Below are 72,089 nucleotides of genomic sequence, written 5' to 3' on the forward strand. Positions count from 1 at the left end.
GTAGCCTTCCACAAGCTTCCCAAAATAAGTTGGGTGAATTTTGACCCATTCCTCCTGACAGAGCTGGTGTAACTGAGTCAGGTTTGTAGGCCTCCTTGCTCGTACACACTTTTTCAGTTCTGCCCACAAATTTTCTATAGGATTGAGGTCAGGGCTTTGTGATGGCCACTCCAATACCTTTACTTTGTTGTCCTTTAGCCATTTTGCCATAACTTTGGAAGTATGCTTGAGGTCATTGTCGATTTGGAAGACCCATTTGCGACCAAGCTTTAACTTCCTGACTGATGTCTTGAGATGTTGCTTCAATATATCCACAAGTTTCCTTACTCATGATGCCATCTATTTTGTGAAGTGCACCAGTCCCTCCTGCAGCAAAGCACTCCCACAACATGATGCTGCCACCCGCGTGCTTCACGGTTTGGATGGTGTTCTTCGGCTTACCAGCCTCCCCCTTTTTCCTCCAAACATAACGATGGTCATTATGGCCAAACAGTTATATTTTGTTTTATCAGATTAGAGGACATTTCTCCAAAAAGTACAATCTTTGTCCCCATGGGCAGTTGCAAACCATAGTCTGGCTTTTTTTATGGCGGTTTTGGAGCAGTGGCTTCTTCCTTGCTGAGCGGCCTTTCAGGTTATGTCGATATAGGACTCCTTTTACTGTGGATATAGATACTTTTGTGCCTGTTTCCTCCAGCATCTTCACAAGGTCCTTTGCTGTTGTTCTGGGATTGATTTGTACTTTTCGCACCAAAGTATGTTCATCTCTGAGACAAACACTCCTGAGTGGTATGATGGCTGCGTGGTCCCATGGTGTTTATACTTGCGTACTATTGTTTGTACCGATGAACATGGTACCTTCAGGCGTTTGGAAATTGCTCCCAAGGATGAACCAGGCTTGTGGAGGTCTCCAATTATTTTTCTGATGTCTTGGCTGATTTCTTTTGATTTTCCCATGATGTCAAGCAAAGAGGCACTGAGTTTGAAGGTAGGCCTTTAAATACATCCACAGATACACCTCCAATTGACTCAAATTATGTAAATTAGCCTATCAGAAGCTTCTAAAGCCATGACATATTTTTCTGGAATTTTCCAAGCTGTTTAAAGGCACAGTCAGCTTAGTGTATGTAAACTTCTGACCCACTGGAATTGTTATACAGTGAATTATAAGTGAAATAATCTGTCTGTAAAAAATAGTTGGAAAAATGACTTGTGTCATGCACAAAGTGGATGTCCTATCCGACTTGCCAAAACTATAGTTTGTTAACAAGAAATTGGTGGAGTGGTTGAAAACGAGTTTTAATGACTCCAACCTAAGTGTATGTAAACTTCCGACTTCAACTGTATGTTGTAAACGAGCTGGTGCTCGAACTCTTAGGAAGTCTCAAGGTTTTGCTCACCTGAGGTACAGTATCTCATGATAAGCTGTAGACCACACTATTTACCAAGAGAGTTTTCATCTGTATTTTTTGTAGCTGCCTACAGACAACCACAAATCGATGCTGGCACTAAGACCACACTCAATGAGCTGTATACTGCCATAAGTGAACAGGAAAACGCACACCCAGAGGTGGCGCTCCTAGTGGCCGGGGACTTTAATGCAGGAAAACTCATCAGTTTTACCTCATTTCTACCAGCGTCTTAAATGTGCAACTAAAGTGAAAAAAAACTCTAGACCACCTTTACTCCACACACAGAGACGTGTACAAAGCTCTCCCTCGCCCTCTATTTGGCAAATCTGACCATAATTACATCCTCCTGATTCCTGCTTACAAACACAAACTAAAGCAGGAAGCACCAGCGACTCGGTCTATAAGAAAGTGGTCAGATGAAGCAGATGCTAAGCTACAGGACTGTTTTGCTAGCACAGACTGGAATATGTTCCAGGATTCTTCCGATGGCAGTGAGGAGTACACCACATCAGTCACTAGCTTCATCAATAAGTGCATCGATGACGACGTCCCACAGTGACCTTACGTACATACCCCAACCAGAAGCCATGGATTACAGGCAACATCCGCACTGAGCTAAAGGGTAGAACTGCTGCTTTCAAGGAGCAGGACTCAAACCTGGAAGCTTATAAGAAATCCCACTATGCCCTCCGACGAATCATCAAACAGGCAAAGCGTCAGTACAAGACTAAGATTGAATCGTACTACACCGGCTCCGATGCTCGTCGGATGTGGCAGGGCTTGCAAACTATTACAGACTAAAAAGGGAAGCACAGCCGCGAGCTGCCCAGTGACACGAGCCTACCAGACAAGCTAAATTACTTCAATGTTCGCTTCGAGGCAAGTAACACTGAAGCATGCATGAGAGCATCAGCTGTTCCAGACGACTGTGTGATCACCGTAGCCGATGTGAGTAAGACCATATAAACAGGTCAACATTCACAAGGCCGCAGGGCCAGACGGATTACCAGGACGTGTACTCCGAGCATGCGCTGACCAACTGGCAAGTGTCTTCACTGACATTTTCAACCTCTCCCTGTCTGAGTCTGTAATACCAACAAGTTTCAAGCAAACCACCATAGTCCCTGTGCCCAAGAACACTAAGGGAACCTGCCCAAATGACTACCGACCTGTAGCACTCACATCTGTAGCCATGAAGTGCTTTGAAAGGCTGGTCATAGCTTACATCAACACTATTATCCCAGAAACCCTAGACTGACTCCAATTTGCATACCGCCCCAACAGATCCACAGATGATGCCATCTCTAGTGCACTCCACGCTGCCCTTTCACACCTGGACAAAAGGAACACCTATGTGAGAATGTTATTCATTGACTACAGCTCAGCGTTCAACACCATAGTGGCCTCAAAGCTCATCACTAAGCTAAGGACCCTGGGACTAAACACCTCCCTCTGCAACTGGATCCTGGACTTCCTGACAGGCCGCCTCCAGTTGGTAAGGGTAGGTAACAACACATCCGCCACACTGATCCTCAACACGGGGGCCCCTCGGGGGTGTGTGCTCAGTCCCCTCCTGTACTCCCTGTTCACTCATGACTTCATGGCCAGGCACGACTCCAACACCATCATTAAGTTTGCCGATGACACAACAGTGGTAGACCTGATCACAGACAACGATGAGACAGACTATAGGGAGGAGGTCAGAGACATGGCCGGGTGGTGCCAGGACAACAACCTCTCCCTCAACGTGATCAAGACAAAAGAGATGTTTGTGGACTACAGGAAAAGGAGGACCGAGCACGCCCCCAATCTCAACGACAGGGCTGTAGTGGAGCAGGTTGAGAGCTTCTGTATGGCAACTGCTTGGCCTCCGACCGCAAGGCACTACAGGGGGTAGTGTGTACGGCCCAGTACATCACTGGGGCCAAGCTTCCTGCCATCCAGGACCTCTATACCAGGTAGTGTCAGAGGAAGGCCCTGAAAATTGTCAAAGACTCCAGCCACCCTAGTCATAGACTGTTCTCTCTGCTACTGCATGGCAAGCGGTACCAGAGTGCCAAGTCTAGGTCCAAAAGGGTTCTCAACAGATTCTACCCCCAAGCCGTAAGACTCCTGAACAGCTAATCAAATAGCTACCCAGACTATTTGCATTGCCCCCCCCCCCTTTACGTTGCTGCTATTCTCTTTATCTATTGGGGCATAGTCACATTAACTCTACCTACATGTACATATTATCTCAATTACCTCGACTAACCGGTGCCTCCGCACATTGACTCTGTACCGGTACCCCCTGTATATAGCCTCGCTATTGTTATTTTACAGCTGCTCTTTAATTATTATTATTTTTTACTTAACTATTTTTTACTTAACACATATTTGTCTTAAACTGCATTGTTGGTTAAAAGGCTTGTAAGTAAGTATTTCACTGTATTCGGCGCATGTGAAAAATCCAATTTTATTTTATTTGAAAATCTGCTGAAATACTTCTTGTACATATTTGCGCAAATTGAGTGTGAGATTGTGTTGCAACACAACGCTGAATCCACAAAATAGATTTTCACTAGTATCAATCAGTGCATGATTTTCACAGAAATATCAGGATTTGGTCCCTTCAATTCAGAACTTTGCATTCAGTGTATAGAAAGACCTGGGCCCGCTTTCCCAAAAGCGTCTTAAAGAGCCACTGAACAGGATGATTGACACTTGTGTTTTTCTGTTGCTCTTTAGAAAAATGAGATTTCAGTCTTGGAGCTGTTTCCTGACCGATTTCACGTTTGGTTAATGATGTTTGTCCCCCACAAAACACTGTAGACATGGATTTTACTTCCTCAAAATAACCAGAATGAATATAAGAACTCAAGAAATCTGAAATGTTTGTTTTTGCCAAGGATGTTTTAGTTTCACAACTGTACATCCAACTAAGGTGTTTGGTGCAGTATTTCTCAAGTTCAAAAATGCTCAATGTCTTGTCTTATGTAAACAACGTCGGAGCTGCTGGGCAGGACTGTCTCACTGTCTATGCTCTTGGATAGAGCGCATCACTGCAGCTGTTCACCCCATGTTAGTGGGTAAATGGACATCATCAAATCAAAACTCAACCTTAATTTATCCATTGTGATGCATGGACGTTCCAAACTCAGTTTTAAACGAGACTGACTTCATGACAAATTATCCTATTTACAATTTGTAGTCAATTTTGACAGTAGAATAACTGTTTCTGACTCAAATCGATGCCACAGGCCGGTTTCAAAGGCATTCGTTGCTTTTTAAAGGCAGTCGGGTCTTTAAGGCTAATTTCATCGTTAGAACCTTCAAGTGGGGATTTTAGCATATAAATCTTGGTGGGGCAAAAAAATTATTAAGTGGGATGCATGCCAGCAAAGCCACAGCACAACACTAAACAATACATTAAATAAACTATAACGGTGACAAACTGTGCCCACAAACTGTTAGGGCCTACATAAAGCTGTCCCAACAGCAGTCCGAACATCTTCCCATCAGCGGAACCTTGTCTGGCAGCGAAACAGTTCATTCAGCCTCATTTACTGCCTTTTTAAAAAACACAGCTGATATGGCTGACTTGCTTAAACAAATGTGGTTTCTAATGACAATTGAGATGAACAAACTATGGCGTAAGGGGACGACAAGCGGATAAGAGGCAATCCATTTCGATTAAGAGATTAATGAGCAAGCTACGACGGATGTAGTCAACATAACTATTTGTTTAGCACTTCTGAAATGTACAGCGACAGAATTCAGAACACGGTTCTTAGAGTTTTCTCCCTGTACACCAAGTCAGAACCGTAGTATAAATTAAGGGGGCATAGAAGCACACAATGAAAGCTCTTACAATATTCAATGATTACATTTCTCTAAAACTGGTTATAGGCTAAGTGTGCACAACCAAGTCAGAACAGTAGGCGAAATTAAGAGGGGTAAATAGACCAAATTATTAGGGTGAGGCACATGGGCTACTAACATCTTACTACACAACATACCCTTATGTATACTGTAGCTAAGAAAGTAATACTATCTCCCTGGCATATTACATCCTTTATTCAGCAGCATACAATACATGTTTGGACTCACCTTGTGCTGTGCTCACTTGAAAGGAAGATGGTGCGGCGGTCCTTCGTGGGCAAATTTTGTCTTCAAAGTCTGGCATTCTCTGGATTTATGGGGCTTTCAAAACAACTGGGATCTCTGGGGAAAAAAACAAGGTCGAATCATGATGGCATTGATCTTCAGTTCGTAGCTCTAGAAAGAGGCCGGATTCACTATTCCGAGTTAGATGACTGTTCAAAACATATTTTCCCAGTCGGAACTCGTTTATTCCGGACTTCTCAGTTGTCTTGAACTCACTGAAGTCAAGTTTTCGCAGTTCTGAGTTAAGTTGTTTTGAGTGCGGCACAAATCATGCTTCATTGACAGCATGGCCAATGTTGAATGTTTATCATTTTAAACTTGGAAAAGAGCCCCTTAATCCTAGATTTGGGACCACACAGCCACTGTCACTGATTCCTTCCAAACCACTCATTGTTGAATTTGCTATTTCCAACTTGTTGTGTAATGTTTATGTCCTATGGTTGATGAGCACCGATATGTTTTATCTATAATTTCTCTTCATTATTTATCTTCATATGACAAGGATTAAAAAGGATTTTCCAATAAATTGTCGTCTTGATTCTGACTGCAAGCTAAGATTTTGAAAGTATGATGTTGATATGATCACTCCAATCAAAGCTACTGTACATATAACGAGGCCATTTTATCTGTGGCCAATGACCTTGAGTGTTCTTGGATGGGCACTTCTAATGTAAATCTATGGCAGCACCCAAGGGGCTAGAATTTTCTAGGTGTCCCCTTAGACTAAGAGGTGACGTCGTGTCCCCATGAGTGACAGAACACTGAGCCAATTACGGCGCAACGCTCCTTATTTTCTGCTGGCTTGCCCCACCACCACAGAAAGCACTGAGCTAGGCTGAAACCCCTGCATTTGTGCCACCTTAATCAACAAAAACAAAAAATAGACCATGTTTGTATGCGGCTTTATTAACTCAATTATATATGTTTTTACATTATTTTCAAACTGATATGTGACACGTATTAATGCCAAAATAACATGCAAAACAGGCAAGCCCCCCAAAAAATGTGTGCTAAAAATGTGGGGCTCAAAATAGGTGGAGCAGAGCTGAATTATGGGTCACCACCAGAACCTTCATAGGATCATCTTAAATCTCTGAGCTGTTTCGCAAAACCATCCTTATTAATGTTGCACTTGAAAACACTCAATCTAACGCCTGTCTCAGAGCAGTCGTAGAACAGCTAGAACTAAGTGCTTCCTTATAGGTTTTCTTTCTTCACTGCTGCATCAATTTATACACAAACATCTCTGCTAAAAACAGAATCACATGGTTTATCCGTCTCTGTGTTACTGCTGATAACTTCAGAACAAAGTTCACTACAAATACAAAGTTGCCAATGTCATTGCAATTGATACGAACAAGCAATGTGCGAAAATAAGATTCAAATGAGCAGAGATGACTGTATTAATATATAAACAGTCTGCTATGCATATTTCAATCATGTTGTAATACATTTTGTGTTCAATCAACTGATTTCTGTAATTTGTCTCAATATATTTCATGATGTGTAGCCTAGCATATGCGCAATGATGTGCCACATCTGTGATTTAGTGAATTGTTATTGGGTAAGCATTAGAATAAGCACCTCAATATTTAGTGGTAATACGAGCGGCCCACTGGGCACAGACGTCAGTTCAATGTCTGGTTTGGATTTACCTTTGGTTGAGTTGTCAACTAACGTGAAATCAACAAAAAATGTACTATGTCATTGGACTTAGGTTAAACGTTTGGGGGTAAAATACGAAATTCTCTTACTTGCAGGGAGATCCTTGAAGATTGACGTCGTAGTTGGACTTCTATCTGTGTCCGGAGGACATCGGAAAATGCCTTCAAAACCGACCACTAGGGGCAAAAGTGAGCGCTATTACCATCAAGTAGGCTTGGGTTTTGCTAGGATGTTGTGGGTCGGATTGTGGATGGGCGTAAACCCGTGACTCCGGATAACTGGTTTTACTTTTTTGGTTTTAACCCTATCCCAAACTTTAACTCTTACCTTAACCATTCGGAATGAGTGCCTGAACTTAACCCTATACTTAAATATTTTACATTTGGAGAAATGGAAGATACAAAGCAGCAGGAGCCACAAAAACTACGACAATTGACATTTGGAGCAACTTCGAAATTTGACGTTTAGAGAATGTGGATGAATGTATAATTCTGCATTGACTGTGAGAGCTTGTTGCTGGATGAGTTTTTGCAAATCCAATTAGTTTTCTATGTAGTTTCAAAGTCATCATATTGATTTTTTGGGTTGATGACATCATTCAACCAGTTTTTGCCCAGTGGGTGATCCGTCGTCAGTATTGTAAAATAATTATAATGTTAAGGTAAGATTTGAATGGAAAAAGCTGATCTGAGAGCAGCGCTCGCTTTCTTTCCTTAGCGACCGTTCTCTGTGTGGTGTTTTGGGAAACGCAAGTTACATCTTCGGCTGTTTTTTTTAAATTGTATTTAACCTTTATTTAACTAGGCAAGTCAGTTAAGAACAAATTCTTAACCTGCGGGGACAGGGGCTGGGATAAAAAAAATATTAAACATAAATAAATATAGGACAAAACACACATAACGACAAGAGAGACACCACAACACTACATAAAGAGAGACCTAATGGTCTCAACACATGAAAACACAACATGGTAGAAACACAACATGGCAGCAGCACAACATGGTAGCAGCAACAAAACATGGTACAACATTATTGGGCACAGACAACAGCACAAGGGGCAAGAAGGTAAATACAACCATACATCACGCGAAGAAGCTACAACTGTCAGCAAGAGTGTCCATGAAAGATGTATCATTAAAACATTCCTAAACCTAAATTCCATCGCTATCGAAAACCGGGTCCTGGGCCTCGTTTCCCAGTTGTGACGTAACTTAACCTGATGATCGTACCAGATACATCATTATTTATGAGCCAAGTTGTTATGTGTTTCCCAAACAAGCACATCGAGAGAGAACGTTTGCTAAGTGCGTTGTTAGACTGTCCATATTGATAGGATCGAAAGAAAACCAGCGCTGCTCTCTGATCAGCTTTCTCCATTTAAATCTTACCTTTACATTATAATTGTTACACAATACTGACGACATATCAGCTCCTAGATAGGCTATTGAGGCGGATTATTATGCTTAAATTTGATTTACCCAACATTGAGGCAAAAATGACAGACCGTAGCCTAGTAGCAAATTACAACTCAATTAATTGAACATGAACTGTATTTAAATATGTTTGAAATGACCTATATAGGCCCATGTATTCTATGTATCTATCAATGCAGTCATCTCTGTTTTCATTTGAAGCATAATTTTATCCTTCACTTGTTTGTAACAATTGCAAATAGGCCTACTTTGGCAACTTTGTATTTGTAGTCAACTTCGTTCTGAAGTTATCGGCGGTCACAGTCACAGCCTAAACAGCTTCATTCTATGTTTAGCAGATATCTTTTGTGAATAAAGTGATGCAGAAGGGCACACCATAATCGGATGCTCTTTGGCTGCTCTACACGTGGTCTGGATTATTCGTAGACGGGCGAATGTTTTTAGAAGCCATGTTACAAACGAAGGCTCTGGGAAACACCTCCGCTACTATAAAGATGCATCATAAGAAGGTTTTAACGATTATCTTAACACTACGAAGGCTCTGGGAAACACCTCCGCTACTATAAAGATGCATCATAAGAAGGTTTTAACGATTATCTTAACACTACGAAGGCTCTGGGAAACGAGGCCCTGAGCTGTCAGTTGATGTAGAGAGGACCGGGTCGCCTGTAGCCTGAACTGTCCGTTTATTTGGAAGTGTTATAACAGCCGATGTGTTGTCATTTTGGATGGTTTAGCCTACTGCACCCCGACCTGTTTCCTCCGTTGCATGGTTTATTTCCCCGGGGTCACGGGGTCAAACAACTTATTGCACTAATTGAATGTGAACGGTGGGTGTTGAAGTCTTTAACCCTTTCATAATCAACATAATGATATCCGGCTTGATAGTGGAAACTAAGAAGTAACCTATCTTATTTCACAGATTAGCTAATAGGGCTGTTATGAATAACCCTCATGATGATCATCTGAAATGGACAACCCTAATTGGGTAAATTAGTGACGATATTTTACATTTTCCAGTAACATAAATTGTTTATATGTTATGCTTTTAGAATCGTCAACAGGGCTCGAGTATTTTATTATTATAGGCCCAATTGTTCCCTGAGGCTCTGAGACAGTGCTTGACTTGGGCAGGAGCTCACCAGAGCTGAGTACCAGCACCTCAAATGTTCTACTGCTTGAGCTCCTGTTCCTCTTGTAGAATATTAGCTCAAAAGTATTATGGAGCTCCTGCACCTAAATATAAACAATACCGGCTCCCAAAATGAGTACAGGCACCTATTTTAGTCCAAGTCAAGCACTGCTCTGAGGGATTCACACTATTTGTCCTGGAATATTGGACATTATGCACAAATTTTGCCTTGCGCCATTTTAGGGCTATGTGGCCACGGCAGGGGGTACTCTAAAAATCCAGGCATTTTAAGTATTAACGTTTGCACATTGCATAATATTGTTCATAACCCTATATCAAAATTTGTTTGAGGTATCATTATAATATTGTTACATGGTTAACCATATTCATCACAATGCTCTGTTATATCGGCCATCGGTTCGTTAATAAACTCGATAACAAAACCATTCCTTGCAAATATTAGCTTTTATTCACCCAACCTCAACCTCTTTCCCGTTTTACGTTTTTAATTATGGTTGACAAGTATTTTAATTTAACATGTTGCCCAATAGGACTGTAACCTATGTGATACGACCATCTTTGTACGAGAAAGGAACACAACAATATTTTAAGAATGAGTGATGTCCAGAAATCAATTTTACTGTCCCAATCTTTTGTGTTGACATCTCGGTTTTCTTTGAAGTGTTTTTGTGGTGTTTTTTTTCACATTGATAGGCCTTCAGCCATCACATCTTGAATTAAAGTGATCTTCCTATATTTCCTATATTTTGTAAAGAATTTCACGATGAATGAACATGTTTCAACGTTGTTGTCCTTTAGTTATTATTTACTCTGAATGAATGTATTATTAACGAGTAATTCTCAGCTGGCCTTCTGCAAGGAGCATTTAGACTATAGGATCATTTCATCATCAAATTATAGACTAATATTCAAACTAAATGTTGTCATTTTGTAGGTCTATGAAATTATAATTTTACCGCAACTCCAACACTATTGTTAACATTTTCATATTAGTTTTAGAAAAATTATTTTATAATTAATTTAATTTGTTATTCATCGCTTTTAATTAGAGGATCCTCAAATATGTAGGCAGAAACATACAACAATACATAGCCTACATTAATTATAATAATCAAATAAATGTTATGCTTGTTTGAAAATGAATGGTTTACCAAGCGACTTTTTATTTTCTATGCATGGGGTTTCTTGGCCCAAGGAAACCTCGTTTGATTAGTCAAGGGGTCTCAAACTAAAAACGTTCCTAATTATAAAAGTGATATATAAGTACGTTTATTTATGGAATGTTTTGTGCACTGTAGTTTTACCTCTGATACTAAACGTTTGCACAAATGCTTTATAGCTGGCCCACATAACAAGATATTACTTGCTTCGTTCAACATTAACCCACCATATATTGGACATATTTCATACGTGTTTGTCCCGTCTCTTTTTTCTAGTGGCACACTCAGGTTTTCTGAAAAATCCTGTAATGTAATGATTAGGCTATAGTCTAATAGAAAATATGATTAGGTCTACCATAAAAACCTTGTAATAACTCAAGAATAACATTTCTATTCTGTTTGTCATATCTTCTCCAATTGGAAAGATATGATAAGCCAACCACTTTTCTTTATGTTTTGAGTGTGTAAACGTTATTCATTAGATAGGCTATTTAGATGGCTTTGCTAAACAGTTTTAAACATTTGGCCTCCAACTTGCGCCGACTCTACCAGCAACATGCGCGCTTTAGGATGAAAACAATAGAGGCAAATAAAACTAATCAAAGCCTTGTTTTCAGTGTCTTCTAGTACACAGTGCACAGCTATAGATACAACGTTTCAATAACTTGGTAAAGATACATATTATCTTCTATATTCTCCCCTCAAACAAATAATCTTGCTTCTGACCAGGCCACCTGTCATGGTCTTTGAGCTCGCTCTGATTTTCAGCTGTTCATGAAGCTCTAACATAACTTAATTAAATCTGCTAAATTTGAAATCAAATAAAGCCCTACTCGTGCAGTAGGCTATGATACGTTTTGAATTATATTTATCAAATAAATGTAGTACTATTTTTTCCCCATAAATCCCTGACGATGTTAATTTAGTGTTGGATGGTCAGTTACGAGGGTCCAGTATCAGATTCCTCTTCCAGGAGTTGTTCTTTCTCTCATCTGCAATTGGTTGACACATTTTGGCTCTCTCTCTTTCTAGGCTTCTCATTGGACGCGCGAGGTTTGACAGTGAGCGAGAGGGTTGCACTTAACGCTTCGGAAAAAAAGTTATCCAGAAGTGAGTATCAATCAGAGAGCGGGGAGAAGGACGAAAAGAGAAAAGGAAGAGGCAGAAAAGCAGGACGGAGAGACAAAAGCGATAGATAGCATTACTTTCGAGCAATCAAACGCGCCGTAGAGATGGCATATCATATCGTTAGAGGTTTGAGACACCATTTATAGTCATAGTTTTTGGATTACTTTCGTCATTGTCGACTTTTTGCACTGTTGTAAACATTGACGTGCGCATTTTCCTTGTGCTCACTGCTTGGACGGAGTTTTTGTTTTCCCTCTTGTGGATTTGCCTTGGGAGAAATGAGTGACAGGAGGCGATCTGCCGCTGCTCTGAGCTCGAGAGCGCACGCCTTTTCGGTGGAAGCCCTGATCGGGTCAAACAAGAAGAGAAAGCTCCGGGGCTGGGAGGAAAAGGAGCTGGAGTTGTCTATGGAGAGCCTCGCCACCAACGGACAATTAGGAGACGGCGACGACCCTGCACATTGTCTAGATATCGACCCCGGTCAGTGCGTAACCACCATTACTTCATATTTTGGGTTTGTTGAATATTGTTATGCTTCCATCACAAAACTACGGATTATATCTCACGGAAAAGAGGAATACAGAAACGGCAACCATTTCATCACTATCTCAAAGATAACGAGTCCTCATACTTTTTCCTCAGATAACTAATGTGGAATAATATAGTAGCCTACTACTGTAGGCTAATAGTGCCCGTAAATAATATATGTTTGTAGTTTAACATAACTATATACCGTTGGCCTAATAGTGGTGTATTAACATTGTGTAAATTATCAAAGAAGTTAACCACAAAGTATTGATTTAGTATAAGAACCATTGCTTTAACAAATGAATTGTCCTGTCAGTAGAAGCACGCAGAAAACGTAGTAGCCTCTCGCGGAAGGTCACGGCTCATTTTCTTATTGCACTACTATATTCATTCATATCGTAAATGGTTACCTTAAAAGTTGTATTACCATTGTTTTACAAATTACTACATATTGGTACAACATACAGGTCGCATGTGAGGCCAGTGTCCCCTCTCTATTAGGCCTAGCTGGGTAAAATCTATTTCACGTGTGCCTCCCCACTGAGCACAGACGTCAATTCAACGTCTATTACACTTTCGTTCAATGTCATTTCATTGAAATGACGTGCAAACAACGTTGATTTAACCAGTGTGTGACCAGAGGGTCTCAGTTAATATAATACAATTGGCCATACAGGTGACGTCAGTGGAGACATGATCAATTGTAATTCATATTTACATATTAAGATGGTCTTGAATTGAGAGAGATATTTGGCAGAGATGAGGTAGGCCTAGATTAGCAGCAAGGTTACACGAATTAGTGTAGTGTCTGTGGTTCAATGCAAATCATGCATTTTTGCAGAATGCCACATACAAGATATCGTAGAAATAAGCCATCAAAGGCCAAATCTGGCTTTTTTTATATAAAAAAAAATTGTGAGTCCAAATATAATATATGACAATGTGTGTGTGAAGAGAGTGTGTGTGTTGTTTGCACATGGTTAGCCTGTGTGCCCTATATTTTCTATTCCAATTTCGTGCAGCATATATAGACCTAGCCTAACGCCATAATTGTTCATATTTGGGAAACAATAGGCCAATAAAACGTACGTTTAAACTATTTGTATTATTATGTTGTATTGGTTTCTTTTTCCAATAATATCAACTATTTCGCTATATGAAATTAAGGACACGCAACCCCCGTCTGCGTTTGACCTATAGGCCTACTCAAAATGTGTTCAGTGGATTACTTTAAGTCGAAGGAAAACATCAACACAGCTTTCAGTCAATTCTTGAGTCTTAATATTATTTTGTAAAGTTTTAATAATATGTATTTTTGCAGTGTATTCGCTATAGGAAAAACGTCGATTGGGTAGAGACTCGGGCCTCAATCTCCAGGTGGCACTCACCTATATGAGCAATGGTGCGTATAAAGAATAGCCTAAAACAGAATTGGGACATCAATGTATATTTCATTCAAATTGATGATTATGAATTTTGTATGCCTAAATCCCAAAATTGAAATGCCCAGGCAAATGTTAATGGCCTGCTATGAATCACGCAGGCTTTTTATTACTGTCAAAACATTTCATATCCATAAATCGCAAATATCAAAATCTTTTAAAAATCTTTTATCGTTTTTTATTTGTTGGAAATGTTGTAATAAGCCAAAGTAAGTAGCTTAGCCTATCAGGATTTTCAATAAGTCGAAGTTATTGCAGGCCTAGGCCTACAGTGCGCAAGTCACTTATTCAAGTTAGGATAGGCCTATCTATCATTTTAAATGCTAGAATGTTCTAAATTAATAACGAAGACAGCAAAATCTGTATGAAAACCTTTTATATGTCACAAATGTATCGTCTTTTCTACGTTTTGTGGGATTTGGAGCAGGTTTGAATTGAAGAACACTGCATCGATCTTATCGGAGAGACTGATGTCAAAAGCAGACACAATGACACAATCTTGAGGCTTCGAGTTTGAATAACTACATGACGATGGAGATATTCCATACCCTGGCCTATTCTAACCGCCTCTGGCCTAAAATATGAATCCTAGGCCTAATACACATTGATATATATATCCTCTCAGCTCATTATAGCCTACATTGAATTTCAACAGGCACGTAAACCAACAATCCCCATTACAACTGTATTCACAATAGGTTTTGTAGCCTATAGACAAAAGGCGAAGCCCCTCCTGCTTTTTCTCAAATATGTAGTCCTGCATTAATGATCTAAAAAGGTCTAAAACGTTTTGCATTATAGGCTATATGCCTATATATATATATATATATATATATATATATATTATTTGGTTCATTAAAATCATTGTAGACTCATTTAGCGTCACGTGCATGGCTTTATGATCTACATATTTATTTATAATTTTACAATTCATTGTTGAGGCCTGGTCAAGCTGCATGGTCGAGAAGCCTTCAGCAAAATGACTGGACCCTCGCGCACAGAGGTTGCTGACTGAAATGCGCCAGCCGCCAAGCGTTGGGCATTTGGTGGATGCCTCACAAATGAGGAGAACCGAACTAAATTAGTTCACAGCTGAGATGCAGGGTATCGGTACTACCATTGACAATTGGACAGCGAGCCAGTCAGTCAAATACAGGTTATATATCCTCCACGGTTTCACATGAGCTGGTCCAGTTAGAGTCGTCGTTAATTGAAAAGTCACGTTGTCTCGGCGAGCTCCAAGTCATTATGAGCCAGATTCCTGGCAGCGTTGCAGGCAGTGTGTGAGAGTATCCAGCCTTGACTAGCCTCCAGTTGACGCGTAGACCAGCCATCATTGAAAACAGCTCGTCTCTGTGGTCAGTTTGTGCGGTTTAGGCTTTTTACTTAATGATTTTGCCTCCATGTGAAGCTTTCAAACCGACATGGTCATATAACATTCTTATTGAAAGACACGTCTTAGAAGAATATATCAAAATTGTGAGAACACCACACAATAGCTTGAACTGAATGAATCGCAATGTGTTTTCCCAGAGAACCAACATGTATGACAAACATGACCTTAGTTTCAGATAAGCACATGTAGGCCTGTCTGCAGGATTTCCCCTCCAAAGCAAGGACTATAATCAATATTAAATGACTTGCCTGAAATGTAAATATCCGCACTGTCAGGTGTGTGCGAGACAGAACATACAAAACCTGTAATAATAAGACAGAGTACTTTTCATTGTGGATTTACAAATGCATATATATAACATATTGCAGATTGCCTTTAATCTCACTCTTAAAGATGGCCTATTACTGGCCTATTACTAAATGATTTGTTTTGCATCTTTGTCTCACACAGGGAATCGGTAATTATATTATGGATAAAAATGTAGACTTGTATTTTTATTTTTACAGTCTATGGGGAGACACTGGATTTTAAGAGATATACATAGGCTACTGTCACTGAACTGTTGAATCTCTATTTTAAACCATATATTTGTGATTTTGTTATTATTCTGTCCGTACTTCATTTAACTCTGTGGTTTAAATATGTTAACCTATTATATAATGTATGATATATAAATTGTCACTTGGTACTGATTATCCCAGAAACATTTTCTACATTAGAGACTCAAATTAAAAAATCCTGCCTCTGAGAAGAAAGGCCAAAATGTAAGACAACAGATGTGTGCACTATTTAAATGGTTAAATCTAAATGGTTAAATCTGTGCACTATTTAAATGGTTAAATCTGTGCACTATTTAAATGGTTAAATCTAAATGGTTAAATCTGTGCACTATTTAAATGGTTAAATCTGTGCACTATTTAAATGGTTAAATCTAAATGGTTAAATCTAAATGGTTAAATCTGTGCACTATTTAAATGGTTAAATCTGTGCACTATTTAAATGGTTAAATCTAAATGGTTAAATCTAAATGGTTAAATCTGTGCACTATTTAAATGGTTAAATCTTTATTTTATTGCGTCTCCCTAACATGGGTCTGCATTTAATTCAGGCAGAAACAGGTGGTTCTGCTTCTTGTGGATTGGGTTACCCTTCAATTTCATGGTTGGTAGATTGCTACTTACCCACTCTGTTACAACTGTATTAAATGCATCTTCTATTCATAAACCTGTTTCCATAGGAAGGGCTTTACCTTGTAAGGCAAGTGTGTAATGATCACCAATGACCAGATTAGTCATATTCTGTGAATAGTCCATTGTTCCAATTCAATAGTCACACACACATTTGTTAGTTTCTTAACATGTTGTTTTGGAATTAGATCATTACATAGTGAATGAGTTAACATGTTAACATGTTGTTTTGGAATTAGATCATTACATAGTGAATGAGTTAACATGTTAACATGTTGTTTTGGAATTAGATCATTACATAGTGAATGAGTTAACATGTTAACATGTTGTTTTGGAATTAGATCATTACATAGTGAATGAGTTAACATGTTAACATGTTGTTTTGGAATTAGATCATTACATAGTGAATGAGTTAACATGTTAACATGTTGTTTTGGAATTAGATCATTACATAGTGAATGAGTTAACATGTTAACATGTTGTTTTGGAATTAGATCATTACATAGTCAATGAGTTAACATGTTAACATGTTGTTTTGGAATTAGATCATTACATAGTCAATGAGTTAACATGTTAACATGTTGTTTTGGAATTAGATCATTACATAGTCAATGAGTTAACATGTTAACATGTTGTTTTGGAATTAGATCATTACATAGTCAATGAGTTAACATGTTAACATGTTGTTTTGGAATTAGATCATTACATAGTGAATGAGTTAACATGTTAACATGTTGTTTTGGAATTAGATCATTACATAGTGAATGAGTTAACATGTTAACATGTTGTTTTGGAATTAGATCATTACATAGTGAATGAGTTAACATGTTAACATGTTGTTTTGGAATTAGATCATTACATAGTGAATGAGTTAACATGTTAACATGTTGTTTTGGAATTAGATCATTACATAGTGAATGAGTTAACATGTTAACATGTTGTTTTGGAATTAGATCATTACATAGTGAATGAGTTAACATGTTAACATGTTGTTTTGGAATTAGATCATTACATAGTGAATGAGTTAACATGTTAACATGTTGTTTTGGAATTAGATCATTACATAGTGAATGAGTTAACATGTTAACATGTTGTTTTGGAATTAGATCATTACATAGTCAATGAGTTAACATGTTAACATGTTGTTTTGGAATTAGATCATTACATAGTCAATGAGTTAACATGTTAACATGTTGTTTTGGAATTAGATCATTACATAGTCAATGAGTTAACATGTTAACATGTTGTTTTGGAATTAGATCATTACATAGTCAATGAGTTAACATGTTAACATGTTGTTTTGGAATTAGATCATTACATAGTGAATGAGTTAACATGTTAACATGTTGTTTTGGAATTAGATCATTACATAGTGAATGAGTTAACATGTTAACATGTTGTTTTGGAATTAGATCATTACATAGTGAATGAGTTAACATGTTAACATGTTGTTTTGGAATTAGATCATTACATAGTGAATGAGTTAACATGTTAACATGTTGTTTTGGAATTAGATCATTACATAGTGAATGAGTTAACATGTTAACATGTTGTTTTGGAATTAGATCATTACATAGTCAATGAGTTTGTGTGTGAATAAGAAGCTAACATCCATAATATTCTTTGTTATAAAAGTGTTATAATTCACATTCAAACTATCTAGATTTCTTGTTGTGACAAACCGAAGACACCATTATTGTTCTTTTTTCAAACTTGGTAGACGTACAGGGAAAATCACTGTTCTCCATCTAATGAGGTTCAACACAAGTTGATTTCTCTGTGCATAAACACAAGTTAGTTTATAGGGTTTACAGGATATGTTTCTTTTTACCCAGCAATATCCTGTGTAATGTAGGATAGATGTGTGTCGTTTCTCTCACTTGTGTTGCTCAGCTGTACTGACTGGTTATAGTGGGTGAGACAGAGCAGGCTGTCAGTGAGTAGGGGGACAGTGAGATAAATGTGGTGGACAGGGACTGGTCTGGTGACTTATGAGGGACAACGTGGTGACTCATTGAGGGCTGGTAGATGCACGCGGCGCAGCTTGATGACAGCAAAGGCCTGAGATGACAGCAGCAACCAGGCTGTCATGGTTGCTCTGAGCAGGCACAGATATCTGGTCTGGCCTCTCCCGCTGTGTGGCTGATGGCTGTGGGGCTGTATGGGACAAATCAACAGCCACTCTGTCTGCCTTGTTCAACGGCTCACACATGGTGTGAGAGAGAGGATCATCACCGCCAATACGCTGAAAGGATCTCTCAAGTGGATGACGAAAAGTCTTTCCCTTAAATATCTCACTCCTTTTCTCTGCACCTCTCTCTCTCTCTCTTTCTTCCTCTCTCTCGCTCTCCCTCTCATATCACTCTCTCACCCCCCCCCTCTCTCTCTCTCTCTCTCATCCCTCTCTCTCTCTCTCATCCCTCTCTTTCTCTCTCTCTCTCTCTCTCTCTCTCTCTCTCTCTCTCTCTCTCTCATCCCTCTCTTTCTCTCTCTCTCTCTCTCTCTCTCTCTCACACATCCCTTTCTCTCTGTCTCTGTGGTGTATCTGTCCTGCCTGCAGTGTCTTCATGTCTCCAGTCAATGCTCTTGTCTTTTGTTTTGGGGCTGGTGATCACCTGGTGGTTACTCCTGGGCCACACTCCAGTCTTTAGCAGTCCTACATCTGCATAACGCTGCTTACTTGGTGTGTCCTGCCAAAGCAACCTACTTATGTCAGGGCTCTCAATAAATAATACAATATTACATCCCTGGGACTAAACACCTCCCTCTGCAACTGGATCCTGGACTTTCTGATGGGCCGCCCCCGTCAGAACGGTAACAAGACATCCGCCACACTGATCCTCAACACAGGGGCCCCTCAGGGGTGCGTGCTCAGTCCCCTACTGTACTCCCTGTTCACTCATGACTGCATGGCCAGGCACGACTCCAACACCATCATTAAATTTGCCGATGACAGCCTGATCACAGACAACGACGAGATCGCCTATGGGGAGGAGGTCAGAGACCTGGCCGTGTGGTGCCAGGACAACAACCTCTCCCTCAACGTGATCAAGACAAAGGAGATGATTGTGGACTACAGGAAAAAAAGGACCAAGCAGGCCCCCATTCTCATCGACGGGGCTGCAATGGAGCAGGTTAAGAGCTTCAAGTTCCTTGGTGTCCACATCACCAACAAACTAACATGGTCCAAGCACACCAACACAGTCATGAAGAGGGCACAACAAAACCTATTCCCCCTCAGGAGACTGAAAAGATTTGGCATGGGTCCTCAGATCCTCAAAAGGTTCTACAGCTGCACCATCGAGAGCATCCTGACTGGTTGCATCACTGCCTGGTATGGCAACTGCTCGGCCTCCGACCGCAAGGCACTACAGAGGGTAGTATGAACGGCCCAATACATCACTGGGGCCAAGCTTCCTGCCAGAGGAAGGCCCTGAAAATTGTCAAAGACTCCAGCCACCCTAATCATAGACTGTTCTCTCTGCTACCGCACGGAAAGCGGTACCGGAGCGCCAAGTCGAGGTCCAAGAGGCTTCTAAACAGCTTCTACCCCCAAGCCATAAGACTCCTGAACATCTAGTCAAATGACTACCCAGACTATTTGCATTGCCCCCCCTCCCCCTCTTTACACCACTGCTACTCTCTGTTGTCATCTATGCATAGTCACTTTAATAACTCTACCTACATGTACATACTACCTCAACTAACCGGTGCCCCCGCACATTGACTCTGTATCGGTACCCCCCTGTTATTTTACTGCTGCTCTTTAATTACTTGTTACTTTTATCTCTTATTCTTATCCGTATTTTTTTAACTGCATTGTTGGTTAGGGGCTCATAAGTAAGCATTTCACTGTAAGGTCTACCTACAACTGTTGTATTCAGCGCATGTGACTAATACAATTCGGTTTGATTTGATTTGATATCGGCACAAACAAAGGAGACAGTACATTAATAAGAAATAGAAAGCCTAACTTTACAGTAGGCTGTATAGAACTCTACCTGGAACCAAAAAAGGGTTCTCCTATGGGGACAGCCAAAGAGCCATTTTGGAACCCTTTTGGATTCCATGACTTTATTTGGAAACTAAGATCTGGAACAGTTCATCTGGGAAATTTCGTCAATTCATGTTGTTTATGTAGGCTACACTTCTTTTGCCATTTTCATTGTTGTTATTGTGTTGCCTCTATTAGATATTTCATGGGAAAAAATATAAGAACTTTGTTATAACTTTGTTGTGCATCCTTTTCATATGGCGTAGTAATATATGACATAAGACTATATACATAGTAATATTAATTAAAGTTTGTAGTTCTTGAGTATGTTTATTTGAATAATACGTCTTAAATTCATATGGGCAAGAGTCTGTTAGTCATACTTTATATTTTTATGCTCTCATTGACTGTGGCGTGGCTTTCAGTTGGATTCATTTTTCAGCTTTTTTTATTTTGTTCGTGGGCTTTTTTTTTCATGTAAAATTACCCATTTCGTTTGATGCATGCTTTACCCTTGTGTTTTTTTTGTATACCCCTGGATACTTTATGACATTTCAAACGTAAATTGAATAGTTTTAGTCAGATTTCAATTTTCTTCAGTTTTGGTGCTTTCTCTGAGTTCATGCTGCAGGTGATTTGGCCTCAACGGGCAATACCAGAGACCATAAAAAACAGGTCAATACTCAACGCCAATTTTCCTAATGCCCCGGCTTTACTGTGGCTGCATTTTCATAATCTTGATAATCTCCACAGATTCGGAGGCGAGTCCCGGATCATACAGCGAGGGTTTGGCGGAGAGGACGTCGTGCTCCTTCGGCTCCCCCGCGGACCTGGCCCCGGCGGCCTGCGAGCCGTCTCCCGCTGCCTCCATGGAGGAGATTCAGGTGGAGCTGCAGTGCGCAGACCTCTGGAAGCGCTTCCATGAAATTGGCACGGAGATGATCATCACTAAAGCGGGGAGGTAAAGCAACTGCTGCATATTTATGATTTAAGGGACTCATCAGATATTATATTTCCTTCTAGGAATAGGCTGCGCTGAACATATGCTCTGTGTTGGCCTACTATAGGATAGACTAGGCATATGGCCTAGCTTTCTATAGGTTTTACGACTAGGTGCATTGCCTCTGATGAGGCAAAATTGTTTATGAAGTTCTGTGCAAAATTGATTATAATTGCTACATTTTCCACACACGCACGCACACGCACACAGACACACGCACACCGAGCCTAGTTTTGCGCAAAAGATGCCCGTCCTCTATGGGAATTACCCCTGTTTTTCAGGGGTGCTAATGTGTTGCACATGGGGGAAAGGGCTCCGGACGTGCGAGAGCCGCTCCCATCACAGGCCATACATGAAGTGTGAGGGTATTCCATGGCTGATGTCAGAGAATAGCCGGCGAAGAAAGGAACTGTTTCTAATTAATCTCTTTGAAACATGTTTTCGGTTTTCTTGCCCTTTTGGGTAGCAATTACAACCTAAACCGAGCATATAACTAAACCTACACTGTTCTCAGGAAGACCTTTCCCCTGCGCGCTCTCACAGGGAGGGCCATGTATTTCCCGTCCATTTTGAATTTTACGATCAAGCAATATGAGAAAGGAACTTAATTGCTTGATTTATTTTTTTTGCCGTCAAGGAAATTTATGAAGTCCACTTATTCACAAAGTAAGCCTAAAAATAAAGCGGTCTAGGGTATTACTATTCCCTCCATGAAACAAATGAAAAACATTGGGAAAGCAAGTTCCTCTGTAGGCCTATAGTTTGTAATACATTAACCTATTTACATGTGTTTATTTCAAAATTAGGGAATTTGCAGATAGAAGGTGAAGAGGTTTATCTAACCTAGGCCTAACTAACTTTAGTTTCAAAGGCCACTTGATTTTACAGTTCAGTTTTCTTTAAACTACCACTACAAACTTCAGCTAACCTTAGCCATCACAAGCCACCAATCAATGGAAGTGATGGAGGAATCTGAGTATTTAAAAAAAATGTAAATGTCCAAATCACCTGAAATCAATTCAACTCAACTCCATGTTTGGTTTGATGTTTCTTAAAGGTGATTTGGCCATTAAAAAAACATGCTCACACGCCCCCATCACTTCCATTGATTGTTAGCTTGTGGTGGCTAAAGTTAGCTGAAGTTTGTAGTGGTTTAAAGATAACTCAACCATGGATTACAGTTTATCCTATTTTCAGGGTGAGGAACCATCTAACATCAAGTTCTAAAATAGTGAACTACCCCTTTAAGGCCATTTCAACACCCTGTTTTGAGTTCAAAGACTTCAACACATTTAAATACATATATATAGATTTCATTTTTTTATGGATCAGAAATATTACTTATGTTTTAGACTACCATTTAATGTCAATTAAGGAGAAATAGAGGCCCAGTAAAAACATCAGCATCAAAGCTTTAGATTTGTCCCCATCTAGGCTAGTATAGGCTAATTTAGACCTACTACTTTTAACAACAGAAGATAGTAAGATATTAATTTTAACAACAAAAAATATTATGATATTAATTACATTTATTAAACATATAATTCCTCTGACTATGTAACATGCATCAGAAGAGAGCGAGGGCAGAGCGGAATGTTCTATGGCCTAAAATAGGGATGCGCATATTTCTCTTCTCATTTGAAAATGCTTTCCATTTCGTTAAACTAGATATCCACTGATTATTTTTGTCGAACTTAATTTATTTGAAGCTGACCAATTAGTCTACATGTTTTTATGGAGAAATGTCAAGGACCACGTTGTTTGGGTGTTGAATTTTCTTTTGGTAGGCCTAGGCCAATATCAAATGGCATAATATTCTAAAGTTGTACTGTGAAGTTGTAAAGTTGTATTTTCCGGTTTGCTCTTATGTTAATAATACATGTACGCTAACTTGACAGCTAACCCGTAAATCAGATTTACCTAAACAATATATGATCAACGTTGTTTTCATGATATTCATGAATCAGATGTACGTTGTTAATCGCCCCATAAATATAATCAGTCCCTGTTTCAATGCAGTAGGCCTAGAGTTTACAGGACTGGCTGCGTGTATTTCATGGCTCTGCTAATAATACGCCTATAAATTCAGAGGAGGAAGGAAGTAAGAAAACAGCCCTCTTTTCTCATTATGAGGGAAAAGATGTATGACGTTTAAATGAAATAAAAATGCAGCTTTTGAAGTGTAAAATGAGGAATTCACTTGAAAATGTCTCTGTGTATGCAGTCCTACTTTTAATATGGCGTCTGTTTGCGTTCTAAACTTATTTTCCTGGTTTGATTTGCGTCGAATAACTAAAAAAGACTTCTCATGATTGGGTACACATTGTCAAGGAAGAGTGAGTTTGTTGCCAGCTCGTGCATTAAGACAGTTTCAATCTTCTTTGAAGATGAAATGACCTACTTTCTTTAATCAGAATAATATTTATTTAATGAAGACATGGAACTTTGATAGACATTTTAATGAATTATCATAAAGTTGTACATCTAGGCCCTGTTATGATGGGATGAGGGGTGAAAATGACCTCATATGACTGGCAAGACATTGGTCAAACTTCAAACCTTGTCTCTCTCTTGGGTGTTGTGAATTTTCTCAGTGATTTGCCCAGTGGTGCACTAGAATGTATTTCAAGTGACATTATACTTAAAGTCTGCATTAATTATACTTAATGTCTGCATGGCGGAGAGTTCCTTTTCCCTTTTTTAATGCTCATACTCATAATCCAATATTAAACTTTGCAAGCTAGTTTGCTAATATCACACACACTCTCTCTCTCTCTCTCTCTCTCTCTCTCTCTCTCTCTCTCTCTCTCTCTCTCTCTCTCTCGCTCTGTCCTCTCTTAGGCGGATGTTCCCTGCAATGAGAGTGAAGATTGTGGGTCTGGACCCCCATCAGCAGTATTACATAGCCATGGATATTGTTCCTGTGGACAACAAGAGATACAGGTATGCTCCTATCTTCTTAAGGTATGCTCACACTTCTTAGCGCTTCCAAACATTTCCTAACTTCCCCATTCAGATGGGTGTGTATAATGATGTATCCACAGTGATGTACACATACAGTGTTTTCAGAAAGTAATAATACACATTGACTTTTAGTTGTTTTACAGCCTGAATTCAAAATGGATTAAAGAAAAAGAAAAGTCACACCCATCTACACACAATACCCTACAATGACAATGGGAAAACATGTTTTTAGAAATTGTAACTCATTTACTGAAAATGAAATACAGAAATATCTAATTTACTTAACTATTCACACCCCCGAGTCAATACTTTGTGGAAGCACCTTTGGCAGTGATTACAGCTGTGAGTCTTTCTGGGTAAGTCTCTAAGAGCTTTCCACACCTGGATTGTACAACATTTGCCCTTAATTTTTATCAAAATTCTTCAAGCTCTGTGGAATTGGTTGTTGATAATTTCTAGACAAGCATTTTCAGGTCTTGCCATAGATTTTCAAGTAGATTTAAGTAAAACCTTTAACTTGGCCACTCAGTCTTCTTGTCCGCTGTCTTCTTGGTTAGCAATTCCAATGTAGATTTGGCCTTGTGTTTTAGGTTATTGTCCTGCTGAAAAGTGAATTCATCTCCCAGTGTCTGGTGGAAAGCAGACTGAATCAGGTCTTCCTCTAGGACTTTTCCTGTGCTTAGCGCCATTCCATTTATTTTTTATCTTGAAAAACTCCCCATCCTTAATGATTAAAAGCATACCCATAACATGATACAGCCAACATGCTTGGAAATATGGAGAGTGGTACTCAGTAATGTATTGTATTGTATTTTCCCAAAACATAACACTTTGTACTCAGGACAAAAAGTGAATTGCTTTGCCCGATTTTTTGCAGTATTACTGTACTTTAGTGCCTTGTTGTAAACAGGTTGCATGTTTTGGAATATTTTTATTCTGTACGTGCTTCCTTCTTTTCACTCTGTCAATTAGTTTAGTATTGTGGCGTAACCTCAAGGTTGTTGATCCATCCTCAGTTTTCTCCTATCACAGCCATTAAACTCTGTAACTGTTTTAAAGTCACCATTGGCCTCATGGTGAAATCCCGGAGCAGTTTCCTTCCTCTCCGGCAACTGAGTTATGAAGGACGCCTGTATCTTTGTGGTGACTGAGTGTATTGATATACCATCCAAAGTGTAATTAATAACTTCACCATGCTCAAAGGGATATTCAATGTCTGCTTTTTTTTATTTTACCCATCGACGAACAGGTACCCTTCTTTGTGAGGCGTTGCAAAACCTCCCTGGTCTTTGTGGTTGAATCTGTTTGAAATTCACTGCTTGACTGAGGAACCTTACAGATAATTGTATATGTGGGGTACAGAGATGAGGTAGTCATTCAAAAATCATGTTTAACACTATTATTGCACACAGAGTGAGTCCATGCAACTTAATATGTGACTTGTTAAGCACATTTTTACTACTGAACTTATTTAGACTTGCCATAACAAATGGGTTGAGCATGTATTGACTCAAGACATTTCAGTTTTTTATTTTTTATTAATTTGTAAAAATTCCTCAAAAAGTATTCCACTTTTACGTTATGGGGTATTGTGTGTAGGTGTAACAGTTTTGCTTCCGTCCCTCTACTCGCCCCTACCTGGTCTCAAACCAGGGACCCTCTGCACACATTAACAACAGTCCCCCACAAAGCACCGTTACCCATCGTGCCACAAAAGCCGCGGCCCTTGCAGAGCAAGGGGAACAACAACTTCAAGGTCTCAGAGCGAGTGATGTCACCGATTGAAACGCTATTAGCGCGCACCCCGCTAACTAGCTAGCCATTTCACACCGGTTACATAGGCCAGTGACAATACGTCTCAATGTTATCCATTTTAAATTCAGGCTGTAACACAACAACATTTGGAAAAAGTCACGGTGTGTGAATACTTTCTGAAGGCACTGTTCATTTAATACAACACATTATTGGAACATGACACTCTTCATGTCTGAGATTGATGTTCTTATTCAGTCAAACCAAACTAGTCTCTGCCCCCATCTTGGATGAAGTAACCTACTATTGATAAATTGTTGTTGTGTATTTTAAGATGGAGAGTAGTTGAAAAAAAAAAAAACATGCACAGATCATTTCACATGGTGATAAGAAATGCAGATATGCACATACATCTGAATGGAACCTGAAACAATGGTCTTTACTGTATGTCCATCTTGGGGATAGGTTTTAATGATGGACATCTCCAGTCAAAGTATCTGAATGAATTTCTGGCATAGAACACAATGTCTGGCGCTCCAGAGAAGGACACGAGAGGAGAATGAAAAGTATTTATCATGATGTGTTTATGGTTCGAGTGTGACCATCAAATTGGTAGCTTTATTCACTGTGTAAATGGCAAAGCATATTTTTACTGTAAACCTATTTGACCATGGTGGAATACTAGTTTTATGTATGTAAGTTATCTCAGCGATCTCAGGACGCAGTGTCAGAGCGACAGACAAAACGGCAGTGTCATAGTTGCAATAACGTTATAACAGCGCTACAGATGGGTTACCATGCCTTTGTTTTATTTTATCTCAAATTGAACACAGAGTACATCTTCAGTTTATATATCAATAACATGCATTAATGTTATTATTGTTACAGACATTTTTACTATGTTTAAGTTTTATTTGATAAACAGAACTTGGCTGTCTTGAACGGAACACTGAAGAACCACTTTAACAATGCATTTTCACTAGTTAAACATTATGTATTCTTTTCCCAAGTTGTTTATTTCAATTGTTTAATTGAAGCACAGTAGAACCCTGGCTCTCTCACTGACTGAAGCATTTGCCTTAGAGTGAACGGTCTAGAGAACCAAAATATCATGGAAGATTTTTAGAAGCCAAAAGATCTTGTAAAATGAAATAGGATTTTCATCCTGGCTGGGGAGTTTACCACAGGGCTTTGTAAACTGAGCTCCGAGTTGTCACTGGAATGTCTCATAGTTCTCATAGAGTTGGGGTCTGGAAATACAGTCGTTACTTGCTTTACTTAGGCTCTCTGCCTCTCTTTAGGAACTTCTTGTTTATTCTGGGCTCGTTAAATCTCTCTATATTAAGTGTCCTTTATGTGGACAGTTGGTAAGTTTTAAGTTTGAATCACATTTCGCACACAGACCAGCAATGTCAAGCTCTTAAAATTGACTTTGTCCGCTATATGTGAACATACACACGCACACACGCACGCACGCACGCACGCACGCACACACACACACACACACACACACACACGAAAACACATGTTTACATACGAAGACTTGACTTGATGAACTCAACCCTGTAGGGTAATGTAATAGTAATATTTACTCTGTCAGTAAGGTAACCCAATTTCCAGTCTTGGTTTGGCAAGTGTGTGTCAGTCTGAATTTCTGTGTGTCCATAAAAGTATTTATCTGTTTGATGAGTTGCATGCATACATATGTTGTGTCGGTGGTCTGTGTGTGTGTATAGGAAGTGTGGTGTTGGATGAGGGGGCGTGCATACCCCCCCCATCTGTCCAAAGGGTGTCACATAAAGTCAGATCTTTATTGATTGTGCTGGAGCCAGATGGCAGATTTATGGAAGATGAAAGGGGACTAATCAAATTTCCAGTCCTGTTTGGGGCTAAGGTTTCTCTCTTCCTTAACACTTTCCCTGCTACACCGAGCTTAACCCTAAACAGCACTCCAAACAGGAAATTACACAAACGCCTGGCATTCTGTGTGTGTGTTTGGTCTGGGGTCAGGTCTGTGTGTGTGTGTGTGTGTGGAGAGAGTGTTTGTAGGTGTGTACAGGGGGTCAAGGCTGTGTGTGTGTGTGTGTGTGTGTGTGTGTGTGTGTGTGTGTGTGTGTGTGTGTGTGTGTGTGTGTGTGTGTGTGGAGAGAGTGTTTGTATGTGTGTACAGGGGGTCAAGGCTGTGTGTGTGTGTGTGGAGAGAGTGTTTGTAGGTGTGTACAGGGGGTCAAGGCTGTGTGTGTGTGTGTGTGTGTGTGGAGAGAGTGTTTGTAGGTGTGTACAGGGGGTCAAGGCTGTGTGTGTGTGTGTGTGTGTGTGTGTGTGTGTGTGTGTGTGTGTGTGTGTGTGTGTGTGTGGAGAGAGTGTTTGTAGGTGTGTACAGGGGGTCAAGGCTGTGTGTGTGCGTATGAGAGAGAGAGAGACGAGAGGGTTGTGTAATAACAAAGAGGCTAAATTAGAGTTTTGTCCATGTTTTACCGCTGAATGATGACTTTGGCAGAGACGTTGCATGTAAGCACTTTCAACTGTGCACATGGCCAGAACTAAAGGCAAACAGCTGTGCCTGGGGCTACAGTGGGCTGGAATCCCCCTCGTGCTACAGTCAGTCAGCCAGTCAGTGAGGGGAATGCTCTATGGTGGGCGGGGCAGCCAAATTGTACCGTAACTTACAATACAACATAAAATGTTATGACTAAGCTTAATTGGCAATATGTCATTAAAAGCATATGTAGTGTGTGGGGATATTTGATGTCTCTATTGTGAACAAGCCCTGTATCTGAAACACATGACACATGGTATACAAGACTTCAATGCTTCCTAATAACATGCAAAACCTGTTGAAAAAAACAAATGAAAAAATGAAATGTGTATTGTGGTTTGGTGCTGATACGTCTGTCACTGTGTGTGTGTGTGTGTGTCGTCCAGGTATGTGTACCACAGCTCCAAGTGGATGGTGGCGGGGAACGCGGACTCCCCCGTGCCCCCGCGGGTCTACATCCACCCAGACTCCCTGGCCTCTGGAGACACCTGGATGAGGCAGGTGGTCAGCTTCGACAAACTCAAACTCACTAACAATGAGCTGGACGACCAGGGCCATGTGAGTGAGCCGGTGAGCCGGCTTAACTTGACATACCAACTCTTGCCTCCCTCCTACACCTGTTCACTGTTACAGCTGTACACTGTTACACCTGTACACTTGAACACTGTTACACTTCTACACTAATATAAAGATGTATTAGTAATTGTACTGTTACTGTATTTCTCAAAGTGCTTCACATTATAACAGGGGAATTTATTTCACCCCACCCATGTATAGATGAGACTATTCTTAGAGAAGAATAGAGACTGTTTTTGCTACTTCGGCCTTCATCGACTGATACTGAAACAGTCGATTGGTCGTGATGTAGTTATGGCACATGATGGATCTCCTCATGACATGAACTCAGTGCTGTTACAGGCCAGATTGGTTTGATTATCAAGTTGTTGAAACAGTCAGAAGCCAGTGCATATCCATTTCTCCATTGAGGTCCTGATTTAGGGATGCCAGTGGGGCGCTGGTGGGCTGGCACACCCTGGTCCTCATGTGGGCCTGTTTTCCACCCAGACAGCTGATTCTATCGCAGCTCCGTTCTTCTGACAAATGTAATAACAGATGCAGCAGTATTTTGAGGGTAGTCAGGCAAGTCCCCTTTTTCCTCTCCCACAGCCTCGTTATAAGGCCTTTGTTCTCCTGGAGGCCTCGAGGCGAGAGGAAATTAACTTAGTAACTTCCTGTGTGGTAAACCTCACCGCAGATAGGCTGGTATCTGACCCATCTCTCTTCTTTTCTTCCTCCGTCTACTATCAAACCTCTCCATCAACAGCGGTGGCTATTGGTTATTAATCATCTGTTTCATGTGCTGCTGATTTTCCAAGCTGATTGGCATTTGCTTGTGATTCATAAATTAGATATAAATATGTCGCTGAACTCACTGCATTGGTACAGAAGGCTGTCAGTGACATTACTACATCTATTGTTTTGACAAGAGATCTGTCAGATAAGACCCTTGGCTGCTCTGTGTTGTTGTGAGCTCAGTGTGTATACGTGTGACGGGGGCAGGGTTGACCTGACACCCATCCCAGGCAGGACTCAGAACCCTTGGTCATAACTGCGGGGTCCCGTGAGCCGAGCAGGGGGGCAAGGGGAAGGTGATGGGGGGGCCCTGGCTAGAATATTACATTTACTGTCACTGTTATTCAGTACTGTTTCCCCAATCTCTGTTTGAAATGACCCCCTTAGTTGTCTGCGGCTCCAAGGAGGCTTTCTCACTCGGGCTGTAATCAAGAGCAGACAGAGAGCCGGAGGGAAGGCTGGGCCGTCGTAACCTGACTCCTCGGCTCTGCTCTCTGGTGTTAAATACTTACCTCACCACCTCTCTCATTAGAAGTGTGGACTCATGTTCATCTTAATTATATAGCTCTGAAATGAATTCATACACACACACACACACACACACACACACACACACACACACACACACACACACACACACACACACACACACACACACACACACACACACACACACACACATACATACACACAGAGAGGATGTAACCATTACGATCTCTCTGTGGTTTCAGATCATCCTCCACTCCATGCATAAGTACCAGCCTCGTGTCCATGTGATCAGGAAGGACTTCAGCAGTGACCTGTCCCCCACCAAGCCTGTTCCCAGCGGAGAGGGAGTGAAGACCTTCAGCTTCCCTGAGACTGTCTTCACCACTGTCACCGCCTACCAGAACCAACAGGTCTGAGACCAGACACCTTTCTCTTTGTTGCTACGATGGTATGTTGCCACTCAATGGGTCTATCTACACCAGGCTTAGGATCAATTCATTTTCATTTCTGGAAGTGAACATCAATTCAGTTCATGAATGGAAAATGACCAATTATTAATATTATTAACGCAAATTCAGATTTTCATAAAATTCTTTCTTTATTCATGCATTCATTCGGTCCCTCTTCGATAAAAAAAATACATTATGTTGACCCGTTTTTTCCCTCTCAACATGTGCATCGGTCATCGCTATGTCATGTGTTTTGATTGTAATGTTTTTCTTTCCTGCAGATAACAAGACTAAAGATTGACCGCAACCCATTTGCTAAAGGATTTCGGGATTCAGGCAGAAACAGGTATATATTTCTCTAGTAACCCGAGGTCCGTGTAATACAACATGATTCAGCGTTCGCCATGCTGTGTGGTGCAAATCTTTCATTTTCTCCAACGTGGCCTTTAATATGGAAATAATCCCCTGGAGATACCTCCTAATCCCATATGCTGCTCCATATAAAATCAGTCACTCTCTCCCCTGCCAAGAAAACCCCATTACATCTGAGATAGAACCACATGTTTTGGGTAGGGCTCTCTCTCTCTTTCCCTCCTTTTCTCTGTGTGCCTCTCTCTCTGTGTGTCTCTCTCTCTCTCTCTGTCTGTCTGTCTGTCTGTCTGTCTGTGTGCCTCTCTCTCTGTGTGTCTCTCTCTCTCTCTCTCTGTCTGTCTGTCTGTCTGTCTGTCTGTCTGTGTGCCTCTCTCTCTGTGTGTCTCTCTCTCTCTCTCTCTCTCTCTCTCTCTCTGTCTGTCTGTCTGTCTGTCTGTGTGTCTCTCTTTCCCTCCTTTTCTCTGTGTGCCTCTCTCTCTGTGTGTCTCTCTCTCTCTCTCTCTCTCTCTCTCTGTCTGTCTGTCTCTCTGTGTGTCTCTCTTTCCCTCCTTTTCTCTGTGTGCCTCTCTCTCTGTGTGTCTCTCTCTCTCTCTCTCTCTCTCTCTCTCTGTCTGTCTGTCTCTCTGTGTCTCTCTTTCCCTCCTTTTCTCTGTGTGCCTCTCTCTCTGTGTGTGTCTCTCTCTCTCTCTCTCTCTCTCTCTGTCTGTCTGTCTCTCTGTGTGTCTCTCTCTCTCTCTCTCTCTCTCTCTCTCTGTCTGTCTGTCTGTCTGTGTGTCTCTCTTCTCTCTCTCTCTCTCTCTCTCTCTCTCTCTCTCTTTCTCTCTGTCTGTCTGTCTGTCTGTCTGTCTGTCTGTCTGTCTGTCTGTCTGTCTGTCTGTCTGTCTGTCTGTCTGTCTGTCTGTCTGTCTGTCTGTCTGTCTGTCTGTCTGTCTGTCTGTCTGTCTGTCTGTCTGTCTGAATGATCATATGTAACAGGGGAAACACTGAACCAGACCCTCAGCACATGAAAGCTCCCCTCCCATCTGGAGCGCATTTTCGGCACAGATATTTGAGACATCTTTTTTCATTTTTCAAACAATAGAGTGCCGGATTTATGAACTAGCATTAGAATTTCATTGCAGAAAACTACAGATTAAAAGATTATGCAGGAATAAGATATTGATAGACAGAAAGAGTATTTATCTTTACACATATCCTAACTCTGCTCTTGGTAGTAATTTACCTCATCACTGTTGAACTGTGCAGAGTAATGCAACATTATAGCGATCTGAAATCAATAAAAACAGGGACATATTACACAAGCTAAATTGTACAATTAACTACTGAGTTGGTTCTCTATGTATTTATATGTTAATATAGATCCGTCTCAGGCATTAAATTATGATTATGTCGTCAGTTAGATTTTGGCTGGTGACACATTACTTTATGAGGTAAAACAGGGCATAGCTTATTTGTTGGGTTTTGATCCTGAGCACTATGAATGAGCGCACTGATGGCCAGGGCCAGTGTGATTAGCGTAGTGCACTAACGAGCTGGAATGGCCCGGGAGTTACTGGCCCTAAAATAACATGGTTGGGACAGGCCCTCGTTTCCCTGGGATAGGGCCCAGCAGGGCACACAGGAGTAAATCACGCAGGAAGGAGAACCGTGTTCAAGATGAAATGTCACCCAGATTTATGATCACAGTAAAAACCTGCTCCTTTTAATGGCTCCAGTTTCCTCCGTCTGACTCCACTTCTCCTTCTCTGCCTCTCTCTTTCCAACCTCTCTCACTCATACTTACACTCCCTCCTTTCTCTATGTGCCTCTCTTGTTCTTTTGACTATCTGTTTTCCCGTCACAACTCTTCCTTCCTCTTTCTCTTGCCCCGCCCTTGTTATGTTTTATGTACCCAACCCATCCCTCGCACTGACCCTCTTTTTTTTTTCTTCCACTGTTTCAGTCTCTCGTTCTCTCTCTCACACAGGACTGGTCTGGAGGCGATCATGGAGACCTATGCGTTCTGGAGACCGCCTGTGAGGACACTCACGTTTGAGGACTTCACCAACATGCAGAAACAGCAAGGTGGGTCAAACTGTATCTAATCTATGTCCTAATCTCCCATCTACACTGTCTCACTGTCACTGCATACCTTTTCCTTTCCCTTTCCTCACAACGCATCGATTATCTATGTCCTTCATCAGTCTGGTCATCACTGGTCATCACTTTTGGCATGTCCGTCTGACTTGGAATGTACTGAACTTTTCACATTCTGCAGGACTTTCACAATAAAATAATTAAATGAACCCTGTGGCTTTTGGATGGCTTTGTGACGTGAGCGGTATCAGTGAAAGTCGCATGCGTCTCTCCCCACCGAGCACAGCCCAGTGTCTCTACTCATGGCTTGTATCACAGGCCCCCGATGCTTAAAGCAAGCCGATTTCTTCAGCACTCCTTCCTCCGAGGTCATGATGACGTTACACCACTCAGTATTTTGTCTGTGTCGACATCTGTTTGTTATCACAAACTCCTCCAAACCGATTAGATGTTAATTAAAGTCCTCGCGCCTCTGATGAACTTTGGGCGCTCCGTAAGGACTGAGCACCCCCCCACCCCCCCAGCTCCACCAGACGGCCTTCCAGCGGGGTAATCAACCGTTCCCCTCAGCAACACTAACGCTGCTCTAACCCCTGCCGACCAGAAAGGAAAACATGACATCACTGTGATATCTTCCTCGCCTTACCAACAGAAACTTGCAAAACTGAACTGAACAGAACAGCACAGCGGTATTATCAAAGGCATATGGCGCAATCAGAATCAGAACTCTGGCCAAGAGAGAATCCTGAATTAGTTAGTTATGCAGTGTTATTTTTTTTCTTTATCTGGTTTCAAATGGAATTTTAGTGAATGTGGCCCAAATTCTCATTAATAAAAAAATATGTGAGTGATATCCCACAGCTATCGGTCAATTCCAAAAGCTTGACTTATTGCATGTTAACCTGTGCCAAGATGAGTTTTTTATTTTTACGGTCATACATGTCTACATTATGAATGCATGATTCTGTGAGAAAAGGGGCAAGCTCGGAGCTTTGTTGACCCGACATGTAATGTACCAAACTGAAGCCACATTTATGCTCAGAAACAATAACTGTTATTTATGAGGGTTTAAGATCCCATAAATAGTACTCTTTCAAAGAAGTAATGCAGTCATGCAATTAGTCCTTAAAATCAGATGTTGAGCAAGTCGAGGTGGTGAAGTCAGCTGCAATTTACAAGTAAGTGTAATATTGAATTCTTTAATACATGTGAATTAAGATGCTTATGCGCCAGTCTTAAACAGCACTCTCTTATTTGACCGGTTAAGATCAAACGGCAGCAGTTGCTGGAAGGAGACATTCTGGCGGCTAAAGGATGAAATGAGAGATATTCTCAGAGTGTGATTGTTGGCCAGTGTTTGTGTTGTTGTTTCACTCCGTAGCGCTGGTTCTGTCTCACTGTCTTTGTGTTGTGTGTGTGTGTCTCTGTGTGTTTTTTAGGAGGAAGCACGGGCACCTCTCCCACCACCTCCAGCACAGGAACCCCCTCCCCTTCTGGTGCAGCCCACCTCCTGTCCCCCTCCTGCTCACCGCCTACCTTCCACCTGGCTCCCAACACTTTCAACGTGGGCTGCAGGGAGAGCCAGTTGTGCAGCATGGGGTTGTCTGAGTACCCGGCCTGCGCCCGCAGCAACATGGCGGCCCTACAGGGCTACGGGGGACTGGCCGACAGCTCCTACGGACGCCTCCAGGCAGCAGGGGGCACTGTGGCCTCCACCCAGCAGTCTGAATCCTTCCTGCCCCAGAGGACTTCCTCCCTGATTGCTGCGGGAATGCAGGGGGGTGGCCATGGCTCTCTGTCCGGTGGCAGCAGTGGAAGCACTGGCGGAAAGATGGATGCCTATGGAGGTCAGCTGACCTCGTTCCCGGCCTCCCAGCTGCAGTATGTGATGCACGCGGGCTCTAGCTCCGCTTCTGGCTCTTCCTCCTCTGGCTCCTCCCCCTCATCCACCCACATGTTCAGCGGGGGCCACCACCATGTGCAACAGGGGTCCTACAACGCTTTCTCACTCCACAACCCCTACAACCTGTATGGATACAACTTCCCCACCTCCCCTCGTCTGGCTGCCAGCCCCGAGAAGCCCCAGGGCGGTCTCCTGTGTTCCTCTTCCCCTGCCGGGGCATTTGCCGAGCGCCAGTACCTGTCCAACGGTGGCATGGACAGCATGCACATGATCGGCAATCCCTCCACTGGCCAGCAGGGGGCTGGCTCCTGTGATGGCCGTCAGTATGGCTCCTCCTCTCAAATGTCTATGCACATCGTGTAAAAACTAGGATCTCACTTCTGACCCAATTTTTGCTGTCCCGTTATTTCAACAAGTTATGTTTCTTCTACTATAAATCTGTTATCTCAGATGTGCTATTGATGTTGAGTCATTTTACATTTAGCGTTTGTAATACTGAGGTAGCGTACAAAGTGAACCTTTCAAAAAATGACTTTTCATCTCAAGATTCTTGTTGTTTTGAATTTCACCCCAACAGGCTTTATTCAACGGAGTGAAACTGTTATTTAATTGCCACAATAGTGTTAAAAAGGCGAAGTGAAACCGTATACCTGACTCTCTCAGTAACTGTTCAGAACACTAACCCCACTATTGGGGACACACAGAGGGATCCGTGAAGGAGAGGAGCCCATATACCCTTACTGTGCAGGGATTCTCAGGAGTGAACCCATGAATTTGTAATGGTGCAATAGTAATGACAGCCTCTACAGTAACTCAGCCTTGTTGCTATGGATTATATCCAGCCCCGGACATGATGTGACAGGGGCTTCGTGAGATCCAGAAACTTCACCTCCACTTCCACATCTCTAGTTGTAACAGGACAGTTATGCAACATTATTCTATAGCGTTGTGGCAACATTGGGAGAGAACTGAAAGGGTTGTGGATATTGACAGTGCCTGATCAACATGGTTTTCCCTCTGGCCACTCAGAGGTGATGAAGGGAGGATGATGGATGAGGCACAAAGGGTGAACATAATATAACACAGCACATACTGGAGGGATGAAGTCAAAGACCTACAGGTCAGGGTTACGGAGGAACTATGTGTGTCCGACAGGGGCCCAGTTGTTGGCCCTGCATCTCTCAGTGGACATGCTGGATGAGAGGCTCTGTTCAAGGGGACACTGAACATACAGTGAAATCACCACAATCTTATCAATTCCTTTCCTCACAGACTGGAATGGCTTCACAATTACCTTTTAAAAAGCAGATATAAGATGGTGAATGCAAGTAAAAACCATAAGCTTTAAAATTGTTGTGTGAAATGTTTTAAATATACAATAGGAGAACAGAGTAATTAAAGTATGTTTTGGTGTGTTGTAGATAAGCGTATTTAAGTGCCAAGCAATAATGCTATTATATTGGCCAATCTATCACGAAGACAAATGTGTGGAAAAAAGGGAAATATCAAAAATATTCTTTAGAAAGGCATTAAAAAAAAAATGTAAATACAGGTGCCAAGCACAGTAAAGTTCAATAAACATTTTAATTCATTTACATGGTTTTGATTCATTTACAGCCGTCACTATAAGATGCGCGTACCATCAGAGTGGACCACTAACAAAAACACAAAGAATAGAGCAAATGCATCCTCTGACATTTTCTTATTCAAATATCACTTACTAGCAATTACAATGATATTCTACCATATGGTATCATATTATTCAACATCCATGGGGTTTATTTAATTAGTTTAAATAACAGAAAATCTTACTGACTGTGGCTTTATCATCAGAAATCTGCAATACTCTAACTATGCAAGAATGGAACAGTAAAGATGGAGAAAGATATACCAGCATATCATGTATTTTACAAAACGTATCCAAGAATGGTCTTATTTATTATCCCAAGGTCCTGTAAACACATCTGCCCTGGTTGGTTTGAACCAATGACTCAACACATCTATCAAACTGAAATAGGAAAAAACCCAGTCAGTCCTGCAGGTTCTGCCTACCAGAGAGAAAAGGAATCAAGCCCATGTGCATGATGTAACTATTGTTGTGGACGGCTGGACATAAATATGCCACCTGTTTCAGAGGAAAGCAGCTCGTAATCATTTGAACATTGGAGAGAGAGAGAGAGAGAGAGAGAGAGAGAGAGAGAGAGAAAGAGAGAAAGAGAGAGAGGGAGGGAGGGAAACCATACAGTATTTACAATGATTCTATTCTTGTTCTGCGGTGCCCCTCATTACAGATCCATGCAGACCCCAGTGATTTAGCAGGCCAATCAGCATCCATTACATGGATGTCCTCCGAGGAGAAAGTTCCTGCCCAATCACTTCATATCATGCGTACGGTTCCAACCATGAAATATCATATCTGAACCATGATCAGAGAATGAAGTGGGTCTGGGACCATGGAGACAGGGCTTAGTATTGGAAACACCTGTTTTCCAACCATGACTACAGAAATGAGTGGATGAACTGGAGAGGAGAGCAGCAATGATTTCATAATTTGGCAAAACTCCATATATCTGGACATTATTTCCAATAATTATTCACGTTATTTGTCTGATATCCCCTACATCTTTTCAGCAGCATTTAAAATCAACTTCTCCTCACTGCAAAATGACCTCAGCTTTACAGAGAAAAGGCACGCATGTATGTGGTAGGAAGAACACAGAGTACAAATCTACAAAGCATATGATACAATACACAGCAGAGTCTGCTATAGCTCTGTACTACCGTATCAAAACATTGCCTTCTAGCACCAGATTCAGAACGGCTTGAATAACAACCTCCTCACATCCTTTCATCTTGGCTTCTTTCATTAGCAGTAAAATATGCAAACAATCCGATTGATTGGTTAATAGAAGTATATGCCTGCCATATAGCAAAATATGAAACTGGAACAATTTAAGATTCCCAACAAACTTCTAACAGGCTGGATATTTTATGCGACACTCTGACAAAGTTGAAGGGTTCCAGTGCCTGCTGGGATTTGAGGCCATTTTGAGTGACAGCATGTTTACTGGAAGGTATCTGTTCCATAATCCTCTCTGCGGTCACTGATCTTTCTCTTTGAGCAGATTTCAGACGTTTTACAGATTCACAAACGTGATATCTGTCCCCAGGGAACCTCACTGGGCAAGATTCTGACTGAAGACCATTATAGTAACTGTGCAGAAAAAGGTATAAAGAACTTCACTTTGACTGGGGACTAGGGGGCTGTTTTCTTTTGATAGGCTGGACCGCTCGTTGTGTGGATCACCATATAAGATACTATTTCTGGTAAACTATTGCCCTCTTGTGTTTATACTCCTATTTGCCGTGGATTCCTAAGCGTTGGCCGATCATACTAACTGTCAGGAGATTCACTATCTCAATGTGATACTTTACAACTGACAAGTGCATTACAACACTAAATCACCTGTGTGTCACAACCAAGATTCCAATTCCTTCAAATACCTTGCATACCTTTTTTATTTTACATCTTGAAGGTATTTTGAGAGTAACACAGGATGTATATCTGAACCCTGAGTTTTCAACTAAAGCAACACATTGATTTATTGCCAACTGCAATAACAATTTTTATTGCACATACATGCAATGTTTTGAAAAACTTTTGAAATACTTTTTATTTCATTTTTATATAGGAATACACATTTACAGCCAGCCATCAAATTTGACTTAAGAACTATGCGATACGCAAAAGCGTATTCCTTTAGCCATTGTGTTCCTGATTTTCTGGATAGACACCTCTTGTATAGGTATGAGAAAATAATTCCTCTCTGTTTCTGCTTTTTAGTCCACATGCAGGGAGGAGAGGAGGAGGAGAGGAGGAGGAGAAGAGGAGGTGGAGAGGAGGAGGAGAGGAGGAGAAGAGGAGGTGGAGAGGAGGAGGAGAAGAGGAGGAGGAGAGGAGGAGGAGAGGAGGAGAAGAGGAGGTGGAGAGGAGGAGGAGAGGAGGAGGAGAGGAGGTGGAGAGGAGGAGGAGAGGAGGTGGAGAGGAGGAGGAGAGGAGGTGTTCTGGATCCAACTGGTGGTGATTCATGGTTTCCCTTTGCTCTGTGTGAGAAAAACAGCATTGAGCAGCTCATATGTCAGTATGAAGTATCACACACACACACACACACACACACACACACACACACACACACACACACACACACACACATTCTCTGAAATGTGGACGCATAGGTCAAAAGGAAATACTTTAAATGTTTTTCCCCTTCTGGAGGGAACAGAGATGTTTGAGATACCATCACCCCCGAGGCAGGTTTTTCTGATCAACCTGAGGGCCCAGATGGAAGCGGTCCGGCCGGGGCTTTCCTGTGGCGGGTGGCCTGCTGAGTACAGAGATACCCCACCGTGTCACCTCCATGGCTAAATGAGAGAGGTCCGGTCCGGAGCGGCTGCCTCCTCAGAGGGCCTGCGGATAGTGTGACTGACCAGGACGGCTGACCCGGATACCGACCCGGAACTCCGACCAGACTGAGCCAGACTGAGCTGTGTGGGAATAGGAATGGCCTGGATTTGAGAAGGGGCATGATTGTAGAAGGTAGAAATGTTGAGGGATTTAGGGTTGTGGGTTTCAAATTGCCTTTCAATGCTGAGCAAAACCTGGGCTTGAGAAAAAGGCCTGGTGTTGGGGAGTTTTGGGGTGGTTTGGAGGGTGGTAGTGGTCGATTAGCAGACACATGTGGGTTGGTTGGTGGGGTGGGGGGTAGGGTGTGCTTGGAAGGGGGGTTGGGGGTTGGGAGGGCCCAGATACAGCGAAACAGGTGTCCCGGTGCCTCCACCAGGAGAAAAGAAAATTAGGGACGGCGGCTCATTTTCTCTGGAGCCTGAGCAGCTCAGACAGGATCTGAATATGATGATTGGTGGGAATAAAAACCAGAGAGAGAGAAAGAGTGATGAGGGGTTCAGGTCTTCAACAAGACAGACAGTATCTCTTAGTAGGGATGTGACTATGGCAGTATATAGACAGTGTTACTGCACAGTAGTAAATCACAGTGTTATCTAGGACATTGAGAGTTCTCATCAGATATTCATCCAGTGATCATGGACTAAACAATACTAATGGTTCTGGATGTATAAACAGCATTATAGGGGTAAAGCAATGCCCTGTGTCATAAATAAAAGGCCTTGCTTTTAAGTGTCGAATTTCCCAACTCTTTGGCACGGCATGCGTCTCTTGTCCTTGACGGGCCTTCAGAGTAGGCATTCTGAGTCGCCATTCGCTGCGCTCGTTATTTTCACAGGAAGTTTGTTTAACGGTCGATAGATGGACTTGGTGAACAACCATCATTCAAGTGATTTGAAAATGCCCAGCTAATCCCCCCAGCTAAATATTCTGGAAAATATTCTGCCAACACACATGCGTACTATAAATCACCTTTATAATGCTTGTCACATAAAATGTTACTACGACTGTGGACTTAAGAGCGTGTCCGTTGTGTTAAGGCCAACATGGCTGGCTGGGGCTGATTTTGGGACTGCCATGCGGCACCCCCACTATCAATCTATCTATGGAGGCTGCATGTGCCCTGGGTGCGTGTCTGAATGCAGGTTTGTGGGGGGCAGCTGCATTCCTTTATGGCTCTCACCTGGAACTATTGGACAGAGACAAGACGAGGAGAGTTTCGAATACATTTCATGGCGACCATTTCCAAACAGCCCCTAGGCCTATGTCTAAGCACAGGCCTGACTTATTACTTGGATAAAACAGTATTCTATTCTGGTCACGATAGCACTATTAAACAACACAGGCATAATCACCGGTCACAGGGCTGCTGAAAGCTCTCTCTCCACCCGTTATCCTCATGCCTGTTGAAGGGCTTGTCCCAGGTCGCATTGCGACGTGTGACGTGTGCCGGGCTCGGACAGCAGGAAGCTCGGTTAGCTCTCTCCATTCCCAGATGGAATTTGGCATTGCTACACACACTCAGTAAGTGGCTGAAACCCACGTCTTTCTAAGAACCACGCTGTGATCGTGCTGACCAACTGCTTTCCCTCAGCCAAAGCCCATCTAAAGGCCCTGACATGCACCCAGTTGAAAAGGTTGTCTGTGCATGTGTGTGGTGACTGTCAGCGCTTACCCACTGGGCACAAACGGCTTGAATCAGTGCTGTTTTAATGTAATTTGTCAAAGTATTGTGATGTGGAATCTAGGTGGAAAATACATTGGATTTGTAACAAGTCTGTTGTTTTGACTGTGAATATTCAACCACAGGATTATGTCATCATAGTAACAAAATTTCAACATAGACAAACCTTGCATAAAATATGTTGAATTTTTATCTTTAGAACAACGCGATCTTCAAGGTTATATCCACTATCAGAAAATGAGTTGTAGGCTGGGCAGCACCTCCTACTGGAGAGTTCATGTATCCATAGCTACTCATTGGTCTCCCATCCAGGGTTTTAACTAAGCCCAGCCCTGATTAACTATAACAGTTGTCACTGACAATTACCAATGTGCTATTGTCAGAATGGTTGTTGAAAGATATCTGTTTAACTAAATAGATTCACTGTTGCGAAGCCATTCCAAGGTGTAGGTTTAACAGAACAAATGAAATGTAGATTTAGGATATAGTGTTTGCAAAGTTATCAACAGCTATTGTTTCAATTCAGCCAAGAATTCAACAACAAATAGGCCTAGGGGTTTAAAAAATTATAGGACTAAATCAAATCAACATTTATTTAAAGTACATTTACATTTCGATTTGATTTAGTCCTATTCTTTAACTTAGATTTTTGGTTGAGATGGAGATGTGAATCAAACATATCAGTTATTAACTTGTAGACAAACTGGAATTAAAGCCAGACAAGTCAGTGGCACAGATGGAACTATCCAAGCAGTTGATACTGTAAATCTCCTTTAAATGTTGACATTTGGTTGCGTTGTCAACCAAACACAATTCAATATTACTTTTGAAATACAGTAAATAGCCTAAAGTTAAAGATATCTTACAAACTAAAGTAACATTCTACCTTTAAACGAGTAACACCTCCAGGGCCACATTTTGAGGTTACTGTAGCCTAACTATACATTTATTTTTATGTAATCATATAAAGCTTGCATGTTCAAGATAGCATGCATAGGTCTTCGCAGGTCTGTGGAGATCTTCACAAATGATGTAATAATCTGTGCAGAATCTCGAACTGCATTGATCACATGGTTGTGCAATTAGATGAAGCACAGTGATAACACATTACAGTTTTTTCCAACTGCTTCCACACGTTTTCAAAACTGCCTCTCCTTTTTTCAAAGCTCTACACACAATTCCCAAAACTGCACACACAAAATGCAAAATGCCTCACATCTCCTTCAAAATGTAACACTGCATTCAAAATGTCATAAACATGTCAGAATGAAGCATTTGCATCAAATGGCAAATACTGCTTTCATAATAGTACATTTTTGGATATACCATGTAAACACTGTTGTTCTAAATCTACAGCTCTTTGGTCTTTCTTAGGCTTATATCTACATTTCAATACTATGTTCTACAGTGAAAGTAATCTGCTGTAAACACCAATGCAATGTAGAAACATAAAATATTTATTAGGCCAAACGTTACTGTTGTATACAGTAGCATACAACAAAACCATAAACATATGTAAACCAAAAGTATATTCTTTAGAATACAGTAAAGAACACAATTGTGTGTGTGGGGTCCCGGGGGAGCAGTCCAGGAATTGGTAGGGGGGGGGGCAGTCACCAGTGCTAAGCTACGCTTCATTTCTTCTCCGGGCTGGGTCTGGCCACAATACTTCGTCCACATCACAAGATACGTTTTCTCTTGCCAAACATCGAGGGAAGCATCTCCTAGCATGGCGTATCCAACCTTGGACAGAGGCAGCCTCTATGTCCCCACAGGCGTCCTCCATTGCCTGGAGAAGCGGCATGCGGGCATAGGGTTGGCGATCATACACTTTCCAGCGCCAGGCTGAGAAGAATTCCTCTATGGGATTTAGAAAAGGTGAATATGGGGGTAGGTACAAAACTACAAATTGTGGATGGGTGGCAAACCAGTTTAGGACCAGAACAGCCCGGTGAAAACTAACATTGTCCCATAAAACCACAAATCTAGCAGGCTCCTGATCTGGATCAAGGACAACATTGTGTAAATTGCATCCAGAAAAGTGAGCATATGGCCGGTGTTGTATGGACCCAGTGTGGCATTGTGAAAGAGGACCCCGTTTTGAGTGATGGCAGCACACATAGTTATATTACCCCCACGCTGTCCAGGGACATTGGTAATTGCCCTCTTTCCTATTGTGTGTGTGACCTGGTGAATAAGTGTAGCATTTTGATTGGTTGTGTTTGGAAAAGGAAAGCAAGTCACATCCTGTTAGATTTTTGTGTTTTAGGTAGAGAATTGTGTGTAGTGTTTTGAAAAAAGTGTTTTATGCAATTGACCACTGAGTCAAAGGCTGAGAAATAGCTTATGGTTTTGGATATTTGGTGTGTAGTTTTGCACTTTCAGTGAGAGGTTTCAAAAATCGTGTGACATGAAAAGATTTTGTGTGTAAGCAGTTGGAAAAAACTGTAATCTGTTGTATAAATAAACAACGTATCTGACATTGTATTCCCATTTTGAACTTTGATGTGCTTTCAAATGGTTGAAAGCGCAGTGATAGACATTTAGGTGACAACTAAAACAAAAATCTGACATTGTTTTTCCATTGGAATTTGGTTGTGCTTTTAGATAGTTGAAAGCATAGTGATAACTCATTGTAAATTCAACTAACTTTCGGCGGGTGAATATAGGTTGTAATCTCATTGATCAACGTCTCAACCAAATATTACCCAATTACAGCATCCACAGTTGAAATGACGTGGTGTGCCCAGTGGGTAGTTACCGATATGGACACACACAACATTCTGAGGTCGAGCTTGTGAAGTAGTGTGTCTGTCTCTGTGTGTGTGTGTGTGTGTGTGTGTGTGTGTGTGTGTGTGTGTGTGTGTGTGTGTGTGTGTGTGTGTGTGTGTGTGTGTGTGTGTGTGTGTGTGTGTGTGTGTGTGTGTGTGTGTGTGTGTGTGTGTGTGTGTGGATATGCCATAGGCAGTGACAGTATGACACAGGATAGGCACAGGTTTTTAAAGGAAACAATAATAGATTACAACAGGCTGAGGCTCTTCACAAGCAACACTTGTCTTCTCAGTATAGATAACAAGTGCTGAGAGGGATGGAGAGATGGAGTGGCAGGGAGGCAGCTGGGAGAGGTGTGGCAGCCAGGGCTTCAGCATAACACACAACCACAGGGCAAAGAGGAAGGGAATATTGTTAGAGAAAGGATCACATTAATATGGGTGAAGGATAATGTTTGCTCTTTGAACTTTCGCATCTTTGTCACATTGCTCTCTTCCTAAGTCATGTATGTTTCATGCATTCCTTTCAAAGCAATGCCTTTTGAAGAAAATGTGAAGAACTGACTTTGTAGGTAAAGACTTGGGAGAAGGAAACAATGGTTTAACATAGAAACAACACAAAGTTCCAGTTCAGATGTCCCACAACAACTGTACCCTACACACTTGTTTTTTCCACATCCCTGCCAATGCCCCATCTCCCTCTCTCCTCAGGCCGAGCGGTTTTCTCAGTAATCCCTAACACCTGCTTCACAAAGGAATGCCATGTTCGATTTACAAAAGCAACAAAGGAGAGACCCACTGGAAAGATCCTTAATTGAATGGACTTCTCTGCTCTGTGACTCACAACAAATCAATGAATAAAATGTATTTAACTTGATGAGAGGAAATTGAATGCAGTCAGAGGCTTTAACCCTCTTGCGTTGATTTATTGTTAACAGATAAATAAATAGGGCTCAATGTTGAAGACGTCATTCACCCCAGGTCAGTGTTGGGGTCAATATCGTTTTAAATTCACTCAATTTAGGAAGTGAATTGAAATCGAATGAATGCATTTAAAAATCCCTAAAGAAAATAAATCTTCAATTCACTTCCTGAATTGACTAAATTGAAAACTGAATTGACCCCAACCCCTGCTTCAGTTATTTTGGTGCCAACTCAGGCCTAAATGATCTCAGCAGTGCCTCTTGTCTCCTAGAGGCTACTTCCCCCAGATTGAGACCTCATACTCAGCCCAGCCCACCGCAGCCCAAATCAGCCCAGCTGGGTCAGCAGACTGCTGGGGCTCTCTCTCTCCAAGTCAGAGCAGCTATGCCTGCCGTGCCTCCGGCCTAATCCACTTAAAGCCAATTACAAGGCTATTACTGTGATCGCCCTCCCAAAAATGACAATGGAGCTGGTTGGGGAGAACGAGAACAATCACAGCCACTCGGGCCCTCTTTCTTTCGCCTTTGGAAATCCAGTGGCCCTGATATCTCGATCACTAGGAGTGACAACTGACACAATTAGTGTTTAGGGTTAGAGGCGAGAGGTGTCGACTGACGTATCCCGGGGGTGGAGAGGCAGTTCGGGGCTTTAGAGGATGTTTTGGGGGCTGTTTTGAGGTCATGGGTCCAAGGGCCAGACAGACAGACCCCCTCCCCACACACACACTGCCTCTCACGTTTTAATTACTGTTAACTTTCAGTTTGGAAGCTAAGCTACCTGTTTTGTATGTGGGGTAGGCCTACAGATGTCCGATCTTAATTTGATAATTAACTGCTGAGAATTTTCCTGTGATACAGGAAATGCAGATGAGTTTCGTGATTTATATAAATTCACTGAAAACCCGCACACACACACACGGTTATATTAAGATTATTGCTCTTTTCATGTTGCCTACTTTTGTCTAGCTAATAGCCTAATCACCAATCAAGCACCATAATGAACAATACTGGTCAAATTAAGACCCTACATCTGCACAGATGTTGGATCTTAATTTGAGCCAGTTTGCTACAGCAGGAAAATAATCCAGGAAATGTGAATTATTATGTGGATTATAATTAATATACATTTTTTGTAAGGGAAAATCAAGTCTGAAATTTCAAAGTGGAAATTACAAACTTCAGAAGCATTTTTAAACTTCAAATACCCTACAAGTTTATAATTTCAATTGCAGGAAAGTTCTGCAACAGGATGTTCAAATTAAAATCTTACATCTGTACCTTATTCTACCTAAATAATTATGCAAAGCATATTTGAACTGCCTCTGCCTGTTCATATAGACTAAACTATTCATGTAATTATGGTGTGACGTGTTTGTGATGCCAAGCAGTGGTCGGATATTTTCCCTTACCAGTCCAGTCAGAATAAGAATAAATTCTCTGTATTATTATGCATGATTATTCTATGTGGTCAGAGTTTATTCTCTCCTCTTGGCTGAGTCTACCGGCTTCAGTCAAGTCTTTATAAAGTTTTCCTGATTCCCTTTTTCTTGACGGCCATAATACAATATAATATAATATATCCATGAGGGGGGAAGCAGCCACCCCACTAAGTTCAGTCAGTCTTAAAGCAGCTCACTGCCATGACTGGTAAAGCCTTTTTCCTCCCCAAATGCGGTGAAGTGCTGTTTAATAAAGCCAGACTGGAGCTGGAGCGCTGCCCTCAGTCCATAGTCTTCAGTTCTCAGCCTCCCTACTAACCTAAAAAGCATCAATAGCGGTAAAAAAAAATAACATCATCATTTCAAAATATTATTTTTAATGAAATATTAGGATTTTGTCAAGCAACTAGTTACTAACATAAAACATAATTGACTATGATTTCTGGGTTAATATGGAGGAATGACTAATAATCTCCATAAAATGTTGAAAAATAATTGTGAAAAAATCACCACATATAAAAACTGAAATATTACATTTACATAAGTTTTCAGACCCTTTACTCAGTACTTTGTTGAAGCACCTTTGGCAGTGACTACAGCCACGAGTCTTCTTGGGTATGACATAAAAATCTTGGGACACCTGTATTTGAGTTGTTCTCTGCAGATCTTCTCAAGCTCTGTCAGGTTGGATGGGGAGTGTCCATGTTAGATCGGGTTCGATGGGGAGCATCCATGTTCGATCGGATTCAAGTCCAGGCTCTGGCTAGGCCACTCAAGGACATTCAGAGACTTGTCCCGAAGCCACTCCAGCGTTGTCTTGGCTGTGTGCTTAGGGTCGTTGTCCTGTTGGAAAGTGAACCTTCGTCCCAGTCCGAGGTCCTGAGTGCTCTGGAGCAGGTTTTCATCAAGGATCTCTCTGTACTTTGCTCCATTCATCTTTCCCTCGATCCTGACTAGTCTCCCAATCCCTGCTGCTTAAAAATATACCCACTGCATGATGATGCCACCACCTTGCTAAACCTGGTATTGGCCAGGTGATGAGCGGTGCCTGGTTTCCTCCAGACGTGACACTTTGCATTCAGGCCAAAGATTTCAATCTTGGTTTCATCAGACCAGAGAATCTTGTTCCTCATGGTCTGAGAGTCCTTTAGGTGCCTTTTGGCAAACTTGAAGCGGGCTGTCATGTGCCTTTTACTGAGGAGTGGCTTCAGTCTGGCTTCTCTACCATAAAGGCCTGATTGGTGGAGTGCTGCAGAGATGATTGTCCTTCTGGAAGGTTCTCCCATCTCCAGAGATGAACTCTGGAACACTGTCAGATTGATCAGGTTCTTGGTCACCTCCTTGACCAAGGCCCTTCAAATCAAATCAAATGTATTTATATAGCCCTTCGTACATCAGCTGAAATCTCAAAGTGCTGTACAGAAACCCAGCCTAAAACCCCAAACAGCAAGCAATGCATGTGAAAGAAGCACGGTGGCTAGGAAGCACGGTGGCTTCTCCCCCGATTGCTCAGTTTGACTGGACAGCCAGCTATAGGAAGAGTCTTGGTGGTTCCAAGCTTCTTCCATTTAAGAATGATGTAGGCCACTGTGTTCTTGGGGACCTTCAATGCTGCAGACATTTTTTGGTACCCTTCCCCAGATTTGTGCCTCGACACAATCCTGTCTCAGAGCTCTATGGACAACTTCTTCGATCTCATGGCTTGGTTTTTGCTCTGACATGCACTGTCAAATGTGGGACCTTATATAGACAGGTGTGTACCTTTCCAAATAATTTCCAATCAATTTAATTGACCACAGGTGGACTCCAATTAAATTGCAGAAACATCTCAAGGATGATCAATGGAAACAGGATGCACCTGAGTTCAATTTCTAGTCTCATAGCGAAGGGTCTGAATACTTATGAATATAAGGTATTTCTGTTTTTTATTTGTAATACAATGCAATAATTTCTAAAAACCTGTTTTTACTTCATCATTATGGGGTATTGTGTGTAGATTGATGAGGAAAATGTTTAATTTAATCTATTTTAGAATAAGACTGTAACGTAACAAAATGTGGAAAAAAACAGGCGGTCCGAATACCTACCAAATGCTCTGTAGATATGAACCCAGCTACTAAAAGCTAAAAGTCTGATGGCAACGGTACCCATATCGCCTATAACGCCATACAGATGGCATATCTCAGTTTGAACATCCTGTTGTTGCAGGACATGCAAACTTTTTGTGTATTTAATGTTTAAAAAGGCTTCTAAAGTTTGTAATTTCCACTTAAAAATGTCATACTTTATTTGCAAAAAACAAAAAATGTAAATTAATTATAATCCTTATAATAATTCATTTCCTGTTGCTGCAGGATTATTTTCACTATACTGGCTTAAATTAAGATCCTACATCTGTATCAGTGACTATTTTAGGTCGTACCGGTACGTCAGATTAGCTCAATCGGCAATTTGTCAGCCTGTGAGTATCACTGAAACACAACACCTTGAATGAATAACATAATCATTTTCTTGATAAGTTGCTATGGATGAAATGATACAAAATAATTGTTTAAAACATGAAAACATACAAAAACGTATATTTTTAACATCAGGTCTGACTATAAATGTGTGAAAATGTTAAAATATATGTTTATTTTGTGTAATTTAAACCATTAACTTGTGTTACAAAAGGTTAATTTTATTTGTACAAAAATTTTGAGTATAAAGTTTTGGTTCTTTTAGGGGCTGAAATATGTTGGTGCTTTTCGGGTTAAGAAGTCTAGAAACTGCTTTATGTTCATTCAAGAAAACACATTCATACATGTGCGGAGGAGAGAATTAAACTGTGTGTGTGTGTGTGTTTGTGCATTATTCAGTGCATTCGGAAAGTATTAAGACCCCTTCACTTTTCCACATTTTGTCATGTTACAGCCTTATTCTACAATAGATTTTTAAATATTTATTAGTATTTTTTATTTATTTATTTATTTATTTTTTACATATGGTGCACACCAGTGGAGGCTGGTGGAATGAGCTATAGGAGGACGGGCTCATTGTAATGTCTGGAATGGAATAAATGGAACGGAATCAAACACGTGGTTTACATATGTTTGATCGGTTTGATACTGTTCCATTCATTCCATTCCCGACATTTCAATAAGCCCATCCTCCTATAGTGCCTCCCACCAGCCTCCACTGGTGCACACACAACAGCAGGCATCCACCAACATCACATGGAGCACATTTCTTTAATTATGCAGGAAGTTGGTCTGCTACATTCTTCCTCTTATTTATGACATGTGGTGGCCATTTCTCCATCCAAACAGTCCGACAGAGGGAAGCCCCCAGTTTGTTAGCTACACATTTATTCAGAGTCATAATTCTTTGTAACATTAATGTTCAATTATATTGGCTGGGGGGCACAATTAGTGAGGAATTTCAACCACTTGTAGATGGGTGGAAAACAGTGATTCACTGTGAAAAGAGAATACTTAACTGGTAAGTTAAACCTTCACTAATATATTTTGGGACATCACACTTTTTTTTACAGTTCACAATTTACCTGGTGTTAACTTAGAAAGTACATGGTAAAATGTTGAGTATACAATAATAATGAATGAATGACTACTCTTTAGTCTCTTTGGAATCCTAGACAAACCGTCACTATTTATCGTTTGCTACAGTACCTGCCATTTTAATTGGAATAGTTTTGTCGTGGTTCAGAGAAGTCGGCAGTGCTGATTTTAATGACCTGGGGATATATGAACACCATGGAGTAGACCATACTCTGCATGAGTTACAGCGCTTTCTGTGTTATGGACTGGTATAGAGCTCATCTTGCACTTTTGGAGCATTGAGACATGCTCCCAGGATGCTTGAACATCGCTGTGTAATTGTGTATCTTTTTTTTTATTCCTACGACTAAGTTGCCAGCTTGAGTAGTATGGGTTACTGACCAGACACGCTGAGGCCTATCTAGTTACCCCGGCGTGCAAGCGTGTGTGTGTATGTGTGTATCTGTGAAGCAGGCAGAGTGTTTGTTGAGCGGAAAATGGCCTCTAAAGCTCCTCTACTCACCTTTCGCAGTGGCAACATTTAGCACGGTGCACCCTTCTCCACCTCCTCCTCCCACTCACCATCCCTCTGCCCCCCCACGCCATCCTCACCCATATTTCCATATTAAAGGTCCAATGCAGCTGTTTTTTTCTCAATATCAACTAATTTGTGGGTAACAATTAAGTACCTTACTGTGATTATTTTAAACAAATAAAATGGTCAAAAATAAACAAAAATAGCTTCTTAGCAAAGAGCATTTCCTCAAGCAAGAATTTATGTCAGACTGTCTGGGAGTGGTCTGAGTGGGGAGGGGAAAACTGAAAACTAGCTGTTATTGGCAGAGGGGTTTGGAACTCTTTCTTATTGGTCTATTAGCTAATTTACCAGCTCTTACACTAAAAGGGCATTATCTTAATTTTCACAATTTCACAGTATTATTCCAAACTCATAGTGTGGAAATAAATACAAAACATAGAAAAATCACATTTTTGACTGCACTGGGCCTTTATTAAGTTTTCACAACCTGTTTTAGGAGCGATAGAAAGATAAAGTGATTTTACAGGAGTAATGCCCTTCAACAGATGGTCAGACATGACCAGGAATAGGGGGGTAGCAGGGTGGGGGATGGAGTGTGTGTGTGTGTGTGTGTGTGTGTGTGTGTGTGTGGGGGGGGGGGGGGTCTGGTAAGGGGGGGCTCAATGTGACAAAATGCAAAGTGGAATTTGCCAGCCCCTCCAATCCAGAATTGGCCCACAGAAAGAGCATGCGAGAGGCGCGATGGCATGTCCTTGGCGGTCCGGGCGAGCTTGGGTGACAGCTGCAATGTTTATAGGCCAGCTTCGATGACAGTCAGGAGGGGATGCCTAGGCTCTTTTCAGACAGGAATTAGGTTTGTCATCAGATTCTAAAATCAGTCTGATTTATGACATTTCCACTCCTGTTTTCTCCTCTACCCCCTTGAACCCTCGCTGGGGGGTGGTGACATTTACTGGAATTTGTTGTTGTTTGTCTACTTCTTACTTTCACCAGGATGATCAACTTCTCCCCTCAGAACACTCTGTTGTTTTTCAGGTGCAGAAATGGGAGTAAGTATGGGGTGAAATGTTGCTTGATTTAACACAGTTTTTGTCCAGTGCAATTTCCCAGACTGCTTTGAAGCCAGACTTCAAAGCAGACCTGCTTTTAGATTAACCACCTTAAAGAGCGACTGCCTTTAAAAAGCAACAAATCCCTTTGACAACGGCCAATGTGGCATCGATATGAGTCACAAACAATTATTATAGTGTCAAAATAGACTACAAAGTGTAAATAGGATAATTTTGGTCATAAAGTCAGTCTCGTCTAAAACTGAGCTTGGAACGTCCAGCGTCACAACGGGTAAATTAAGGTTGAGTTTTGATTTGACGATGTCCATTTGCCCACTAACATGGGTTGAACAGCTGTGGTGATTGCTCTCTATCTAACAGCATAGACAGTGCCACAAGACCTGCTCAGCAGCTCCGACTGTTTACATAAGACAACACATCTTGCATTTTTTTACTTGAGAAATACGGCACCAAACACCTTAGTTAGATGTAAAATTGCGCAACTAAAACATCCTCGGCAAAAACGTGACAATTAATTACAGATTTCTTGAGTTATCTTAGATTAATTCTGGGGATTTTGAAGAAGTGAAATAGGCTTCCGCATCTACAGTGTCGCAAACACCATAACCAAAATGCGGAATCGGTCAGGAAACACACCTCCAAGACTGAAATCTTGTATTTGTTATGAGTAACAGAAAAACACACGTGCCGATCGGTGTTCAGTGGCTCTTTAATCTAAAAACAAATGTATGTTTTCCTCCTTGATCTAACCATCACGACCACAATGAACTGAGTTAAATTAAATGTGATGTCACTCTTATTAAGTATTCAGAATAGTCTGTGGAGGGAAATAAGTCATTTTACTTCCCTAAGCCTTGAGGTTTATATTGAATGTGATGTAGTAATGTACTCCAAAAGGATTGATTACCCATAGGCTATGCCATTACATTGTTACAAATGTAAAGGTTAATTTAAAATTTAGAAGTGAGTGAGATCTCTGTTGCTAAATCAAACAAATAAAATTCAGTGATTCAGGAAACGGTAGAGGAAAATTGTACTTTAGGTAAAAAAATTTATCAGAATGAAGCAACTGTTTCATGTCAACCTCTAATCCAGTCTATGTTTCCATGCCAACGTTTAAACCCCAGTGCAGACTGAAGGCAAAGCCTGGGTTTGAACCCCAATGCATGCTGGTCCCCTGACGGTCTCTCCATCCAGGTAAGACTTGGAGAAACTCCACCTCCCTCCCTCCTTCCCTCCCTCCTTCCCTCCCTCCTTCCCTCCCTCCTTCCCTCCCTCCTTCCCTCCCTCCTTCCCTCCCTCCCTATTATTCAGGGGCAGAGAAAGGCTAATATTTGTCGGCAGAGGTCATTGAATTAAAAGTTAAGCTCTACAGGATCGGTTGGTCCCCCGCGGGACGGTTGAGCTAACGTAGGTTAATGCGATTAACATGAGGTTGTAAGTAAGAAGAACATTTCCCAGAACATAGACATATCTGATATTGGCAGGAAGCTTAAATTCTTGTTAATCTAACTGCACTGTCCAATTTACATTAGCAATTACAGAGAAAGAATAACATGCTATCGTTTGAGGAGAGTGCACAGTTTTGAACTTGAAAAGTTATTAATAAACTAATTAGGCACATTTGGGCAGTCTTTGATACAAAATGTTGAACATAAATACAATGGTTCATTGGGATCAGTCTAAAACTTTGCACATACACTGCTGCCATCTAGTGGCCAAAATCTAAATTGCGCTTGGGCTGGAATAACACATTATGGCCTTTCTCTTGCATTTCAAAGATACAAAAGAATTCAGGTTTTTTTCTTTGTATTATCTTTTACAAGATCTAATGTGTTAAATGCTCCTACATTCATTTCACATTTCTACAAACTTCAAAGTGTTTCCTTTCAAATGGTATCAAGAATATGCATATTCTTACTTCAGGTCCTGAGCTACAGGCAGTTTGATTTGAGTATGTCATTTTAGGCCAAAATTGAAAAAAAGGGGCGCATCCTTAAGAGGTTTTTAAGCAGCATGTCAGAGTTTCCCTTTTGAGAGCTCGACCTGGAGTGAGTAAAGAGACGTTTATGACACCTTCCGAGGTCTTTTAGACCTGCCGGCCAGGCTTTTTATTTAACTAGGCAAGTCAAGTCAGTTAAGAACAAATTCTTATTAACAATGACGGCCTACCCCCCGGCCAAACCCTCCCCTAACCCGGACGACTCTGGGCCAATTGTGCGCCGCCCTATGGGACTCTCGATCACAGCCGTTTGTGACACAGCCTGGGAACAAACCAGGGTCTGTAGTGATGCCTCTAGCACTGCAATACAGTGCCTTCGACCGCTACGCCACTTGCGAGGCCCCATCCAGATGTCCAGACGTCCAGACCAACCAGCCAAAAAAGTGTCTCAGTTTTAAAACACCCCACATGCAGATGATCTCAGGTAAAGGTTCTGACGGCCCTTTTCATTGGCCCCTGATCCTCCTCTGGGTAAGCCAATTATTGAAGAGATTTTATGGGCTCCCGAGTGGCGCAGTGGTCACTACAGACCCTGATTCGATTCCAGGCTGTATGACAACTGGCTGTGATTGGGAGTCCCAAAGGGTGGCGCACAATTGGCCCAGCGTCGTCTGGGTTAGGGTTTGGCCAGGGTAGGCCGTCATTGTAAATAAGAATTCATTGTTAACTGACTTGCCTGGTAAAATAAAGAAATACATGTCTAAGGTCTCTTCTGACAACCAGTTAATAGAGAGATTACACGTTAAAGATCTTGCCTGACAGCCCATTAAAGAAGAGATTACACGTAAGGAATCCATTTAATAAGGGAATGTGTGATACCATAGGGGGATGGGGAGTGCAGCTATGCAGCCAGGCTGTTTTACAAGAGCCAGCCCAGGCAGGACTCCAGACCAATCCACCTGAGACCTATAGCAGCAGCTCAGTAGCCCCACAGCACACAGAGCTGTATTCACTTCTTACCAAAAGTTCTCAATCATTAAAACATGAACGTTATAAACCAGTCCATGGTTATTTATTTGACACGTATATTGTTTTTATGAACGCTGTCCTGTAATTTTTTACAGCCTTTTAAAATTAACATTTTAATCAATCTAGGTATTAAAATTAAATCAGGACTTGTGTTGCAGTGGTTATAACCAAAGCTCTACTGTGACTGACACAAATTTGCCTTGATCGAAGTGTGTAGATGCACTTTTCTTCAGTGGTCAGGTTCTGATACAGCAGTTTTGCCACTTTTTTTGCCCACAGTCTAAACTATTGTTTATGTTTAATCAGGTAATGTACAGAAGTATGTTCTACTGATAGGCTTATGAGAAAAGGAAAAGTGAAGGCCTGTTAGTTGCCTAATAGAACCCCAGAGTCAATGTCACCCCTTGGTTTTACTAGCAGGACAGATGTATGCAGGTTCTGCTGCATCCATTAAAGTTTACGCAGCTTTGCAAGCTTTACAGCGTATTTGGTATTGCTGTACTTCAAAAAGAAATCAAGCCCAGTGGCATTTCCTCACATCTTAAAAGAATGACACCCAGCTATGTGACAGTTCCCCTCTCCTTATTGGCGGAATTTATACACTCTCCAGACCAGGTGCAGTAGCCTATACAGTCTCTCTTTCTCTCTCACACACACACACACACACACACACACACACACACACACACACACACACACACACACACACACACACACACACACACACACTCTCTTGGTTCCTCCTCCTGCACGACAGTTCCATTGTTTCTGTGTGTGCCATCCCACACTCAATTCTCCCATTTGTTGTTAACTGAGAGTATTTCACAAGCTGTAAATTCAGAGCAGATATATAAGGGCATGGTGAGCTTTTTAATTTTAATTTATTTAACCTTTATTTAACCAGGCAAGTCAGTTAAGAACAAATTCTTATTTTCTATGACGGCTTAGGGGGTTCGGTAATGGATCTGCAGACTCTAGCCCCGGGGGTCACTGGTGCTATTCCAAACCTGGCCGGGCCGTGCGGAGGGAAGAGGGAGGATCCCTCCTGGGGACTGGGGGTCAACGCTTTGCCCTAATGTGGACCACTACTTTGGGGAGACAGGGACTGGTGCATTGGAATCCTTGGTTTACAGTCTAGAGGTCAAGAATATTGTTATGTTAATGCCCAAGGTCAGATGTGTACAGTATGTAATGACCTGCGGATGTAAAAAATGGGGATAACACTGTCACACCCTGATCTGTTTCACCTGTCTTGTGCTTGTTTCCACCCCCCACCAGGTGTCTCCCATTTTTCCCCATTATCCCCTGTGTATTTATACCTGTCTGTTGCCAGTTCGTCTTATCTTATTCAGGTTGTACCAGCGTGTTTCCTGGTTTTTCCTGTTTTCTAGTTTTGTTTTCTAGTCTTCCCGGTTCTGATATTTCTGCATGTCCAGAGCCTGCCTGCCGTCCTGTACCTGCCTGACTCTGACCTGGTTCACAAACCCCTGCCTGCCCTCAACCTGCCCTTTGCCTGCCCCCTGTGTTACAATAAATATCTGAAATTCAAACTATCTGCAATCTGTGTCTGCATCTGGGTCTTATCCTTAGTCGTGATAGACACATTGAAATACCAGGTGTGCTTGGGCTACTCCCTACATACTGTATTTTTGCTCCTAGCTAATAATGACATCACAATCCTACAGCCTCCGCTCTCAGTCAGTGCTCTCTTTCACAGGTCCTAGGGCGAGGACTGAAACGGGGGAAACAATCCTTCTCCTACAACGCTCCTTGGTCTTGGAACGAGCTACAAAATTCACTACATGACCAAAAGTACGTGGACACCTGCTCGTCGAACATCTCATTCCAAAATCATGGACATTAATATGGAGTTGGTCCCCCCCTTTGGTGCTATAACAGAATCCACTCTTCTGGGAAGGCTAACCACTAGATGTTGGAACATTGTTGAGGGGACTTGCATTCAGCCACAAAAGCATTAGTTAGGTCAGGCATTGATGTTGGGCGATTTGGCCTGGCTCGGTGTTCCAATTCATCCCAAAGGTGCTCAATGGGGTTGAGGTCAGGGCTCTGTGCAGGCCAGACAAGTTTTTCCACAACGATCTCGACAAACCATTTCTGTATGGACCTCGCTTTGTGCACGGGGTCATTGCAATGCTAAAACAGGAAAGGGCCTTCCCCAAACTGTTGCCACAAAGTTGGAAGTACAGAATCGTCTAGAATGTCATTGTATGCTGTAGCGTTAAGATTTCCCTTCACTGGAACTAAGGGGCCTAGCCAGAACCATGAAAAACAGCCCCAGATCATTATTCTTCCTCCACCAACACTTCACAGTCGGCACTATGCATTCGGGCAGGTAGCATTCTCCTGGCAGCCGCCAGACCCAGACTCGTCTGTCGGACTGCCAGGTTGTGAAGTGTGATTCATCACTCCAGAGAACGCGTTTCCACTGCTCCAGAGTCTAATGGTGGCGAGCTTTACACCACTCCAGCCAGCGCTTGTCATTGCACATGATTATCTTAGGCTTATGTGCAGCTGCTCGGCCATGGAAACCCATTTCACAAAGCTCGCAACGAACAGTTCTTGTTCTGACGTTGCTTCCAGAGGCAGTTTGGTACTCAGAGGTGAGTGTTGCAACTGAGGACAGATGATTTTTACACACTTCAGCACTCGCCGGTCCCATTTTGTTAGTTTGTGTGGCCTACCACTTCGCGGTTGAGCTGTTGTTGCTCCTAGATGTTTCAACTTCACAATAACAGCCCTTACAGTTGACCGAGGCAGCTCTAGCAAGGCAGTAATTTGACAAACTGACTTATTGGAAAGGTGGCATCCTATGACGGTGCCACGTTAAAAGTCACTGAGCTTTCAGTTAGCCCATTCTACTGCCAATGTTTTTCTATGGAGGTTGCATAGATGTATGCTCGATTTTTTTTATACCTGTCAGAAACGAGTGTGGCTGAAATAGCCGAATCTACTAATTTGAAAGGGTGTTCACTTACTTTTGCATATATAGTGTTGTCACGAACGTGATGAGAGACGGACCAAGGCGCAACGTGATTAGAGTTCTACATCTTTTAATAAACAGTGAAACTTCTACAAAACAATAAACCAACAACGAAACGTGAAAGTAGTGGTGCTACATGCAGAAATGAAAAGACTAGAACACCCCCTAGTCACGCCCTGACCTACAACACCATAGAGAACCAAGGGCTCTCTATGGTCAGGGCGTGGGTTGGACGCCGTGCCTGGACTGGGCACCGGCGCAGAGGAAGGCTCCGGCCATGGAGCTGGGTTGGCCGCCGTGCCTGGACTGGGCACCGGCGCAGAGGAAGGCTCCGGCCTTGGAGCGGGACTGGACACCGTGCCAAGACTGGGCACCGGCGCAGAGGAAGGCTCCTGCCTTGGAGCGGGACTGGACACCGTGCCTGGACTGGGCATTGGCGCAGGTTGCACCGGACTGATGACACGTTCCTCAGGTTGAGTGCATAGAGCCGGCACAAGACACTCTGGGCTAGAGAGGCGCACTGGAGGCCTAGTGCGTGGAACCGGTACAGGTGGCACCGGACTGTTGACACGCACTTCAGGGCAAGTGTAGGGAGCTGGCACAGGACGTACCGGACTGGGGAGGCGCACTGGAGACCTGATGCGTGGAGCCGGCACAGGTGGCACCGGACTGGTGACACGCACTTCAGGGCGAGTGCGGGAGCTGGCACAGGATGTACCGGACTGGGGAGGCGCACTGGAGGCCTGATGCGTGGAGCCAGCACAGGTGGCACTGGACTGGTGACACGCACTTCAGGGTGAGTGCGGGGAGCTGGCACAGGACGTACCGGACTGGGGAGGCACACTGGAGGCCAGATGCGTGAAACCAGCACAGACTTCACCAGACTGCTGACAGGCTCTTCAGGTCAAATGTTGAGCAGAACACACTTGGCCAACATCTCTCTCCCCCAACTTCTCCATCACCTCCCCGACGGTGTCTGGATTTTCAGGGCGAGTGCGGGCAGCTGGCACAGATGGCACCGGACTGGTGTCACGCTCTTCAGCATGCCTGCGCTGCAGCATACCCCTCGCCAAAGTCATTCTCCGATATCCCTCCTCACACTGCTCCATCTACTCCCAGGCGGGCTCTGGCTCTCTCCTTGGCTCGGCCGACTACCCCTCGTGCCCCCCCCAAAAAAAAATCTTGGGGTTTCTGTGGCCGCGGCCCCCGACGTCGTCGCTGTCCTTCCTGATTTCCTGGCGACTCCCGCCAAGGACGGGTCTCGCATCCTCTCATGATCTCTTCCCAGGTCCAACTCACTTTTCCCTCCGTTGCACGCTGCTTGGTCCTTGTTTGGTGGGATATTCTGTCACGAACGTGATGAGAGACGGACCAAGGCGCAGCGAGATTAGAGTTCCACATCTTTTAATAAACAGTGAAACTTCTACAAAACAATAAACCAACAATGAAACGTGAAAGTAGTGGTGCTACATGCACATACACAAAACAATATCCCACAAAGCAGGTGGGAACAATGGAGAACTTAAGTATGATCCCCAATTAGAGACAACGAACATCAGCTGCCTCTAATTGGGAACCATACCAAGAGCACCAACATAGAAATGAAAAGACTAGAACACCCCCTAGTCACGCCCTGACATAGAACACCATAGAGAACGAAGGGCTCTCTATGGTCAGGGCGTGACAAGTGTACTTTAAAACTGGAGAAGATGGTGTTGCTGTCTGAGTTTCAAGCTCTGATAGAAGAAAATGTTATTGACCATTGTAATTTTTTTAATGTATTGTATTATGTGTACATGCTGACTACTTCCTGTTGACCTCTTGCCAGGTCCCTCTCGCAAAATACATTTATAACTTCAACGGTCTTTTCCTAGTTAAATAAAGGTAAAAATAAATACAAATAAAATGTTGATATACTTATCTGGATCTTATGATTAAATATAGAAACATTCTTTTTGAAATCAGTGTGTACCTTTACTAGGTGTTAGTCATTGTTGACAGGAACATTGTGGCCTTAGATAATACATTTACGCTAGTGGTGTAAGCAGCATTGAGGTCATTGTGGACATGGTCACACTAACAATTGACATAAATCAGTGAGAAATGTTGTTTAATGAACTTCTACTCCCTGACGGCCAGATCTGAGGTCAGTGAATTTCCAGCCAGGACTCTTTGTAACAGCAGGTCTCATGCCATGCTCATGAGTTTGCAATAAACTGCCCTCTTTCCCCTCCACTTCTCCCCCTGTCCCTCGTCACTGCCTCTCCTCTGCTCTGCTTCCATGCTTCTCTCTCCTCCAGTGATCCGTCATGGGATGACAGTGTGCCCGTAGCTGAATTTCTGCTCCACAAATAGCTCTGCCAGGCGAGCCTCTCTTTTTTGGGCCCTACCACGATGGCCTGCTATCCTAGTCATGTGTCCCGTGTGCTGGCCTGTGAACACACACCTCCAGGAGCCAGCATGACCCCGAGCAGCCCTGACCGACCCCGCGGCAAGCTTATTTTAGACCTTGTCTCTCTCCCCCTAACCTCTCTCTCTCTCTCTCTTTCTCTCTCTCTCTCCCCCTCCCCTGACAGTCACCCATCATCAATCACAGGCCTGTTGGAGGTGAAAAAAACAAACAATACCCCTCGAGGACGTGAGGGGCGATTTTCGAGTGGTGGCAACAACTTTGCAACTTTTCAAATATATTCCGGCCCCAGCAGGGGTTCGGCCCCATGAATCTGCCAGCCAATAAAAGTTCGCACTCAGCGGAGACTGTCAGTAAGCCACCCTGTCTGCAGGAGAGACATTCACACCAACAATTAGTACTTAATAAATCAGGGCCTCATTTTAACACTTTGAATCTCCACACCAAGGGGGGCCTCAGGACCATGGAGATGTCTTGGAGATAGATATTACCCTCTCATCAACAGCACCATGTTAATTGACTACTATCCTAATGGGACGGTGGTTATCAAAGGGATTTTACCTTTGAGTATAGTTTGGATGTTGCAGGTCCTGAGGGCCCTAACTGAAAGGTTATTCAGGTCTGTGCTGTGGTCAAAGATGATATACTTTGTATATTGCATTGATAATGACATATGTCCAAACCTGAGAGAGAGAGACATCTGTGTACCAACTAGAGTAGAGCATATAGGACATGGAAGGTGGGTGTGTTTGACAGTGGAACACCTGTTCTGTGTGCACTGTCTAAAGAATGTGACTGTGGCCTTAGGATGAAGTCGAGCTCTCAGGGTGATAGAGCAAAGTGTGTGTGTGTGTGTGTGTGTGTGTGTGTGTGTGTGTGTGTGTGTGTGTGTGTGTGTGTGTGTGTGTGTGTGTGTGTGTGTATGTGTGTGTGTGTGTGTGTGTGTGTGTGTGTGTGTGTGTGTGTCTAGGGTAGCAGGTGCACCAGTATCTATAGCACACTCTAAGGGAGGCAGGTAGAGGTTAGGAGCGTTGGGCCAGTAAACAGAAGGTTGCTGGTTCAAATCCCTGAGCAGACTAGGTGAAAGATCTGTCAATGTTCCCTTGAGCAAGGCACTTAACCCTAATTGCTCCAGGGTCACCGTCAGTAATGGCTGATCCCTGGCTCTGACCCCACTCTCAGGGGGAGTGGGATATATAAACTTGTACATGTGTGAAATTGGACAAATGTAAGCACCCCCCTTAGTATCTTAAATGGTTGTGCCCTGGGTGGCACAAGAAAAGTATTCTAATAAAATAATGCATTTTCACATGTAACAGTGTTGCTCACAGTGGCTGCCTTCTATCATATCATGTTTAGTTGACTACGGTGTTGGAAGGTACTGTGTAACCTAAACAGCCCCCCCTCGTCCTCACTTGGTATGCTCTGGATGGTCAAGTGGAACATTCCTGGAGACTCTATGTCAGTCAGTTGGCTCAGAGCTGTTTTAATCATCTAAACCAGTAGATAAAACGTTACCAGAGGAGGCCTCTATGTTCCCTGGCACTGTGTATTCTCTAATGAAACCAAAACAAGGCCCCATTACAGGTTTAAAGGCCCGTTCCAGAGTGAGAAGGCCTCTGATTGCAACATACATCTGACCATTTCATTAATAGGGTTACTGTAATACAATATCCACAGATCAGTCTCTCTCTCTCCCTCCCCTCGGTCTTTCTCTCTCCCTCTACCCCCTCCATTCTCTCTCTCTCTCTCTCTCTCTCTCTCTCTTTCTCCCTCTCCCTCCCCTCGGTCTTTCTCTCTCCCTCTACCCCCTCCATTCTCTCTCTCTCTCTCTCTCTCTCTCTCTCTCTCTCTCTTTCTCCCTCTTCCTCCCCTCGGTCTTTCTCTCTCCCTCTACCCCCTCCATTCTCTCTCTCTCTCTCTCTCTCTCTCTCTCTCTCTCCCCTTTTCTCTCTCCTAATCTCTCTCTCTGAGGTTCTGTCTTGGTGCCACGTCCCTGATAGTTTACACTTCTCATATGTCACCAGGTCGTTACATTTATTTCAAACGGTTCCAGTCTGATGACACTGTCTTTAATTAGTGCAATTCATGATTCCAAATTCCACACCAAATCTATCCATCAACGCGTGAGTTTGATCGATGGTTTTATGATTATTGAGAGCAATGATATGTCTTTATCGTTTGACGATGTCCCATTGGGGCTGGATCAAGGTGTCTGACGTATAGGCCTTCTTGATGTATATGCAATATAACTCTAGATATCTTAGAAATTTCAGACAGGCATTATGCAAATTCATGTACAAGTATTCAGATTACATTTGTTTTTTATTAGCAGACTAGAAACAAATAGTATAATGGCCATACGTTACTGTAGGATTTTTTTATGCGAGATTATTATTTTCTAAATCAGTGTAGTTCTATATATGGTGAATCAGTTGTTTGGAATTGTAATGCTAATTGATTATCTACCGTGCAACTACATTGCTCTATTCTGTTTGGTCAGATGTTAATTCATTGTTGAAAGAAGTAGTTGAATTGATGTACTGTACGGCTGTGAATGTGGGAGAGACTATAAAGACACTCCTGACTTGTAAAACAACTTACCTTAACCCTTAACTCTAACTTTAAACTTAACCTAATTTTAACCAATTCTGAAAGTAAATATCGGTTTGCAGGTCAGGAGTGTCCATATGGCCTTTTCCTATGAATGTGGTTAGTTTGTGATTAAATCTGAAAAAAAGAGTAAACGTTCTCCATCAAGTGTTTGACGACATACATAGTCATCCATCCACCATCCAAAGAACACTCAAATTCAATATGTATAAAACTTGCAAATGTACGTACTGCACTTGTAGATTTAAGTCACAGAAGATCAAGGTTAATTGAGCAGTGTGCTAGAGTAACAGTGTGTAGCAGTGTGCTAGAGTAACAGTGTGTAGCAGTGTGCTAGAGTAACAGTGTGTAGCAGTGTGCTAGAGTAACAGTGTGTAGCGGTGTGCTAGAGTAACAGTGTGTAGCAGTGTGCTAGAGTAACAGTGTGTAGCAGTGTGCTAGAGTAACAGTGTGTAGCAGTGTGCTAGAGTAACAGTGTGTAGCGGTGTGCTAGAGTAACAGTGTGTAGCGGTGTGCTAGAGTAACAGTGTGTAGCGGTGTGCTAGAGTAAGAGTGTGTAGCGGTGTGCTAGAGTAACAGTGTGTAGCGGTGTGCTAGAGTAACAGTGTGTAGCGGTGTGCTAGAGTAACAGTGTGTAGCGGTGTGCTAGAGTAACAGTGTGTAGCAGTGTGCTAGAGTAACAGTGTGTAGCAGTGTGCTAGAGTAACAGTGTGGTAGCAGTGTGCTAGAGTAACAGTGTGTAGCAGTGTGCTAGAGTAACAGTGTGTAGCAGTGTGCTAGAGTAACAGTGTGTAGCAGTGTGCTAGAGTAACAGTGTGTAGCGGTGTGCTAGAGTAACAGTGTGTAGCGGTGTGCTAGAGTAACAGTGTGTAGCGGTGTGCTAGAGTAACAGTGTGTAGCGGTGTGCTAGAGTAACAGTGTGTAGCGGTGTGCTAGAGTAACAGTGTGTAGCGGTGTGCTAGAGTAACAGTGTGTAGCGGTGTGCTAGAGTAACAGTGTGTAGCGGTGTGCTAGAGTAACAGTGTGTAGCGGTGTGCTAGAGTAGCAGTGTGTAGCGGTGTGCTAGAGTAGCAGTGTGTAGCGGTGTGCTAGAGTAACAGTGTGTAGCGGTGTGCTAGAGTAGCAGTGTGTAGCGGTGTGCTAGAGTAACAGTGTGTAGCGGTGTGCTAGAGTAACAGTGTGTAGCAGTGTGCTAGAGTAACAGTGTGTAGCAGTGTGCTAGAGTAACAGTGTGTAGCAGTGTGCTAGAGTAACAGTGTGTAGCAGTGTGCTAGAGTAACAGTGTGTAGCAGTGTGCTAGAGTAGCAGTGTGTAGCAGTGTGCTAGAGTAACAGTGTGTAGCAGTGTGCTAGAGTAACAGTGTGTAGCAGTGTGCTAGAGTAACAGTGTGTAGCAGTGTGCTAGAGTAACAGTGTGTAGCAGTGTGCTAGAGTAACAGTGTGTAGCAGTGTGCTAGAGTAACAGTGTGTAGCAGTGTGCTAGAGTAACAGTGTGTAGCAGTGTGCTAGAGTAACAGTGTGGGTCAGTGTGCTAGAGTAACAGTGTGTAGCAGTGTGCTAGAGTAACAGTGTGTAGCAGTGTGCTAGAGTAACAGTGTGTAGCAGTGTGCTAGAGTAACAGTGTGTAGCAGTGTGCCAGAGTAACAGTGTGTAGCAGTGTGCTAGAGTAACAGTGTGTAGCAGTGTGCTAGAGTAACAGTGTGTAGCGGTGTGCTAGAGTAACAGTGTGTAGCAGTGTGCTAGAGTAACAGTGTGTAGCGGTGTGCTAGAGTAACAGTGTGTAGCGGTGTGCTAGAGTAACAGTGTGTAGCAGTGTGCTAGAGTAACAGTGTGTAGCAGTGTGCTAGAGTAACAGTGTGTAGCAGTGTGCTAGAGTAACAGTGTGTAGCAGTGTGCTAGAGTAACAGTGTGTAGCAGTGTGCTAGAGTAACAGTGTGTAGCAGTGTGCTAGAGTAACAGTGTGTAGCAGTGTGCTAGAGTAACAGTGTGTAGCAGTGTGCTAGAGTAACAGTGTGTAGCAGTGTGGGTCAGTGTGATGGATGAGTAGAAGACTCGATGGAGGTTTCATTTCACCTACCTGTCAAGCGAAAATAACTTGGTATGCTCTTCTCAGAATACCTGATATGAACCTATGATTAATGATGCGTGCTGTAATTAGATCTACATTCATGGAGGCATGTGGTATTTTCAATTTAATTGTGATGCAAACAGTCATTATGCAAACAGCAGATGTGATCTAACACTTCCAGTGAGTTGAAACATAGTTAGTAATGATAAAGCATTGTCAGAGGAAAGAATCCAACCCAAAATATTCCTCACCATTTTTTCCAGTTATGTACATGACATTCACAAAACCCCTATGACATTTCACAACAAACTCCCTCTGCCCTACTGCTCGTCCCCTAACCCACCCCACTCCATCCCAACCACCCACCCACCCACCCACACACCCCAACGTTTTGTCTTTGAATCTCCTCAGTTTCAGCCAACCACAAATTACAGCAGCGGGGGCTTTTCACATTAAAGGTCCGGGTGAGTGGAAATCTAAAAGCAGGACCCAGAGCCTCTCCAGGCATGCGGTTGGGCAGCCGCTGCATGTACGTGTTCCAGATATCGTCACATCACATGAAGATTCCGTACCGCACACATCAATCTCTCAGCATGTTGATTTACAGCCACCCTTGCCACGGGGTGGACCCGGCTGGAGTGTGTGTGTGTGTGTGTGTGTGTGTGTGTGTGTGTGTGTGTGTGTGTGTGTGTGTGTGTGTGTGTGTGTGTGTGTGTGTGTGTGTGTGTGTGTGTGTGTGAATGTGCATGTGCATGAGCGTGCGTGCATGCATGTGTGTGCGTGTGGTGTGTTTGTGTGTGTTCGTGCTGGATGGCATATGGGCGGTGGGTATGGTATGTGGGTATGGTATGTGGGTATATCGCAGTACGTACTGGGGAGGGAGGGTGGGATGGTGAGGGGGTAGACTTGGAGTTAGGTTCTGTTTGGCTGGTGAGATCATCTGCAAGAAGACCCGATAAGTATGTGTTGATAATATATTGTCATTGTCTGTGTCAGAAATGGTTGGTTGGTCCTTTACAGCTCAGAAGTAGTCAATGTGTCTTTGCCGGCCATTTTGAACTAGTGGACCTCCATGTGTGATGTGATTCTGCTGGCGTGTGAATCCGCTGCCCTCGAGGACTGTCAACCTTTTGACAGAAAACGTCCACTAATGTATGAATTGGGTTTTCTCTCTTCTCACAGTCTAACACATTGTTCCGTCTGAGCCGTTCCAAGCCGAGGAATGTGAAAGAGATAGAGAAGGAGAAAGTTTGGAGCCGAGTAAAAGTGATACCAGAGTTCAGCCGTTTTATCCAAAGAAACACTAAAATATCCACAACTAGATATTACATATTTTTAAAGTAAATAAAGTCAATTGTGTGTTTTTCTTGGCTGTCCACATTGTTTATAAAAGCAAAAAGAGTAGTCCGTTCACACTTTAGGTGATAACTAGACTGGGTCTTTGTGAAGTCCAAGGGCTGGCCAATGAGCCATGGTTTACTTTGGAGGCTAAAAGTGAGCTTAACTTTGTGTGCAAAGTTGTCAGAATGTATACCTTGTTTGCAGGGTATAACCCATTTGTGTGCTTGTCCGTGTGTGGGAATGTACATGAGCATATGTGCCAGTGCTTGAATGTGTGTATAGAAATGTATATTAGACATTATAAGAGTGTATGTTAATCTTTTTCAGACATTTTGGGGGGGGATGTTGACACGTTTGCCAAAGCCAACATTACAGGCCACAGGTTTATGAGTTGTAAAGCGTGCTGGCCAAATGCTTGTATTATATTTCAGGGAATATTTAGGAAGCTTTTAGCATTTGGCCAATTTTCCTATTTCTGTAGATTGAATAGCTGAATAACATCTGGGGCTCACCTTGGGCCTTGGAGCCAGAACAATCTGGGGTGAACTCTGACCTCTGTGACAGCCAGGATGCTTCTCGCCTTTCCTGTGTCGCTGCTCGGTTCTGTTAGCTGTTTTTAGTGAAAGTCTCTGATAAGAACTGACAGGTCAATAAAAGCAGAAATATTATCAGCTCTTTCATTAACCACTGCTCCAGCAGCTGCCAAAATATCTCCCAATGCCCTCGCTGGTTCCAGTCCAGGCATTCACCATCTTTCCGGAAAGGTGCTAATTTTACGGCATTGGAAGGCTTAAACCCGCAGATATGCTAAACATTTTTTAGACGCCAATTCTGTGCCCAATCAGCAACAACACTGTATCGTTATTTTCCAGCCGTTTCCTGCCCACGGGTGGCTATTCCAGCTGCTGAAAAGGCGAGAGAGCGAGAGAGCGAGAGAGCGAGAGAGAGAGAGAGAGAGAGAGAGAGAGAGAGAGAGAGAGAGAGAGAGAGAGAGAGAGAGAGAGAGAGAGAGAGAGAGAGAGAGAGAGAATGACCAGTCCAGGCCCTCAAATATCACCCTATCATTGTATGACGACCGTGTACGCCGGCCCCCTCAACACTGCATCTCTCAACACCTTAATACATTATGCCAAGGTGTTTACGGACAGCCTTCACAGTGTGTTATACTGGTGCAGTCTATCATAGCCACACCTTTACAACTATGTTTTATTTTGCTCCTACTGCTTGGATGCATTTAGTGGGACTTGTTATTATAGCTGTTTACACTAAGACTTGTCTGTTACATGACTTAACTGATTTAGAGATAAGCGTTTGATGTTCTATTTCAGCATAGACTTAAAAGACCCCTCTGTCACATTAATCAGAGTCGCCGCCCCTTCCATTCTACGTATCCCGTCAATCCCAACGCCTCTGCCTCCCGCAGATGATTTATTGGGAAAAAAGGCGCTATATTTGTAGCGCAACCTTTCCCCGGAGGGTCTGAAACCACCAGCTGAAGTCTGTTAATTATTTGTCCCACTCAATCTAATACATTTCCCCTGTGCCAAGTCCTTTCAGTAGGCTCACAGTGAGCGGGCCATCCTGCCCTCCAACCCCCGCCCCCAACATGCACTCTCTTACTGTCGGTCACTGCGGAAAATCAGACGGCCCATCCATCTGCCCATGTTATCCTAGCAACCAAAGTTATGTTGCTATGGTAAAGGTCTCCCCATATGAACTTGTCAATCAAACTGAATGGGTTTAACTTTTTTTTCTCACAAGACCTCATTGGTGTTTTTTTTCTTCTCATTGTGGCGGTATTGCTGCCGTGTCAAGTCAGCAGTATTTATCGGTTTACAACCAACCGTTCCTTACTAAATTTAGACCCATGATTAAAACGCGTGCCCTTGGCTCCTACAACAACAAGGCTGTAATACAAAACTTGACACAACTAAAGGCACAAACACATGCCCAGGGGTCAGATGCCAGCAGTAACAAGGATCTGAGCCAACTCTGAGTTTCTCTGAATCTTTTCCCAAAATCAGATTACCATTCTGTACCAGTAAGTCGATGCTGAGTACCACGTGGCGTGGTAATGAAAGGATCAAGCTGTTACCGGGCCTTAGCATGTAAGGTGTAAGAGTTGCACGCCATGCCGGGTAACCACATCTGTTTGGAGATAATGTGTGATTTAAGCGTTGCGAGTTGAGGGTGAAACTCCAGGAAAAGTCGATAAACCACACAAAGCCAGCGTAACCACAGAAAGCCTCCGTAACCCTGAGTAATGCCCAAATTAAGTGTGAGAAACAGGGAGAAAAGAATGACATTGTAATATCTTTAAATGACACGGTTTACACTAGGATAAGTATCAAGTTTCATTGGAAATATTGCTGCCTATGAAATGCATGCAGAATTTGTCACATTTTGCACGCTGACTAACACATCAGTATTAAGCTGGAAATAGTAATGCTTGAATTTCAAGTTGTTGTATCATTGTAATGACCGTCCCCACCTTTCAAGACATCTGTGACCTTTGCTGTTTACTCTATTTGATTGTCATTCTTATCGTCTGGTATTTCCAAGGAAAAGGATTCAATTAAATTGATATTTTGTTTTTTTGGTAATTCTCTATTTACTTCAAAACTACATACTTTGTGTGAATTTTGCATTCTCAAGTACTGAAATTATATTTTTTTATCCCTGTCCATACTTTCATCTAGTGGTGTGTACGGTATTGATAAATGTTTAGTGTACTTAAACACCAATATACGTTAAATATATTTTGAGAGCTAATGTCAGATATCACAAACTGCTTATGTAAGCTCCTTAAAGGTCTTACATAAGCATTTTGAACATGAAGACGTGTTTTAGAACACAGGGAACCATCAGTCACTGGTTGGTACTGGTGGTGAGGGGAAGATTGACATTCTAATAACAATAATAAAATAAGTTGCAACTTTGAAATTTACTATGACATCAAATGTTATTTTTTGTTTTGCGCTGTTACATCCCGTGGCTTAGAGTCGTAGAATAATAACAGGTGGCTAAATCAAGATGAGGTCGAAGGCTTTGTGGGAAGGCTCTGGTGACCAATCACAGCGTTGGAAACAGGTCTGGTCGTTAGTTAGTCCAGAGGGGAACTGCTAACCCGTAATATCATGACCTTGCTCTTGGATTAAACAACCAGGCAGTGCATGAACGACTGTATGGGAATGTCATGGAAAAGTTGTCAGTGTTTCCTTCCTGCTATAGCAGCCTGGCCTCAAAGACTAGACATAACATACAGTACCAGTCAAAAGTTTGGACACACCAACTCATTCAAAGGTTTTTATTTATTTAGACTGTTTTCTACATTGTAGAATAATAGTGAAGACATCAAAACTATGAAATAACACATATGGAATCATGTAGTAACCAAAAAAGTGTTAAACAAATCAAAATATATTTTAGATTTTAGATTCTTCAAAGTAGCCACCCTTTGCCTTGATGGCAGCTTTGCACACTCTTGGCATTTTCTCAACCAGCTTCACCTGGAATGCTTTTCCAACAGTCTTGAAGGAGTTCCCACATATGCTGAGCACTTGTTGGCTGCTTTTCCTTCACTCTGTGGTCCAACTCATCCCAAACTATCTCAATTGGGTTGAGGTTGGGTAATTGTGAAGGCCAGGTCATCTGATGCAGCACGCGATTGCTCTCCTTCTTGGTCAAATAGCCCTTACACAGCCTGGAGGTGTGTTGGGTCACAAAAACAAATGACAGTCCCACTAAGCGCAAACCAGATGAGATGGCGTATCACTGCAGAATGCTGTGGTAACCATGCTGGTTAAGTGTGCCTTGAATTCTAAATAAATCACCAATAGTGTCACCAGGAAAGCACCCCCACACCATCACACCTCCTCCTCCATGCTTCACGGTGGGAACCACACATGAGAAGATAATCTGTTCACTTACCCTGCGTCTCACAAAGACACTGCGGTTGGAACCAAAAATCTCATATTTGGACTCATCAGACCAAAGGACAGACTTCCACCGGTCTAATGTCCATTGCACGTGTTTCTTGGAACCAACAAGTCTCTTTTTCTTATTGGTGTCCTTTAGTAGTGGTTTCTTTGCAGCAATTCAACCATGAAGGCCTGATTCACGCAGTCCCCTCTGAACAGTTGATGTTGAGATGTGTCTGTTACTTGAACTCTGTGAAGCATTTATTTAGGCTGTAATTACTCAGGCTGGTAACTCTAATGAAATTATCCTCTGGAATCATGTAGTAACCAAAAAAGTGTTATATTTTATATTTGAGATTCTTTAAAGTAGCCACCCTTTGTCTTGATGACAGCTTTGCACACTCTTGGCATTCTCTCAACCAGCTTCATGAGGTTCTCACCTGGAATGCATTTATTTTATTTAACCTTTATTTAACTAGGCAAGTCAGTTAAGAACAAATTTTTATTTACAATGACGGCCTATCCCGGGCCAAACCCTAACCCGGACGACGCTGGGCAATTGTGCGCCGCCCTATGGGACTCCCAATCACGGCCGGTTGTGATACAGCCTGGAATCAACCAGGGCTCCCGAGTCACGCCTCTAGCACTGAGTTGCAGTGCCTTAAATCAAATCAAATTTATTTATATAGCCCTTCTTACATCAGCTGATATCTCAAAGTGCTGTACAGAAACCCAGCCTAAAACCCCAAACAGCAAGCAATGCAGGTGTAGAAGCACGGTGGCTCAGAAAAACTCCCTAGAAAGACCAAAACCTAGGAAGAAACCTAGAGAGGAACCAGGCTATGAGGGGTGGCCAGTCCTCTTCTGGCTGTGCCGGGTGGAGATTATAACAGCACATGGCCTAGATGTTCAAATGTTCATAAATGACCAGCATGGTCAAATAATAATAATCATAGTAGTTGTCGAGGGTGCAACAAGTCAGTAACACAAGAGTAAGTGTCAGTTGGCTTTTTCATAGCCGATGTTTGAGAGTATCTCTACCGCTCCTGCTGTCTCTAGAGAGTTGAAAACAGCAGGTCTGGGACAGGTAGCACGTCCGGTGAATAGGTCAGGGTTCCAGCAGGTCTGGGACAGCAGGTCTGGGACAGGTAGCACGTCCGGTGAACAGGTCAGGGTTCCATAGCTGCGGGCAGAACAGTTGGAACTGGAGCAGCAGCACGGCCAGGTGAACTGGGGACAGCAAGTAGTCATCAAGCCAGGTAGTCCTGAGGCATGGTCTCTCTCGGAGGACCCGAGAGAGAGAACGAAAGAAAGAAAGAGAGAAAGAGAGAATTAGAGAGAGCATATTTAAATTCACACAGGACACCGGAAAAGACAAGAGAAATACTCCAGATGTGACAGACTGACCCTAGCCCCCCGACACATAAACTACTGCAGCATAAATACTGGAGGCTGAGACAGGAGGGGTCAGGAGACACTGTGGCCCCATCCGATGAAACCCCCGGACAGGGCTAAACAGGTAGGATATAACCCCACCCACTTTGCCAAAGCACAGCCTCCACACCACTGGAGGGATATCTCCAACCACCAACATACCATCCCGGGACAAGGCAGAGTATAGCCCACAAAGATCTCCGCCACGGCACAGCCCAAGGGGGGGCGCCAACCCAGACAGGAAGACCACGTCAGTGACTCAACCCACTCAAGTGACGCACCCCTCCCAGGGACGGCATGGAAGAACACCAGCAAGCCAGTGACTCAGCCCCCGTAATAGGGGTAGAGGCAGAGAATCCCAGTGGAAA

General features: G+C 42.4%; 1 protein-coding gene across 4 annotated transcripts; it reads left to right on the forward strand.

The window, feature by feature from the left end:
- Positions 1-11,775: 11,775 nt before the first annotated feature.
- LOC115161102 (T-box transcription factor TBX15) lies at positions 11,776-37,136 on the forward strand. Of its 4 annotated transcripts, none has more exons than XM_029711846.1 (8): positions 11,776-12,577; positions 21,398-21,605; positions 24,486-24,587; positions 29,286-29,469; positions 30,984-31,151; positions 31,472-31,536; positions 33,505-33,626; positions 35,078-37,136. In XM_029711846.1, the coding sequence occupies exons 1-8, from the start codon at positions 12,376-12,378 to the stop codon at positions 35,902-35,904; spliced, it is 1,878 nt and encodes a 625-aa protein (XP_029567706.1). In that variant the 5' UTR covers positions 11,776-12,375; the 3' UTR covers positions 35,905-37,136. The 4 variants fall into 4 exon arrangements, with proteins under 4 accessions (XP_029567706.1, XP_029567708.1, XP_029567707.1 ...); XM_029711848.1 differs by having other exon boundaries at positions 11,777-12,577; positions 33,529-33,626; XM_029711847.1 differs by having other exon boundaries at positions 11,778-12,577; positions 29,286-29,457.
- The last annotated feature ends 34,953 nt before the right edge of the window (positions 37,137-72,089 follow it).

This window comes from Salmo trutta, chromosome 24, assembly GCF_901001165.1.
Source record: "Salmo trutta chromosome 24, fSalTru1.1, whole genome shotgun sequence".
Lineage (NCBI taxonomy): Eukaryota > Metazoa > Chordata > Actinopteri > Salmoniformes > Salmonidae > Salmo > Salmo trutta.

What these genes read in the sequence shown, in the direction of transcription:
- LOC115161102 (XM_029711846.1), top strand. Translation starts at nt 12,376, where the DNA reads ATGAGTGACAGGAGGCGATCTGCCGCTGCTCTGAGCTCGAGAGCGCAC. An exon ending in CCGCCTACCAGAACCAACAG is followed by an intron (nt 31,152 to 31,471) that starts GTCTGAGACCAG and finishes TCTTTCCTGCAG; the next exon opens with ATAACAAGACTAAAGATTGA. An exon ending in CAACATGCAGAAACAGCAAG is followed by an intron (nt 33,627 to 35,077) that starts GTGGGTCAAACT and finishes TGTGTTTTTTAG; the next exon opens with GAGGAAGCACGGGCACCTCT.